The sequence below is a fragment of the Hyla sarda genome, chromosome 3 (genome assembly GCF_029499605.1).
Source record: "Hyla sarda isolate aHylSar1 chromosome 3, aHylSar1.hap1, whole genome shotgun sequence".
Taxonomy (NCBI): domain Eukaryota; kingdom Metazoa; phylum Chordata; class Amphibia; order Anura; family Hylidae; genus Hyla; species Hyla sarda.
In genome coordinates this window covers 103331722-103403810 of record NC_079191.1, presented here as the reverse complement: position 1 = coordinate 103403810, position 72089 = coordinate 103331722, and positions in this window count along the sequence as shown.

Genomic DNA, 72089 nt, shown 5'->3' with positions numbered 1-72089 from the left:
TTAAGGACTCAGCAAATTTTTGTTTTTGCATTTTTGCTTTCTCCTCCTTCCCTTCTAAAAATCATAACGCTTTCAATTTTGCAGCTACAGACCCATATAAGGGCTTGTTTTTTGCATCACCAATTGTACTTTGCAATGACATCACTTATTTTATAATATAACCTGCGGCGAAACCATAAAAAAAATATTTGTGGGATGAAAAAAACACCATTTTGCAAATTTGGGGGCTCCTGTTTCTATGCAGTGCAATATTTGGTAAAAATAACACCTTATCTTTATTCTGTAGGTTCATACGGTTACAAAGATACCCAATTTATATAGTTTTTATTTTATGAGGGCTCATTTTTTTGCACCATCATCTGTCATTTTTATCTGTACCATTTTTGTTTTGATGAGACTTCGATTGCTTTTTATTAATATTTTTATGGTTTATGAAATGACCCAAAATGTACAATTTTGGACTTTGGTATTTGTTTCACGTGTATGCCATCGACTGTGTGGTTTAGCTAACCTAATATTTTAATAGTTTGGACATTTACACACGCGGCAGTACCACATATGATTATTTATATTCTTTATTACATTATTTTATTAAAAAAATGGGAAAAGGGGGTGATTTAAACTTTTAATAGGGAGGAGGTTAATTAACTTTTATAAAGAACATTTTTTACACTTTTGTTTAGTCTTTTTTTCTTCTGATTGCATACACTGATCAGTGCTATACCATTGCAAAGCACTGATCAGTATAACCAGCTATCTGCTGCTCTAGCCTTCTGCGCAGGCATGGAGCAGTAGATTGCCGATCGGACAACGGAGAGGCAGGTGAGGACCCTCCCGTCGTCCTGTAAGCTGATCAGGACATCACAATTTTGGTGCGATAATCCCGATCAGCTCCGTTGAGCTGCCGGGATTCTTTTACTTTCGTTTTAGACGCCGCAATCAACTTTGATTGCGGCGTCCAAAGGGTTAATGCTGGGCATCGGCCCGATTGGCCATGCCCGGCATTAGCCGTGGGTCCTGGCTGCCCATAGCAACCGGGACTCACCGATTTTAACCCATTCTCCGTTGGTGAGAACGGTTTAGACCCATTATACTGGACCAGGGCGTACAGGTATGCCCTGATGCCTTCAGGATTGGGGATGCAAGATGTATGCATACGCCCTGCATCCCCAAGAGGATGATGTCATGGCGTATATGTTCCTGTGCCCTACAGGAGGTGTGCAGTAGATAACACCAAGTTCACCAATCTCATAACTAGCAGGACGGCTGGTGGATATGGGTTTGGTACACGGAGCCAACTGGTCTGACTGCCAGATAAACATCCAAGACACAAAGACAGAAGTAACTCCAGCCCAAATGTTTTTGGAGAGTTTTTTTTTTTTTTAAACAGTCTCTCTATATTAAAATCCAGTTAAAACCATGGATGAACACACAAAAAAAAAAAAAAAAAGATGTGTTTCTGGCCCTAGGAGGCCCTTAGTCGTGGTAAAATAAAGCTTTATTGAACAACAATGTTACATCATTAGAAACACACACAAAAAAAGATATGCACAAACAGGCAGTACCACCAGGACAAAGTTGTTGATACCAGTATAATTATACCTAGTGACACATGAAAATTAAATAATAATACAGCAAATCAGAAATACACTACCAAACATTGTAGGGATAAATAACCACAAGTTATGTCGAACATAGGGACTAAGGTGCACAATGTTGTGGCCAGAAAAGTGCAAATGCATAAACATATTATCAACAGAGAGAGTGAGAAAGAAAGGACTGGAATGCTGAAAATAATGTCTAGTGCAAGGTAAATAAGTACGGTACCAAATTTCCTGGAATGCCGTCACTTCTACACGTGTTTCGGTACAACGGCCTTCGTCCATCAATACACCTGTATATGAGAAAACTAAGAGGAGAACTATATGCACGTGAGCTGGGTTTATGGGTTAGCGCAAAACATGGTATGAATTGATACATATGCAGCATTTATAAACAAAACATGTATCCAGTTCTGTCATTACTTCTCTAATGTCACATATGGGTGCTTTTAATGTTATGCTTAGTAAATAAATAAATAAATAAATATTTAGATAATTTGTTCTGTTGTGCACAACAATAATCTTGGTGCTAAATTAACCTGTTGTTTTAACCTTGTGCCTTGGAGGTAACATATAGCACCTACATAGAGACTGTATAGATAAACACATTAGCTTTAGCCTAATCTATTTCTATTCTTTAATGTGATTATCTATGTAATCTCCATGATGAGGCTTTTAACTACTACAGACACCTTATGCTGCTTGGAAATTTTTAAATTAAGGTAATGTGGCCATCATGGTAACTCTATGATGCCAATGTTCCTCTGCCTCATAAGTATTACCTCATGGTAATAGGTAATGTTGTGTGCATGGATTCTGGCACATAAATAAATAGAGTTATTTAGCTCAACTGGGTGATACAAATGCATGGCAGTCCTCAGTTTCAAATCAAACAATACTTTGGTTGAGCCACCACTCCAATAAAAAACTCTTTGTTATTTAATATCCTTAAAAAATCCATAATAGTGCAGCAGAAAACACAGGAAAAGACCCCCATCTGAGCCACAATTAAGGGTCTTTTGACCTGAAATGCATTGGCTCAGTTGGGGAGCTTTTCCTGTACCTATAATATTGTCTCTGTATTTTCTGCTTCTGTATTATGGATTTTTTTTTTATGGATATTTAATTAAAAAAATATTTTTATTGGAATGCTGGCTCAACCATAGTATTGTCTTATTCTGGCACATGTTCATTATTACATTTTGCTCATGAAAGACATGTGCCAAAAAAGTATCCAACTTTATAAGTGTTTGAAATGTTTAACATGTCCGTTTATGCATCAAAATGTCTAGTGGACTTTGTAAGGCTGAGTTCACATATGTCCGGCCCAGTGAACCCAGCCTAAATCTCAACGCAACTGATGCCGCAACTAATGACAAGAGTCCATCAGTTGTTAAGCATCAGGCGTCAATTATTTCTGAATGCCAGACAGGGAAAGATGTGTTCCCCCGTCTGACGTGTCTAAACATCCAGCGTCCAAGTTAAGACGCCGAGTGAATGTAAACTATCCCATTTGAATGAATGGGATCAGTTCTAGCATCAGTTTCCCGCTGGTGCATTTTCTACAGTGACAGAGGGCAACCCTGCCGGACATATGTGAAGGGGGCCTAAGGGGGAGATTTATCAAAACCTGTTCAGAGGAAAAGTTGCTGTGTTTCCTATAGCAACCAATCAGTTTGCTTCTTTCATTTTTTAGAGGCCTTTTAAAAAATGAAAGAAGTGATCTGATTGGCTGCTATGGGCAATTCAGCAACTTCTCCTCCGGACAGGTTTTGATAAATCTCCCCCAATGTATGGATTAATCATAGACACTCAATGGCCATGCCCCATTGATCTCTGCACTGCTAGATAACCCAGCAATATGCTAAATTCCACATGGATGGTTTCACACAGAGCTGGTTTCACATGGATTATGACTGCCTAATCTGAAGCTATTAGATTATACTATTCTTCCATTAAAACATCTTAATCCTTCCAGTACTTATCAGCTGCTGTATACTACAGAGGAAGTTGTATTTCTTTCTGGATTTCTTTTCAGTCTGACCACAGTGCTCTCTGCTGACACCTTTGTCCATATCAGCAACTGTCAAGAACAGGAGAGGTTTGCTATGGGGATTTGCACCTGGTCTGGACAGTTCCTGACATGGACAGAGGTCCCACTTAGGGTCTGAATTTTGTGTTTATTTTCAAAAATTATAAAACACCTGACCACAGGTTAGAGGTGCTTTCCTTATTTAAAGGGGTACTCCACCCTAGACATCTTATCTCCTCTCTTTTGGATAGTAGATAAGATGTCTAGGGGTGGAGAACCTCTTTAACCCCAATCACTTCAATGAAGCTGGACAGGAGTACCAGATGCAATTTAGCTGTAATGCTCTTTTTCTTCTCCTGTACAACCCCAAACACTATGGGGTCCTAGAATGACTGTCCAGTCTGGACCGGGCAGTCATTTTCAATAGCTATTCAGAAAAACAAAAATAATTCAGTTTCCCTCCAGACATGTCAGTTTATACTTCTTGTTTCACAAGAGTCTATAGAGTTTACTGACTCCAGACAGTTTATTTTAATTTTGTCAATGTGCACAGAGCCAGATACGCACACTGAGCACACAAGGTTTCCAATAAACAATGTACCATTTAGTTATCCCCTCAACAGTTTTTACAAACCACAAAATAATAATTTACACTTGACCACAAACCACTTAGGCTAGACCCCATAGCTTTTTCATTTAAATCTTCCAAGCAAAAAAAAAAAAAACTATCCGTATGATAGTGCTATCTGATGGAAATTCAAGGGAGGATCTGTTAGAATCAAATAGACAAATAATGTCAACGATGACACCATTAAGAATAATTGTTCTCAATTCATCATCTGTGAGTGAGCGTATAATTTGTGCTGCACACAATGGCCTCCATCTTGCCAGCGCTCATTACAAATCTTATGTAATGGCTAATTTTGTAGCAGCATTATGTTCAGATGGCATACCATTTAAATCACTGGCTGAAGAGGAATAGTCTAATCCCATCCACCGGAGGCATAAATGAGGATTCATTTTCAAGTCAACTAGAAACTTGAGAGCCACAAAAGAAAACAGTTATTAGGTATTATATTTAGGGATGAGCGAATGGAATCTGATGAATCCGAATTAGTTATGAATTTCAGCGTCACCATGAAGCGGCCTTGGAGAACCATGGCTCTGATGTGGTGGTCCAGCCTGCTGCATCACCTAGTGGCACGCCGCTCCCTGTTTCAGCCAGCCAAGGCTCCACCACCTCAGCCGATGGGAGCTGTGTGTCATACCCATCTTCTGTCGCTCCAGATGCTCCTTCTACTTCAAGTCAGTCGTTCCGCAAGCAATCCATTGGCAAAGCTATGTCACAACAGCAACTTAGACAGGACACGCTGCTTCCGCCTCCCCGCTCTCAAGCCGTTGGTTCTGTGACAGTGTGCGACTTCGCTTCCTCATTCTCCACCGTGTCCTCAGGTTCCACTGCACGGACAAATCTCAGTGCCCCTCCAGCATACCATGTGTGCAGGGCACGGCGGTGTCACCCTGTTCTTCACATGGTTTGCCTTGGCGACCAGAGTCACACAGGGGAGGAACTGCTAAAAGTCATTCATCAAGAAATCAAATCATGGCTTACTCCACAAAAACTGGAAATGGGAACCATGGTGACCAACAACAGGAAGAACATCTTGTCTGTGCTGCGACAAGGAAGCCTAAACCATGTGCCCTGCATGGCACACATGTTCATTCTGGTTGTCAAGCGGTTCCTGAAGTGTTCCCCCTCATCTGCAAGATATCCTAACAATGGGAAGGAAACTTTGCATGCACTTTAGCCACTCATACACCGCCAAGCACACCCTCTTTGAGCTGCAGTGTCAGAACGGCATCCCCCAACATAGTCTGATTTGCGACGTTTCCATACGTTGGAATTCCACCTCCATATGTTAAACTGACCATCCGAACAGAGAAAAGCCATCACCGATTTCTTAATGATCCAGTGGATAGGGGGACTCCCCTGTGTAACTTCAATGTCATCCAGTGTCTACTCACACGTGACACCTGCTGTTTGCTCAGGCCCTTTGAGGAAGCCACCTTATTAGTCAGTTGCCAGGATTAGGGGATGAACAATGTCATTCTAATGCTTCATTTACAACACGTGTTGGAAAACGATGGCTGGTCAGGGCACTGGAGATGTGGCGCCACATGAGCCCTGTGGGGTCTGAACTGGGGGAAGAGGAGGATTAGGAGGGGGGAGGGGTACAGTGGAGCACAGTTTAGGTTTCGTAAGATGGGTGATTTTTCTAGACATCTAACAGGAGAAGAGGAGCAGGAGCAGCTAGAGGAGCTAGAGGGTAACGAGCAAGGCGAGACAGAGGACCCAGACACACTGTGGCAGTATGCAGTGGAGATGGAGGCAGGTAGTCCCTCCGAGTCACTTGCACAAATGGCACGATGCATGCTCACTTGCTTGCGTAGTGACCGCCGAATTGTCACCGTTCGGCAGCAGGATGACTTCTGGCTCTCCACCTTGTTGGACCCTCACTACAGGCACAAAATGGGGACCTTTTTTACACCCACTTAGAGGGAGGACAAACTGACTTACTACAGAGACATCCTACGTAGTCAGTTGGCTGATACCTATCTGCGCCATCGTCCATCCTCTCGCTGACTAGGTCTGACTGGGGGGCCCTCTGTGCACACCTTCCACTGCCATGGCTGCTGGGGAGGGTGGGGTGGCAGGAGCAGTACCAGCTCCATCCCTAGCAGCCTGAGTCTACAGTCGCTGATGAGTAGCTTTCTTCCACCGCATAGTGAAGCAACTCATCAGCAGCAGGTACACCTGGAGCAGGACCTGAACCAGCAGGTGGTGGCATACCTTGACATGCCCATGCCAACACACCTTGAAGATCCGCTGGACTTCTGGGCAGCCAAACTTGATTTGTGGCCGCAGCTAGCCGAGTTTGTGCTGGAAAAGCTGTCCTGCCCGGCCAGTAGTTTGCCATCAGAGCAGTTGTTTAGTGACCATAGTAACCCCAAGGAGAACTCTTCTGTCCACAAAAATTGTGGAGATACTGACCTTTGTGAAGATGAATCAGGCATGGATCAGCCAGGATTTCAACCCACTAATGCCTGATGCCTCAGAGTAGATTGACCATGGTGCCAAACCAGCACTTCACAAATATGGATAGTGCAAAACATATTTAACCCCTTAAGGACTAAGCCCATTTTAACCTTAAGGACCAGGCCAATTTTATTTTGCGTTTTCATTTTTTCATTCTCGCCTTCTAAAATCCATAACTCTTTTTTATTTCCTTTTTTTAATTTTTCAACTTTTTTTTCACACTTTTTATGTCCCCATAGGGGAATATCTATAGCAATCATTTCATTGCTAATACTGTTCAGTGCTATGCATAGAGCATACAGTAGCACTGATCAGTATTATCGGTGATCTTCTGCTCTGGTCTGCTCAATCTCAGACCAGAGCAGGAGACACCGGGAGACGGCCGTAGGCAGGCGAGGGGACCTCCGTCCGCCATTACAGATGATCGGATCACCGCAGCAGCGCTGCGGGCGATCCGATCATCTATTTTTACATGTGCATTGCCGCAGATGCTGTGATCTGTACTGATCACGGCATCTGAGGGGTTAATGGCGGACATCCGTTCGATCGCAGATGTCGGCCATTACCAACGGGTCCCTGGCTGCTGATAGCAGCCAGAACCTGCCGTGTATGACACGAGCACCGCTCCGATGCTCGCAGTCATACACAGGACGTAAATGTACGTCCTGGTACACAAAGTACCGCCAAACCAGGACATACATTTACGTCCGTGGTCGTTAAGGGGTTAAGGTGCTGCTTCCCATTTTCAGACTTTCTTCCGCATCAGACCACAAGTAAGTATTAAGGATATGCATTAGCTAAAACTTAACTTTTCTTAGGATAAAATATATGTACCCAAATTTTTTTTGAAATCAAACAAAAGGAAAGTTGTGCAAAAAACACCATGTGCCACCTACACCATCAAGTATTGATGTGATGCAAAGACCTCTAAAAAGTGGAATTTTTTTTCCACCTACAAACAGGGGCGGAGTGACAGGCCGGTCCGATTGGACATCGTCCGAGGGTCCGGCTGGATTAAGGGCCCACCGCGGCCGCTACTGAGGATCTGGAACACTCGTCCCAGATCCCCAGCAGACAGCACTGCCTTCTCCTGTATGTGCGATACACACACATACAGGAGAAGGCATCCCCTCTGTGTGAGCCGCATCTGCAGTGTGACCTCCGCCCCCACGCAGTACAGGTGCCGATGAAGTCACTCATCGGCGCCAGTACTGTGGAGGGGAGAAGACGCGGGCCCTTGCTGGAGATCGCTACATGGGATATCAGGTGAGCATCATTGTTTTTTTTCAACTCTGCTTATACCTATGGGAAAGAGGGGGGTATAACTCTGCATATACCTATGGGAAGGGGGGGTGGTTGTGTGTAACTCTGCATATACCTATGGAAAGGGGGGTGTAACTCTGCATATACCTATGGGAAGGGTGGGTAGGTGTGTGTAACTCTGCATATACCTATGGGAAAGGGGGGGGTGGAACTCTGCATATACCTATGGGAGCAGCAGGGGGGTGAAAACTCTGCATAAACCTATGGGGAAGAGGGGGGTGTAACTCTGCATATACCGATGGGAAAGAGTGGGGTGTAACTCTGCATGTACCTATGGGAAAGAGGGGTGTGTCCCTGCTTATACTTATGGGAAAGAGGGGGTAACTCTGCCTATACCTATGGGGGAAAGTGGGGGGGGGTAACTTAGCCTATACCTATGGGGAAATCGGGGGGGGGGGGAACTCTGCCTATACCAATGGGGAAGAGGGGGGAAGGGCAACTCTGCCTATACCAGTGGGGAAGAGGGGGGGTAACTCTGCCTATACCAATGGGGAAGAGAGGGTAACTCTGCCTATACCAATGGGGATGAGGGGGGGAGGGCAACTCTGCCTATACCAGTGGGGAAGAGGGGGGTAACTCTGCCTATACCAATGGGGAAGAGGGGGGATAACTGCCTATACCAATGGGGAAGAGGGGGGGGGTAACTCTGCCTATACCTATGGGGAAAGGAGGGGGGGTAACTCTGCCTATACCTATGGGGAACGGGGGGGTTATCTCTCTTACTATACCTATTGGGAAGGGTGCTTAACTCTGCTGCCTATACCTATGGGGAAAGGGGGTTAAGTCTGCTGCCTATACTGTACCTATGGGGAAGGGTGGGGTGGCTAACTCTGCTGCCTATAACTTTGGAGAAGGGGGAGTTAACTCTGCTGCCTTTACCTACAGGGAAGGGGGGGTAACTCTGCTGCCTATACCTACAGGGAAGGGGGGGCTACCTAACATTATACCTGGATGCCTAACTACTTACCTACATACCAGGCTGTCTAACTACCTACATACCCAGCTACCTATGTACATACCTGGCCCTCATACATGGCCGCCTAACTACCTAGCTAGCCCCCTACCTACCTGGCTTGTCACCTACCTACATATCTGGCTTCCTGATCTACCTACCTAGTTACCTATTTACCTGGCTACCTACCTACCTGCCCTTTTACTGTGCAGGACACCAAAGAGGGCATTATTAAAGTTTGTGGGCCTACAGATGGAAAGGTGTAGAGATGGGGAGGGCACTGAAAAAATGCAGAGTCTGACATGTTTGTCCTGCAGATAGCGGTTTTATCTGGACGGAGAAGAAAAGGAAAGAGGACGCGGCTGATAAAAAAAGACGTAATTGTGAGTCCCAAAGTGTAACTGTAATCACTTATACAGATACACATCCTGTGTACAGCTGATATTTATCGCCATATGGTCCTGTATATAATCACTTATATTGTATACAGATCCTTTATAGTATACTGGTCTGTGTATAGTGGTTTTATTCAGTACAGTATGGCGGTATTATCCAGTTATTGTGTGGTGGAATATATTTACTCGTTGTATACCAGTATTATGGTCATGGAAATTTACCTACATTAAAGTGTTTCTTACATATATAAATTTTAGTTTATTGTGTGTGGGATTTGGGTGGAATAGGGGCGTGGCAGAAGAGTGATGAGCTGCAGAGAATAGCAGGGGCCCTTGCCTTTTTTGGTCTGGGGCCCCAAGTGTTGTCAGTCCGCCCCTGCCTACAAACACTGCCATTTCCCAGGGCTTTTAGGTGGAAATAGGGAGAGTTTCCAGTGTGGGGCTGCCCTTTTTAGGGCGAGTAACACTTGCCAAGAAGGGAATTAATATGGCGAGAGTAGAGCCTTACAGGAGATTTTTTATCCCTACCTGCTACAATGGACAATATGTTGTTCCCTTCCACCTTTTTGAGGAAAGTGGGACTCGTCTTAAAAAGGGCGGCCCCACACAGGAACATCTGACGTGTCAGGTATCGCCACTTGTTAAAAACTGAGAGGGACACAATCCTAAAGCGGTTATCCAGGAATAGAAAAACAGAGCTGCTTTCTTTCAAAAACCGCTCCCTTCTGTCCCCAGGTTGGGTGTGGTTCTGCAGCCCAGTCCATTTGAAGTACATGGAGCTAAGTTGTAAAACCACACCCAACATGAAGACAGACGTGGAGCTGTTTTAGAAAGGAATTAGCTTGGTTTTTCTATTCCTTGATAACCCTCTAAACTGAAAGACTTTGGTTTATTACTCAGATTGGTACATGAGTAGGCTGAGATGTCAGCACTGTTCTATGTTGTGTGTCCCAGTGGTTGGGAGACCAAAGATGAATAAGTATGACAGCAAGAGGTGCACAGAGAAGAACCACTGCATAGATGGTTTGTCAAATTAAAAAAATGGAGCGTAGTGAACCATTCTGTACTGCAAGTGAAATTACATAACATTCCTAGCATAGGATGTCTGTGTTTATACAAACCCTCAGAAGGTGCTTGCATGACACTGGGCTACAAGCCAGATGTCCAGCTACCTGTGTTCCATTGACCATATGCCACCACTTTTAAAAGCTATCATGGCACAGAGTAAAATGGCAATGGAGGCTTTTGTCTCGATTACAATGATAGGTATGAGGAGGCCTTTACACACCAGTCCCATTCCAGGGATTACGGTGTGGGGTGGCATAATGTTTGGTCGCTGGACCGCTCTAGTCTTTATTCCAGGTACACTAACAGCTCAGTGTTACATTGATTTTGTCATGGAACTAATGGTCCCTGAAATGTCTGAGGAGACGCTTTTCAACATCAGGCTACATGCTGCTCATACTACTGCAACCAGCCTATGCAGCCTACACATGCTATAAAGGCTTCCAGCCTCTGGACTTCCCCCCCCCCCCCCCATTGAGCACATCTGGATGTTATTGGTCATGAATTGTAAAGGGGGCTGATGGCAGCGGATCTTGCGTGCCCTAGTGCCTAGTTAGAACATTACTCAGATAATCATTAAAGAGGTACTCTGCCCCTAGACATCTTATCGCCTATTCAAAGGATAGGGACCCCCGTTATCTCGGCTACAGCACCCCAGACACCTGGTGCATGGAACGAACTTTGCTCTGTGCCATATGACTGGCGAAGGCTCGTGACGTCAAGGTAAGGCCCCGCTCGTGATGTCACGACCACACCTCCTCAATGCAAGTCTATGGGGGGGGACTTGACGGCCATCAAGCCCCCTCCCATAGACTTGCATTGAGGGTGTGTGGCTGTGACATCACGAGCGGGAGTGGCCGCAACTTTACAAACCTCCAACGCTGAACCTAATGCTCTAAACAAACGCCGGGTGCAGGGTAGGGGATAAGATGTCTAGGGTATTACAGGATTTTTTCTCTTCAGCCTTTGATGGGCGCGGCCGTGAGGTCACGAGCCTCTGGAGCTGCACCCGACAATCTAAACGAACGCCAGGTGCAGCAGGGAGATCGCAGGGGTCCCCAGTGGCGGGACCCCAGCGATCAGACATCTTATCCCCTATCCTTTGGATAGGGGATAAGATGTCTAGGGGTGGAGTGCCCCTTTAAGGTCAAACCTGGGCCCGCATCTACCTTTAATCACTCACTACGTCCAGGGCCACCGCTCTTGCCCTTTCCATCAAATCTGTTTATATGTTTGCAGCAATCACGTGCCCATATACCCAGGTCACCTCTGCAGCCACTGGCTTTAGTGGTCTTGTGCCATATACCTCGGATGCCAGTGTATATGCAATCACATAGGATCAAGGTCAGTAAGTATGACCCTCTTTCTGTGATATTAAGAGAACCCATTTTCAGTGCCTCACATCTGCAATAACAAGATGGTTATAAATGTGGAGCAAATAAAACAGCTACAAGAAACAGCTATATTAAAATGAAAGAAGGAGAAAATACTTTCCAGAGCTGCTTCTACTGCAAATGTTGCCACGCAGCCGTATATACAGTATCTGAAGAGAACTGGGCTGATAAGAAAACACTATAAAATGGTGATATTATCTCTGTGTGGATTAAACCTACAGAGCTCTGCAGACTTCACAGTAATTTGTGCTAACACATCCTTGACCTTGGCTTATAGTTTGTTCTTGAAGTTCTGTTTGAAATATAATCAATTAGTCCTATAAAATTGCACCAACTATTTCCAGAAGTAAGCAATATAAAATAAACTGCTCAATAGTGTATTTTATATTTCACGAATATATTGATGATTATACGTCCTATGTTTGCGAAATTCGCATTTTCACTATGTTCATTCGCTTTTTTGCATAAAAATTAGCATGTGAAAAAAACAACGAATATTCATCATTACAAATATATAGCACTATGTTCTAAATATTCACAAAATTGCGAAGTGACGATATTCGCAATAAAAATTTGCATTTGAATTTTCGTGCTCAACACTATTGCTCAAAAAAAATAAAAGGAACACTTAAACAACACAATGTAACTCCAAGTCAATCACACTTCTGTGAAATCACACTGTCCACTCAGGAAGCAACACTGATTGACAATCAATTTCACATGCTGCTGTGCAAATGGAACAGAAAACAGGTAGAAATTATAGGCAATTAGCAAGACACCCCAATAAAGGAGTGGTTCTGCAGGTGGTCACCAAAGACCACTTCTCAATTCCTAGGCTTCCTGGATGATGTTTTGGTCACTTTTGAATGCTGGCGGTGCTTTCACTCTAGTGGTAGCATGAGACGGAGTCTACAACCCACACAAGTGGCTCAGGTAGTGCAGCTTAACCAGGATAGCACATCAATGCGAGCTGTGGCAAAAAGGTTTGCTGTGTCTGTCAGCATAGTGTCCAGAGCATGGAGGCGCTACAAGGAGACAGGTTAGTACATCAGGAGATGTGGAGGAGGCCGTAGGAGGGCAACAACCCAGCAGCAAGACCGCTACCTCCGCCTTTGTGCAAGGAGGAGCAGGAGGAGCACTGCCAGAACTCTGCAAAGTGATCTCCAGCAGGCCACAAATGTGCATGCATCCACTCAAACATTCAGAAACAGATACTATGAGGGTGGTATGAGGGCCTGACGTCCACAGGTGGGGGTTGTGCTTACAGCCCAATACTATGCAAGATGTTTGGCATTTGCCAGAGAACACCAAGATTGGCAAATTTGCCAATGGCGCCCCGTGCTCTTCACAGATAAAAGCAGGTTCACACTGAGCACATATGACCGAGTCTGGAGACGCCGTGGAGAACATTCTGCTGCCTGCAACATCCTCCAACATGACCTGTTTGGCGGTGGTCAGTAATGGTGTGGGGTGGCATTTCTTTGGGGGGCCGCACAACCCTCCATGTGCTTGCAAGAGGTAGCCTGACTGCCATTAGGTACCAAAATAAGATCCTCAGACCTTGTGAGACCATATGCTGGTGGGGTTGGCCCTGGGTTCCTCCTAATGCAAGTCAATGCTAGACCTCATGTGGCTGGAGTGTGTCAGCAGCTCCTGCAAGAGGAAGGCATTGATGCTAGGGACAGGCCCGCCCGTTCCCCAGACCTGAATCCGATTGAGCACATCTGGGACATCATGTCTTGCTCCATCCACCAACGCCACATTGCACCACAGACTGTCCAGGAGTTGGCGGATGCTTTAGTCAAGGTCTGGGAGGACATCCCTCAGGAGACCATCCGCCACCTCATCAGAAGCATGCCCAGGCATTGTAGAGAGGTCATTTTAGCTTGTTTTAAGGACATTACATTAAAGTTGGATCAGCCTGTAGTGTGGTTTTCCACTTTGATTTTGAATGTGACTCCATATCCAGACCTCCATGGGTTGATACATTTGATTTCCATTGATAATTTTTGTGTGATTTCGTTGTCAGCACATTCAACTATGTAAAGACAAAAGTATTTCATAAGATTAGTTCCTTCATTCAGATCTAGGATGTGTTATCTTAGTTGTTCCCTTTATTTTTTTGAGCAGTGTAAATAAAACAGGTGAGAATTATTTATTTTGTGAAAAATGTCCTACCATGGTGTGTTAAAATATTACCTTTGGGAAACAGGTACTTACACAACAAGCTAACAGCAAGGGTTTTCCACCAAAACTTTATAAGCTATATAACATAGGTTTAGTATATCCCTCCTAATTTCTTATATTGTTATTATTTCTTTAAAAGTAATATTGATATCAGGATGTTGTACATAAGAAATACAATAAGTTCTTATAACATAAAATACTGTGCAATAAATATAAATTTACTTAGTGACAAACTAGTAGAGAAGAAGAAGAATGCGTCCTGCCCATGAGGGCTTGCTATATATTGGCTACTGAGTTTCCCATCCAAAATTATGGTACCTTTTTTATCACTTTTTAAAAGAAAGTAATGAAAATCTTTATTACAAGGGGCATTTCTATTGTATTAGGAAACCTGACGAAGAGAAAAGCTGTACTCTCGAAACACGTTGTCTTATTGTATTCCAAATTAACTATTTTTTTTTTCTCTGGTAATTGATGAAAAGTCGATGATTGTGGTAGCACCAGTAAAATGTTTCATTTTTCCTATATATTGTGGAAATTAGCTGCACAAATGGTAGGCAAACAAGCAAAATGTTGGTGCAAAACAAAAGGGTTTATTTAAAAAAAAAAAAAAAAAAAACAAGCAGGAACATAACAGCAGAAGGCTTTACAGCAGCTTTTACACTCAGCACAAAACAAAATGTGACTCCAGCATAAAGTCCTTATATCACTGTGTAGTGGTGGTTAGACCTGGTGCATAGACACTAGTCTATCTCTGTCCTGTTTCCCAGGGCAGCTTTGTGCTTTCTACAGCCTGTAGCACAATGTGGAGGACATCGCAAACAACTCCTCAGGTTCACACTCTCCTCACCTGAGGTCTTGGAGCAGCAGACTTTAAAGGCCTCAAGAGGTCTAGTAAAGTCCGGACTGGACTATGGGAACGGCCTCCCACCCACACTACAGCCGTTCCAGAAAAAGAGCCCATTAAAGCTGCATGGCAGCTATGCTATCTATGCACACGTCAGTAACCTACTGCTACTGACTAAAAATGCTAATTTCCCCCACCGAGCTCCGGGACTTCGTTGGCACATAAATTGCAGTTTCCTTGTTGCATCTTAGCTTGAATCCGAAACAGACTGCTGGATCGGCCTTCTTTATAACCCTGGAACCCTGGAAGTTTAGTAGTTGATACAGCAATCTACTGGGCACATATCTACCTTCCACCACTGTACCTGCTGGCTGCCTACAATATATATTTGTGTATATATATATATATATATATATATATATATATATATATATATACAGTGCAGACCAAAAGTTTGGACACACCTTCTCATTCAGAGTTTTCTTTATTTTCATGACTATGAAAATTGTAGATTCACACTGTAGGTATCAAAACTATGAATTAACACATATGGAATTATAGACATAACAAAAAAGTGTGAAACAACTGAAAATATGTCATATTCTAGGTTCTAGCCACTTTTTGCTCTGATTACTGCTTTGCACACTCTTGGCATTCTCCTGATGATCTTCAAGAGGTAGTCACCTGAAATGGTCTTCCAACAGTCTTGAAGGAGTTTCCAGAGTTGCTTAGCACTTGTTGGCCCTTTTTGCCTTCACTCTGCGGTCCAGCTCACCCCAAACCATCTCGATTGGGTTCAGGTCCGGTGACTATGGAGGCAAGGTCATCTAGCGCAGCACCCCATCACTTTCCTTCTTGGTCAAATAGCCCTTACACAGCCTGGAGGTGTGTTTGGGGTCATTGTCCTGTTGAAAAATAAATGATGGTCCAAATAAACGCAAACCGGATGGAATGGCATGCTGCTGCAAGATGCTGTGGTAGACATGCTGGTTCAGTATGCCTTCAATTTTGAATAAATCCCCAACAGTGTCACCAGCAAAGCACCCCCACACCATCACACCTCCTCCTCCACACCAGCACACCTGTGAAGGGAAAACCATTTCAGGTGACTACCCCTTTAATCTCAACAAGAGAATGCCAAGAGTGTGCAAAGCAGTAATCAAAGTAAAAGGTGGCTACTTTGAAGAACCTAGAATATGACATATTTTCAGTTGTTTCACACTTTTTTGTTATGTATATAATTCTACATGTGTTAATTCATAGTTTTGATGCCTTCAGTGTGAATCTACAATTTTCATAGTCATGAAAATAAAGAAAACTCTGAATGAGAAGGTGTGTCCAAACTTTTGGTCTGTACTGTATATATATATATATATATATATAAGTATATATATATATATATATATATATATATGTGTGTGTGTGTGTATATATATATATATATATATATATATATATATACGATATTTATCGGCATATAACACGCACTTTTAAAACTTAAATTCAAGGCAAAAAGTCTGCCTACGTGTTATATGCCGATAAATCTTTTTGTCACTGATTTAAAGTGGCCGCAGCAGCATCTGCTTGTTAAGGATTAGCAGCCTGGCCACGGCCACTTTAAATCAGCGACCAGCGCGCGGCTCCCGCTTTGTTTTTTTTTAAATTTTCCTTCCCCCCCCCCCTGCTTTTTATTGTATTGTTTTTTTTTTCTTTATCTTCCTTACCTAGCCACGCGCGGCAGGCCAGGTCCAGTGTCGGGTCTTGCCGGCTGCGGTCAGAGAAGCAGGATGAGTGACGCTGCACAGCGTCTGGGACGTCACTCATCATTCGCTGCAGCCGCCGCTGGTCAGTGTGGTCGCAGCAACCGCAGCCATTAGAATAGTCACAGCGGCAGCACCATTGAATGAGTGACGTCCCTGATTGTGCAGCGGAGCTAGCAATCAGGGACGTCACTCATTCAATGGTGCTGCCGCTGTGACTATTCTAATGGCTGCGGTTGCTGCGGCCACACTGACCAGCGGCGGCTGCAGCGAATGATGAGTGACGTCCCAGGCGCTGTGCAGCATCACTCATCCTACTTCACTGACCGCAGCCCGCAAGACCTGACACCGGACCTGGCCTGCCGAGCGCGCTAGGTAAGGAAGATGGGGAAAAAAATATCTATATATATCAAAAACAGGGGGGGAAAGGGCATGATGAGCATGGGGCATGATGAGCAGGGGGGCATGATGAGCAGGGGGGCATGATGAGCAGGGGGCATGATGAGTAGGGGGGCATGATGACCAGGGGGGGCATGATGACCAGGGGGGCCATGATGAGCAGGGGGGCCATGATGAGCAGGGGGGCATGATGAGCAGGGGGCCATGATGAGCAGGGGGGCATGATGAGCAGGGGGGCATGATGAGCAGGGGGGCATGATGAGACAGTGGGGGAATGATGAGACAGTGGGGGAATGATGAGACAGTGGGGAATGATGAGAGGGTAAGGGGGGGGGGTGGGTGTAAATGTGGCACAGGGGCTGATAAAAGGGGAGGAATGATGTGGCACTGGAAGGGGGGACCAAACTGAAGTTCAGGCAAAATCAAAGTTACAGGGATGATATGGCATTTAGTCTGTCATTTATCTTATATGTATTTTTTTTTTTTTACTTAAATTTCTCTATTAAAATGGGGGAGCATGTTATACACCAGTGCGTGTTATACGCAGATAAATACAGTATATATATATATATATATATATATATATATATATATATATATGACTGTAACCCCCTCCTAACCTTAATGCACACACAGGGCTGCCGCCAGGTAGCCCTATGTGTCTGTTTATAGGAGAATATGCAGAGCTTTTCCCGCTGCACAGCATTTTTTGCTACCTTCGATGTGTATTATGTTAAAATACAGGTCAGCCCACTGCTTGGCTCGACTTGCTTGTAATGTATTTGCTTTTAGGGGCTTGTTCTTCAGTGACACTTCTGTTTTTTGTGGCGCACCAGCTGGAATCAGGTATCACGTCATTATTTGAGGTCAGCCCTATGCTCAATGCTTTGCTCTGCTTGGTTTGTATTATAGTGTGATAGCATTTATGGGCTTTTTGCACAGTCAGACTGCTGAGATTTTTAGTGCACAAAGTGGACACAGTAATGCAGGTGACAGGTCACTGTCTGAGGTCAGCCCACTGCTTTGCTCAGCTTGCTTTGTATTGTAATGTGATAGCTTTATTGGCTCATTCTGCAGTGACACTCCTGGTATGGTGCACCAACTGGACCCAGCAATGCAGGTGACAGGGCATTAAAGGGGTACTACCGTGCTGACAACTTATCCCTTATCTAAAGGATAGGGGCTAAGTTGCCTGATCGCGATCTCGCACGCAGCACCCCGCTCTCATCAGGCCCCGGAGCGAACATCGCTCCTGGTCTGATGACTGCCGATCACGGGGCCGGAGCATCGTGATGTCACGGCTCCGCCCCATGTGACCTCACGCTCCGCCCCCTCAATATAAGTCTATGGCAGGGGGCGAGACAGCTGTCTCGCCCCCTGCCATAGCCTTGCATTGAGGGGCGGAGCATGACGTCACACGGGAGCGGAGCTGTGACGTCACGATCACCGGCCCCGTCATCAGACCCGGAGCAGATGTTCGCTCCAGGGCCTGATGAGAGTGGAGTGCTGTGTGCCCAGCGGCGGGACCCCGCGCAATCAGGCAACTTATCCCCTATCCTATTGGATTTGTAAAAGCTTTCTGGGATAAGTAGTTTCTCTGTGCTCTCTCTCGGTTTTCTATATAGGATGGCATCCACAACACAGTGCATAGGGTATTATCAGCCTCTTAAACCCACCCCTATGTTGTGTCCTCATTGGCCTGGGAGCTATGATACATAGCAATAACTGGTTACTCTGGGGTCATGTGATCTTGCTGCTAGCTGCAAGGTATGCTGGGCTACCCTTACACCATCTCAGTGTTTCTAGTACTTCCTCCATTCATTTAGGCACCAAAATGCCATGTGCGCCTCATCACTTCTGCTAATAATAACACTGTTGCTAGGCTCGTGCAAGGTGAGCCGGGAAAGGTTGAATGTTCGTCCAGACGCTTTCCTGAGCACGACTGGTTCGCTGGGGCTCAGCTTGCTCATCTCAAGTCCGAACTACCATATTTATCGCCGTATAACAAGCACTTTTTAGGCTAAAATTTTTAGCCTAAAGTCTGTGTGCGTGTTATACGCCGATACACCCCCAGGAAAGGCAGGGGGAGAGAGGCCGTCGCTGCCCGCTTCTCTCCCCCTGCCTTTCCTGGGGTCTAGAGCGCTGCTGTCGGCCCTTCTCACCCCCTGGCTATCGGCGCCGCTGCCCGTTCTGTCCCCCTGACTATCGGTGCCGGCGCCGATAGCCAGGGGGAGAGAAGCGGCGCCGACAGCCAGGGGGAGAGAAGGGGCAGCGGCACCCATTGCCGGCGCCGCTGCCCCTTTGCCTCCCCCATCCCCGGTGGCATAATTACCTGAGTCGGGTCCGCGCTGCTCCAGGCCTCTGGCGTGCGTCCCCGGCGTCGTTGCTATGCGCTGAACGGCACGGCGCATGACGTCAGTGCGCCGCGCCGTGCATAGCAACGACGCTGGGGACGCACGACGGAGGCCTGCAGCAGCGAGGACCCGACTCAGGTAATTATGCCACCGGGGATGGGGGGAGGCAACGGGGCAGCTGCGTCGGCAATGGGTGCCGCTGCCCCTTCTCTCCCCCTGGCTGTCGGCGCCGCTTCTCTCCCCCTGGCTATCGGCGCCGGCACCAATAGTCAGGGGGACAGAACGGGCAGCGGCGCCGATAACCAGGGGGTGAGAAGGGCCGACAGCAGCGCTCTAGACCCCAGGAAAGGCAGGGGGAGAGAAGCGGGCAGCGACGGCCTCTCTCCCCCTGCCTTTCCTGGGGGTATATCGGGGTATACACGCGAACACACGCACCCTCATTTTACCATGGATATTTGGGTAAAAAACATTTTTTACCCAAATATCCTTGGTAAAATGAGGGTGCGTGTTATAGGCCGGTGCGTGGTATACCCCGATAAATACGGTATTTAAAATATAATGTTAATAAAACCACACAGTGAATGTAAATTGTGTAAATATAAAAAAATAACAAAGTTCAGAATTTAATTAATTTCTTTATATTATTATTATCATATTACTTAATATTAACATCATCACATACTGACCCCTATAACTTTTTTAATTTTTCTACTATTGCGTAGTTTTATAGCTTACTTGTTGCACCATGATCTGCAGATTGTGTCAGTATTCATTTGGCACTGGTAAAACAGTTTGATCATTGTTTATTTAATTTTTTCTGGCATGTGGTGTGACCAAAACCCACAATTATCAGTGAATAGCACATGCTAGTGGCTAGCTGCAGCCACTATCACTTGGTATTTATAGAAAATTGCTGGCGGCACCTGGGCGTGCCACAGCTTAAAGAGTCGATGTGACCCCTGTAATTATGAACACACATGGCCACCCTGACTGCCTTCACAGAGCATCCTTAATGTTATGGCTGCTTGATGTATATTTGTTGATATAGCCCTGAAAACATGTTCACCATTTGTACATAAAATAAATGAGATTCTAAAAAATCTCATTTACACATTCATGGTGTTGTACTGCAATTCCCCACAGACTTCAGTGAAGAAGTCACGGTTCAATAAAACAAGATGGAAAGCCCACATTTTTTGCATGCGGCACCACAATGTGGTTTCTCAGAAAGGCAGGTCATTGCCTTCAAAAGTTTAAATAACAAAAAATTAAAAGAAGTTATAAAAAAGTGTTTTTGAGGTTCTTTCTACTTTATCTTGTTATAACTACCAATGACTCAGATAACAAATCCCCACTATAGGAGAGGAGATCAAATCACCCCTATGTACTCCCGGGGCATATGGAAATGGACCATGTAACGTCTGCTGAACAGCAATCAACTACGAACACTGATACCAAAGAAAAGCTGTGACAGACATGGATAGCAAAAAATGGTAGCTGAAAAATAGGACGTCTACTGGATAATGAACATAAAATAGTAATATCTGTGAGGACATGTGCCACACAATACAGATGAACAATAAAGTGGGTATTTTTAGATTGCATACAACATTGAGTACATAGTAAATGTATACAAAAGTATGAGTAACTATACACAAATACACTAAGGTATAGGTGAAAGTAGGATAAATGCATAAATAGGTAAACGCAGGCTATACCAAGCCCTACTAAGGTGCAAACTATCAAATACCCACATGAGCAAGGTGTAAGTGCAACCAGGAGATGCCCACCCCTACGACCGAAGAAGAACGATGTCCTCTGTCCTATATTTGTGTATAGTTACTCATACTTTTGTATACATTTACTATGTACTCAATGTTTTGTGCAATCTAAATATACCCACTTTATTGTTCATCTGTATTGTGTGGCACATGCCCTTACAGATATTACTATTTTATGCGCACTATCCAGTAGACGTCCTATTTTTCAGCTGCCATTCCTCTCATTTAATTATGAATTTTTATTTGTGCTTTTAAAGAATAAAGATTGTTACCATTTTTTGCTATCCATGTCTGCCACAGCCTTTCTTTGGTATTGGTGTTTGTTTTTATCTTGTTATACTAGATTAGTAAATTGTATACAATATAGGAAGCAGCAACATTGGTCTTCTTTTTAGATAGTCAATGTCATCATGATATCACCATTGCGGAAAGTAAGTCAAGTGACCAAGCAGCTAGATATACTGTTCCTAGGCTAAAGATAGTTCTAAAAGAGGCATATGTCTGCTAGGAAAACAAAGGCGGACATTTTGCACATTTGCTTGTTTTGGCGGCACTGTGATCACTTGGAAACGCGCGATTTTCATAAACTGCAATGCATTTTCAAGCAGACTACAGAATGTTCAATGTATCTGCGGACGCAGAAATCAAGATTTCCATCGCAAAAACATCTGCCGCAAAAATTCTTCCCATGATCACAGTGCAGCAGCATCCCATTAATACCAATGGGACTATACAGCAGAATTTTCGAGCAGAATATTTTCATGGAATTCCGTTTGGAAATTCCTCCATGTGATCATAGCCTTAAAGGGGTTATCCAGGAATCGAAAAATAGAGCTTATTTCTTTCAAAAACTGTTCCTGTCTGTCCCCAGGTTGGGTGTGGTTCTGCAGCTCAGCTCCATTAACCCCTTAAGGACCCAGCCATTTTACACCTCAGGACCCGGCCATTTTTTGCAATTCTGACCACTGTCACTTTAAACATTAATAACTCTGGAATGCATTTAGTTATCATTCTGATTCCGAGATTGTTTTTTCGTGACATATTCTACTTTAACATAGTGGTAAAATTTTGTGGTAACTTGCATCCTTTCTTGGTGAAAAATCCCAACATTTTATGAAAAATTTGAAAATTTTGCATTTTTTTAACTTTGAAGCTCTCTGCTTGTAAGGAAAATGGATATTCCAAATAAATTTTTTTTTTATTCACATATACAATATGTCTATTTTATGTTTGCATCATAAAATTTACGTGTTTTTACTTTTGGAAGTCACCAGAGGGCTTCAAAGTTCAGCAGCAATTTTCCAATTTTTCACAAAATTTCCAAACTCACAATTTTTCATGGACCAGTTCAGGTTTGAAGTGGATTTGAAGGGTCTTCATATTAGAAATACCCCACAAATTACCCCATTATAAAAACTGCACCCCCCAGAGTATTCAAAATGACATTCAGTCCGCGTTTTAACCCTTTAGGTGTTTCACAGGAATAACAGCAAAGTGAAGGAGAAAATTCACAATCTCCATTTTTTACACTCGCATGTTCTTGTAGACCCAATTTTTGAATTTTTACAAGAGGAAAAAGGAGAAAATGTATACTTATATTTGTAGCCCAATTTCTCTCGAGTAAGCACATACCTCATATGTCTATGTAAAGTGTTCGGCGGGCGCAGTAGAGGGCTCAGAAGCGAAGGAGCGACAAGGGGATTTTGGAGAGTACGTTTTTTTTAAATGGTTTTTGGGGGGCATGTTGCATTTAGGAAGCCCCTATGGTGCCAGAACAGCAAAAATCCCCCACATGGCATACCATTTGGGAAACTAGACCCCTTGAGGTACGTAACAAGGAATAAAGTGAGCCTTAATACCCCACAGGGGTTTCACGACTTTTGCATATGTAAAAAAATTAAAATAAAATTTCACTAAAATGTGTGTTTCCCCCCAAATTTCACATTTTTGCAAGGGTTAATAGCAGAAAATACCCCCCAAACATTGTAACCCCATCTCTTCTGAGTATGAAGGTACCCCATAAGTTGACCTGAGGTGTACTATGGGTGAACTACAATGCTCAGAAGAGAAGGAGTCATATTTGGCTTTTTGAGAGCAAATTTTGCTCGGGGGCATGTCGCATTTAGGAAGCCCCTATGGTGCCAGGACAGCAAAAAAAAAACACATGGCATACCATTTTGGAAACTAGACCCCTTGTGGAACGTAACAAGAAATAAAGTGAGCCTTAATACTCCACAGGGGTTTCACGACTTTTGCATACGTAAAAAAAAAATAAAAAAAATCACTAAAATGTGTGTTTCCCCCCAAATTTCACATTTTTACAAGGGTTAATAGCAGAAAATACCCCCCCAAAATTTGTAACCACATCTCTTCTGAGTATGGAGGTACCCCATAAGTTGACCTGAAGTGCACTACGGGCGAACTACAATGCTCAGAAGAGAAGGAGTCATATTTGGCTTTTTGAGAGCAAATTTTGCTCGGGGGGCATGTCGCATTTAGGAAGCCCATATGGTGCCAGGACAGCAAAATAACCCCCACATGGCATACCATTTTGGAAACTAGACCCCTTGAGGAACGTAACAAGGCATAAAATGAGCATTTACCCCCCCCACTGGTGTCTGTCAAATCTTTGGAACAGTGGGCTGTACAACATTTTTAATTTGCACAGCCCACTGTTCCAAAGATCTGTCAGACACCAGTGGGGTGTAAATTCTCACTGCACCCCTCATTACATTCCGTGAGGGGTCTAGTTTCCGAAATGGGGTCACATGTGGGGTTTTGTTTTTTTTGCGTTTGTCAAAACCGCTGTAACAATCAGCCACCCCTGTGCAAATCACCTCAAATGTACATGGTGCACTCTCCCTACTGGGCCTTGTTGTGTGCCCCCAGAGCACTTTGCGCTCACATATGGGGTATCTCCGTAGTCGGGAGAAATTGCATTACAAATTTTGGGGGGCTTTTTTCCCTTTTACCTCTTGTCAAAATGAAAAGTATAGGGCAACACCAGCATATTAGTGTAAAAAGTTTATTTTTTTACACTAACATGCTGGTGTAGACCCCAACTTCACCTTTTCATAAGGGGTGAAAGGAGAAAAAGACCCCCAAGATTTGTTAGTCAATTTCTCCCGAGTACGGCGATACCCCATATGTGGCCCTAAACTGTTGCCTTGAAATACGACAGGGCTCCAAAGTGAGAGCGCCGTGCGCATTTGAGGCCTGAATTAGGGATTTGCATAGGGGTGGACATAGGGGTATTCTACGCCAGTGATTCCCAAACAGGGTGCCTCCAGCTGTTGCAAAACTCCCAGCATGCCTGGACAGTCAACGGCTGTCTGGCAATACTGGGAGTTGTTGTTTTGCAACAGCTGGAGGCTCCATTTTGGAAAGAGTGGCGTACCAGACGTTTTTCATTTTTATTGGGGAGGGAGGGGGGCTGTGTAGGGGTATGTGTATATGTAGTGTTTTTTACTTTTTATTTTATTTTGTGTTAGTGTAGTGTAGTGTTTTTAGGGTACAGTCACACGGGCGGGGGATTACAGCGAGTTTGAGCTGCCACGCAAGATTTGCGGCATCGCAAACTTTCAGCCCGATACTCACTGTAAGCTCCCTGCCCATGTGAATGTACCCTGTACATTCACAGGGGGGGGGGGGGACCTCCAGCTGTTGCAAAACTACTACTCCCAGCATGCCTGAGAATGTTTGGGAGTTGTGGTTTTGCAACAGCTGGAGGCACACGGGTTGGGAAACACTGAGTTAGGAAACAATGTTTCCCAACCAGTGTGCCTCCAGCTGTTGCAAAACCACAACTCCCAAACATTCTCAGGCATGCTGGGAGTAGTAGTTCGGCAACATCTTTAGAGCCAGATGTTGCCGAACTACAACTCCCAGCATGCTTGGAGTTGTAGTTTTGCAACATCTGGAGGACTACAGTTTGCAGACCACTAATACAGTGGTTCCCAATCTGTGCCCTTCCAGATGTTGCAAAACTACAACTCCCAGTATGCCCTTACTGTCCAGGCATGCTGGGAGTTGTAGTTCTGCAACATCTGAAGGGCCAGATGTTACAGAACTACAACTCCCAGCATGCCTGGACAGTAAGGGCATGCTGAGGATGTGTAGTATTGCAACATCTGGAAGGGCGCAGTGGTCTCCAAACTGTGGACCTCCAGATGTTGCAAAACTGCAACTCCCAGCATGCCCAGACGCCAAGGGCTGTCTGGGCATGCTGGGAGTTGTAGTTTACAGGGTCCTATTACAGCAATGCATGTCGCTTTACGGCGACGTGCATTGCTGTAAAGGGCCCGACCGCGGCTGAAGATCTACTCACCTGTCGCCGCCGCCGCCATCTTCATCGTCTGGATCCTGGTCTTCAGGGACGAGGTAAGTACCGGGGCCGGTCCCCAGCACTCCCCCGTCCCCCGCCGCCTCCTCCGGTCTTCCTCCCGTCCTCTCCGGACTTTCAGGGGCCGGGCAGGACGGGAGGAAGTAACCGCCCCCCCTCCTGCGATTGGTCGGTTAACTAACCGACAGATCGCAGGGGATCGGAGGAGGTGGCCGGCTTGCCACCTCGCTCCGATACTCCAGCATGGTCCTGGCTGTCTGTGACAGCCGGGATCATGCGAAATTACCGGGCGGTCGGGTCCCAGAGACCCGATCAGCCCGGTATCGCCGCAGATCGCAAGGGCGATTTCCCTTGCGATTTGCGGCGATCGCCGACATGGGGGGCCTACATGGCCCCCCTCGGCGTTTGCCCTGGATGCCTGCTGAAGGATTTCAGCAGGCATCCAGTTCCGATCTCTGCCCGGCGAGCGGCAGAGACCGGAAAACGCCATGACGTATGCATACGTCATGGGTCCTTAAGACCCAGGGTGTGAAGACGTATGCATACGTCATGGGTCCTGAACAGGTTAAAGTGAATGGAGCCAGGTAGTAATACCACACCCAACCTGGAGACAGACAGGGAGTGTTTAAAAAAAAAAAAGCTCTGTTTTTCAACTACTGGATAACATCCTTAAGGGCATAAGTGTACATCTGTTATTATGTGTATGCTCCTGAACTGCCTTCCACTAAAAGCAAAGGTTATTTGTATTATATATATGTTACGCCGAGCGCTCCGGGTCCCCGCTCCTCCCCGGAGCGCTCACGGCGTCTCTCTCCCTGCAGCGCCCCGGTCAGTCCCGCTGACCGGGAGCGCTGCACTGACATGGCCGTCGGGGATGCGATTCGCGCAGCGGGACGCGCCCGCCCGCGAATCGCGTCCCAAGTCACTTACCTGTCCCGGTCCCCGGCTGTCATGCTCTGGCGCGCGTGGCTCCGCTCTCTAGGGCGCGCGCGCGCCAGCTCTCTAGATTTAAAGGGCCAGTGCACCAATGATGGTGCCTGGCCCAATCTTCCCAATTAGCTTGATTAGTTCCCACCTGTGCACTCCCTACTTATACCTCACTTCCCCTGCACTCCCTTGCCGGATCTTGTTGCCCTTGTGCCTAGTGAAAGCGTTCCCTTGTGTGTTCCTAGCCCGTGTTCCAGACCTCCTGCCGTTGCCCCTGACTACGATCCTTGCTGCCTGCCCTGACCTTCTGCTTTGTCCGACCTTGCTCTTGCCTTATCCCTTGTACCATGCCTATCTCAGCAGTCAGAGAGGTTGAGCCGTTGCCGGTGGATACGACCTGGTTGCTACCGCCGCTGCAAGACCATCCCGCTTTGCGGCGGGCTCTGGTGAAAACCAGTAGCTACTTAGAACCGGTCCACCGACACGGTCCTCGCCAAACCCTCTCTGACACAGAGGATCCACCTCCAGCCTGCCGAATCGTGACAGTGGATCCGGCCATGGATTCCGCTGAGGTGCCGCTGTCAAGTCTTGCCGACATTTCCACGGTGATCGCCCAGCAATCCCTAATGATTACCCAACGAAATCACCAGCTGGCATACTTGACCACCGTGACACTGCAACTTCAGTCACAGATACAGCAGCTGCTGCCGCAGATACAGCAACTTCAGTCACAGACACAGCAGCTGCAACAACCATCTCCTCCGCCGGCTCCTGCAACTCCTCCGCAGCGACCGGCCGCTCCTAACCCCTGCTTGTCCCTGCCGGACAAATTTGATGGGGACTCTAGACTCTGCCGTGGTCTCCTGCCTGGGAAGGCCCTGCCATGTGCCACACCGCCCGGAGCACCTCTCTCACAGTATCCTTTGCAATCCACCCCTGTGCCTCCCGCCGAGGAGGCTATGCAAATGGATCAGTCTCGCCTGACCCCTGTAGAGAGGACTCGCCGCAGAAAGAAAGAAGATCTACTTCTATACTGCACTGTGCGTTATCGCACAGAACCCCTGCTCTTGAGCATGGAACTTTTTGTTTTGCCCAAATGCTCCTCTGAACTCCTCCTCGGTCTGCCATGGCTCCAACGCCACTCCTCTACCCTTGTCTGGACCACCGGGGAGATCATGAGCTGGGGTGCTTCTTGCCAAAGAAAATGTCTCACGCCTGCTCCCACCCCCGTCAGTCAAACCTCTGTGTCTCCCCCTTTACCTGGTCTCCCCAAGGCCTATCTGGACTATGCTGTGTCTCCTCCTCCCAGCCCCCGTCCTGTTAACACTCTGCCCCGCGCCAAGCTTGACCCTCTTCCCTCCCTCCCCACCCCCACGCCTTCTTGTGTGCCCGCTGTTGATGTGGTTTCCCGGGGCTTCGCCACCATCTGGAAAAAGACTCTAAAGTCCCTCATACTAGCCTCATCCCGGGTAAAGAAGCTTGCCGAAGAAAAAAGAAGAACTCCTCCTGTTTTTGTATGGCTCTCCACCAAGTATATCCGCTTCCGTGTCCCCAGTTTTAATCTCGGACCACGTTATCTTGGACCCTTTGTACTTGAGTGCTCAGAGGAGAGATCTTGGGAACCTGAGGACAACATCCTGGACAAAAGTCTTATCCTCAGGTTCTCAGGCTCCAAGAAGAGGGGGAGACCCAAGGGGGGGGGTACTGTTACGCCGAGCGCTCCGGGTCCCCGCTCCTCCCCGGAGCGCTCACGGCGTCTCTCTCCCTGCAGCGCCCCGGTCAGTCCCGCTGACCGGGAGCGCTGCACTGACATGGCCGTCGGGGATGCGATTCGCGCAGCGGGACGCGCCCACCCGCGAATCGCGTTCCAAGTCACTTACCTGTCCCGGTCCCCGGCTGTCATGCTCTGGCGCGCGCGGCTCCGCTCTCTAGGGCGCGCGCGCGCGCCAGCTCTCTAGATTTAAAGGGCCAGTGCACCAATGATGGTGCCTGGCCCAATCTTCCCAATTAGCTTGATTAGTTTCCACCTGTGCACTCCCTACTTATACCTCACTCCCCCTGCACTCCCTTGCCGGATCTTGTTGCCCTTGTGCCTAGTGAAAGCGTTCCCTTGTGTGTTCCTAGCCCGTGTTCCAGACCTCCTGCCGTTGCCCCTGACTACGATCCTTGCTGCCTGCCCTGACCTTCTGCTTCGTCCGACCTTGCTCTTGCCTTATCCCTTGTACCATGCCTATCTCAGCAGTCAGAGAGGTTGAGCCGTTGCCGGTGGATACGACCTGGTTGCTACCGCCGCTGCAAGACCATCCCGCTTTGCGGCGGGCTCTGGTGAAAACCAGTAGCTACTTAGAACCGGTCCACCGACACGGTCCTCGCCAAACCCTCTCTGACACAGAGGATCCACCTCCAGCCTGCCGATCCGTGACAATATATATAATCTACAATGCATGTCTTGTTCATAAATGACCCTTTTTTTTAACTTGAGAGCATATTACAACTGCTGACATCTCCGATTTGGACATAACATGGCATCTATAGACATGTATTCTGCAACATAATGTATACATATGTATGTTTTTGACAATTTTGGAAATGTAGTAAGAAGAAATAAAAATAAATAATATTTTTTATATAAAACAATTACTTAAAGTGATCTAAAATTATGAAACCAAAAGATCCCGTTTACAATGATCTTGACCTTTCACAGAACAACCATTTCCACTGGGGCATCCATCATCTTCTGCATGCTAACATAGTGTGATGGGGATGTAAATACGTGAGGTCAGTGTAAACAATAACCTTCTGTTTTCTTCAAAGTAACAGATGGCAATGAAAAATTTCAAGCTTGTATGAAATTAAAGATGTATTTCTTTCTTAGCTCAACATGTCCCTCATAAAGATGTCACCTGAAAAATCATCTTAAAAAGAAAACAAAAATGTAATAGGGCTATAATGTCTGAAGAAGTAGTAAGTAGCGGAGGTGTGCATCTTGCACCATATTTGTGGGTTTGGTATGCATAGAAAAGGTGTGTTAATGCAAACTGACGGAAGGACTTTAGAATTGCCGATGGTTCTGTATATAGCATTGGGAGAGGAGTGTACGACTATGTTCACAAGGACGGGGGTAGCATCAGTCCCTGCTCCTGAAGCTGGCCCTGTAACTACTGAAGCCCTGGAGGAGAATGTGCTGGATGAGGAGACCAGGAGACTTCACAACAGAAAGTCCTCTCCGAGGTGGAGGTGTGTAGGAATATCACCGGTGACCTCGGGAAGATCAGGTCTTTGGAGTATGGCAGTCTTGGTACCAGTAGGACTTCTCTCCTGTGGAGAGGTTTTTCTTTTGATGTGCCCTAGGTACTAGGCCCTTAAGGTAAAGTACCTTAATCTTGGCCAGGAATAGTGCATGTATGTTAGGGTGAGTTTAGGGTCAGTTTCATGAAGGGATAGCGATAGGGTTAGAAGTTTATAGGGAAAGGTATTTAAATTTAATTTATCAGGATTGCCATCCTTCTTCCTGGTGGGGGGCTATGCATGTCACCTTAGCCTTTTGTTTTGTTTTCTGTGGATAGATTGTAAAGGGCTCGCAGGCAACCAAACTTGGGACTTGTGGGGGTTTTGGTGTATTGTATTGTTGATATTATATAGTTTTGTTGTGTATATTGTTCTGTATATATTCTGTTTATAATTAGGTGGTAGGGGTGTATTTTTAGGTTGTGTGGGGGTTTTGGGGGGTGGTGGTGGTCTGGAATGGGTCAGTTATGGACAAAATGTGGACAAACTGTGTTCTATGGACTTTGACCTATGTCCAGAGGGTGTGGTGGGTGATGGGATAGTTTAGTGTAGGTTGTCATTTGTGTTATATTGTTATATATGTTATTTTTGATACATGGTATATTGTTATATAGGTTGTTATATAGGTTTTTTTTTCTTGTGTGTTTTTCGCCAAGTTGGATAATTTTTAGTTAAAGCAGTTCGCCATTTATTATTATTTTTTTTCCCCCAAGTTGGATAATTTTTAGTTACGGCAGTGCGCCATATTTTTCTTTTGTTATTTATAAAAAGGGGAAGGAAAAAAAAGGGAGATGGAGAGTAATGCATATATGTGTATATATGTGTATGTGTGTGTATATATGTGTATGTGTGTGTATATGTGTGTATGTGTGTGTATATGTGTGTATATGTGTGTGTATGTATATATATGTGTGTGTGTGTGTTTTTTTTTTCTCCCCAAGATGGATAATTTTTAGTTAAGGCAGTTCGCCATATTTTTCTTTTGTTATTTAAAGTATATATTTATTTTAGTTTTTATGTTATGGCGAAAAGCATTATTTATGGTTTTATAAGGAATGTGTGTGTGTGGTTTTGGATGATATAGGTAGGTCATTTTTGTTAGATTGCCTGGGCTGGCCTGTTAGAAAAATTTCAGTTGTTATTTTGAGACAGAAAGTTTGTATTTATGTTCAGTTTTGCTAATTTTTGTTACAGATAAATGGACTTGTTTTTGTGTTTTGTTTTTTAATTTTATAATAAAAGAGTGTCAGCTGAGAGCAATGTGGTCAGACAGAAAAGAACAGCTTTCTATAAAACTGAAGTACCGTATTTTTCGCCGTATAAGACGCACTTTTTCTTCCCCAAAACTGGGGGGAAAAAGTCGGTGCGTCTTATACGGCGAATACACCCCTATGGCGGCGGTCCCTGCGACCATCAACGGCCGGGACCCGCGGCTAATACAGGACATCACCGATCGCGGTGATGCCCTGTATTAACCCTTCAGACGCGGCGATCAAAGCTGACCGCCGCGTCTGAAGGGAAAGTGACACTAACCCGGCTGTTTGGTCGGGCTGTTCGGGACCGCCGCGATTTCACCGCGGCGGTCTCGAACAGCCTGACTGAATAGCCGGGTTAGTGCTTACAGGACACCGGGGGGGACCTTACCTACCTCCTCGGTGTCTTCTCCGTTCAGGGATCCCCTGTATGGCCGGCGCTCTCCTTCCTCGTCATCACGTCATCGCGTACGTGCGTCGGCGTGAGTAACGATGTGATGGCGGCGACGGAGAGCGAGGATACCCGGCCGGCAGCAGAGACGTTCCGGAGCGATGGGGACACGGCGACAGCGATGGAGCGACATCTAGGGCAGCGGTGACGGGTCCGGAGCGGCGGGGACACGTGAGTATTACCTCCTCCTGCAGTGGTCTTCAATCTGCGGACCTCCAGATGTCGCAAAACTACAACTCCCAGCATGCCCGGACAGCCAACGGCTGTCCGGGCATGCTGGGAGTTGTGGTTTTGCAACATCTGGAGGTCCGCAGGTTGAAGACCACTATTGGGTTCAAAATCTTTATTTTTTTAGATTTTGTCCCTAAAAATTGGGTGCGTCTTATACGCCGGTGCGTCCTATAGGACGAAAAATACGGTATACATCAGCTGATAAGTACTGGAAGGATTAGGATTTTTAAATACTTACCTTATTGGCACTAGTTAATTAGAAAAAAAAAAAATTCCACTGGAGTACCTTTTATAATACTTGTTACTATATTAACTATGTTACATCTGTTTTCCTGCTCCATGCTCTGCTCCTCATTTTTTAAAATCTTGTATGTATTATATCTGAATAAAACTTATTTGTGTATTTTTCTAGTGTTGTGTTTGTGGATTTTGTAGGTATATTCTTTAGTATAGACTCCTGCTGTTTTGTGGTGTATGGCCCATATTTAGTGTTTGTAGACTTTAAAATGGGGTGTAAGTCATATAAGACATTTTTGGGGGCAAATTGCCATGAGCAATGAAGTGTTTATTTTCTAAATTTACTTCTTATCTTGGATTGAGCACTTCGTATGGTAAAACATTCTGTAATGCCAGCAGTTGGCACAAATTAGAATACATTGTGAGAGATTTATCAAAGGATTTAGACTGTTTTTTCCTGTCTAAATTTGTCGTACAGAAAGTCACAGTCTAAATATGTGCGACTTTTCTGCGACTTTTGCTGTAGAGGATGTTTAGAACATGATGCATGCTAGTCTATTTTAGAAGGAAATGCATTGGAAAATGCATTGGTGCTGAATTTATCAAGTGCGACTTTTGTGCGACAAGTCGCATCTGCCCAAAATACGCTGAAATGTCAGACCATGTTGGAGCAGGTGTAAATGCAGTTTAAGCTGTAGACCCTGAAGTCTGAGCACAGAATTTATCAAGGGCTGTGAGACCTTTGATAAATTAGGAGCACAATAGACAGGAGACTACCACATACGCTGGTCTATAAGCATACCCAGAATAGACTAGATTAGTAAATGTCCCCCATTCTGTACCAGTGCTCAGCACCATCAGGTCTCAGTCGTTGACCCACATCTCGGGCAGCAGGCCTGGGCTTTCCCCTTTCATCCTCTTCTTCCTTCCTCCACCATGGCTGCAGTTCCTGGTGTGGCCTGTCCTACGGTGTATGCGTGTGTTCTTGCTGCAGCTTAACCCCTTAACGACGCAGGACGTATATTTACGTCCTGCGCCGGCTCCCGCGATATGAAGCGGGATCGCGCCGCGATCCCGCATCATATCGCGTGGGTCCCGGCGCTAATCAACGGCCGGGACCCGCGGCTAATACCACACATCGCCGATTGCGGCGATGTGCGGTATTAACCCTTTAGAAGCGGCGGTCAAAGCTGACCGCCGCTTCTAAAGTGAAAGTGAAAGTGACCCGGCTGCTCAGTCGGGCTGTTCGGGACCGCCGCGGTGAAATCGCGGCGTCCCGAACAGCTGATCGGACACCGGGAGGGCTCTTACCTGCCTCCCCGGTGTCCGATCGACGAATGACTGCTCCGTGCCTGAGATCCAGGCAGGAGCAGTCAAGCGCCGATAATGCTGATCACAGGCGTGTTAATGCACGCCAGTGATCAGCATTAGAAATCACTGTGTGCAGTGTTATAGGTCCCTATGGGACCTATAACACTGCAAAAAAAATGTAAAAAAAAAGTGTTAATAAAGGTCATTTAACCCCTTCCCTAATAAAAGTTTGAATCACCCCCCTTTTCCCATAAAAAAAATAAAACAGTGTAAAAAAAATAAAAAATAAACATATATGGTATCGCCGCGTGCGTAAATGTCCGAACTATAAAAATATATCATTAATTTAGCCGTACGGTCAATGGCGTACGCGCAAAAAAATTCCAAAGTCCAAAAAAGCGTATTTTGGTCACTTTTTATATCATTAAAAAATGAATAAAAAGTGATCAAAAAGTCCGATCAAAACAAAAATCATACCGATAAAAACTTCAGATCACGGCGCAAAAAATGAGTCCTCATACCACCCCATACATGGAAAAATAAAAAAGTTATAGGGGTCAGAAGATGACATTTTTAAACGTATAAATTTTCCTGCATGTAGTTATGATTTTTTCCAGAAGTGCGACAAAATCAAACCTATATAAGTAGGGTATCATTTTAACCGTATGGACCTACAGAATAATGATAAGGTGTAATTTTTACCGAAATATGCACTGCGTAGAAACGAAAGCCCCCAAAAGTTTCAAAATGGCGTTTTTTTTTCGATTTTGTCGCACAATGATTTTTTTTTCCGTTTCGCCGTGCATTTTTGGGTAAAATGACTAATGTCACTGCAAAGTAGAATTGGTGACGCAAAAAATAAGCCATAATATGGATTTTTAGGTGGAAAATTGAAAGGGTTATGATTTTTAAAAGGTAAGGAGGAAAAAACGAAAGTGCAAAAACGGAAAAACCCTGAGTCCTTAAGGGGTTAAAAGGTCAGTGCAAGCACTTCTAATATGTCCTCCACCCACCCCTTTCTGACACTACCTATTAAAGGCTGCCTGCCCATTCACCTGTGCCTGAGCCATAGTGCTTTTTTTTTTGTCTGTGTTTCACATCTGCTATTTTGTATCTGACTTGTGCCCGTTTACCTGACATTGCCTCTGATCCTGACATAGTCATTGACTCTCCTGTACTGGACCTTATCTGCCTGCACCTGACTCTCTAACTGTGCCACCTGCAATGACTCTTCTGCTGGCTGCCAGCCTAATAACCTTGCCTGCCCCAGTCCCACCTCTGCCTGGTTCCCAATGCCAGTTCTGGTCTACCTTGCCAGCCACTACCCACAGTGAACCACTATTGGGCATCCATCTGGCATTCTCTACCCGCTTCTGCATTTTGGAGTGGGATAAAGGGTGAAAATCTAAAGCCAAATCAATTGGGTAACACAGCAGGTCCATACCTGTTGGGGTGTTACAGATTCTAATAATAAAACCTATTTAATTCCAATGAGCTGATAAAGGGTCTCCCTACAGAGCAAGCGACTGTGACTATAAAATATATATAATTTTTTAATAATTTTTGGAAAAAAAAATTAGTTTCAGTGGGGTTTCTTATTCATAATATTTAATTATTAGGATGGGCCATCAACCTTAATAAACAAGGATTCAATTACTTGAACTTTTTAATATTTCAAAGAATAGGAATGGCCGGTTTAACTCCCTTTACTGAGGCACAGTAAGCTATACCTCTTATCTTTCTTTACCTATTACCTTTGCTGAGCGTAAAACCTATGAATCTCACTGTCTCTTTTTACAGCCTCTTGTTGTAGGATTCCTCCCATTCTGTTGAACTCACTGCCTGGACCATAAGACTTAAACCTACCATTCTTAGTTTTAAGGGTGCATAGAAAACTTCAAGAAGGCTTAACCTCTTAAGGACCCAGGACGTACGGGGATGTCCCCGCACCCTGGGCTTTAAGGACCCAGGACGTCCCCGTACTGGGTGTTTTCCGGTCTCTGCCGCTCGCCGGGCAGAGATCGGAATCGGATGCCTGCTGAAATCCTTCAGCAGGCATCCAGGGCAAACGCAGAGGGGGGCCATGTAGGCCCCCCATGTCGGCGATCGCCGCAAGTCGCAAGGGAAATCGCCCTTGCGATCTGCGGCGATACCGGGCTGATCGGGTCTCTGGGACCCGACCACCCGGTAATTTCGCATGATCCCGGCTGTCACAGACAGCCAGGACCATGCTAAAGAATAGGAGCGAGGTGGCAAGCCTGCCACCTTCTCCTATTCCCTGCGATCCGTCGGTTAGTTGAAGTCCGGAGAGGACGGGAGGAAGACCGGAGGACGCGATGGGGGATGGGGGAGTGCTGGGGACCAGCCCCGGTACTTACCTCGTCCCTGAAGACCCGGATCCAGACGATGAAGACGGCGGAGGCGACAGGTGAGTAGATCTTCAGCCGCGGTCGGGCCCTTTAAAGCAATGCACGTCGCCGTAAAGCGACATGCATTGCTGTATTGGGACCCTGTAAACTACAACTCCCAGCATGCCCAGACAGCCCTTGGCATCTGGGCATGCTGGGAGTTGCAGTTTTGCAACATCTGGAGGTCCACAGTTTTTGGACCACTGTGGCCTTCCAGATGTTGCAAAACTACACATCCTCAGCATGCCCTTACTGTCCAGACATGCTGGGAGTTGTAGTTCTGTAACATCTGGCCCTTCAGATGTTGCAGAACTACAACTCCCAGCATGCCTGGACAGTTTTGGCATACTGGGAGTTGTAGTTTTGCAACATCTGGATGGGCACAGATTGGGAACCACTGTATTAGTGGTCTGCAAACTGTAGTCCTCCAGATGTTGCAAAACTACAACTCCAAGCATGCTGGGAGTTGTAGTTCGGCAACATCTGGCTCTAAAGATGTTGCCAAACTACTACTCCCAGCATGCCTGAGAATGTTTGGGAGTTGTGGTTTTGCAACAGCTGGAGGCACACTGGTTGGGAAACATTGTTTCCTAACTCAGTGTTTCCCAACCCGTGTGCCTCCAGCTGTTGCAAAACTATAACTACCAGCATGCACTGAGACTGTGCATGCTGGGAGTTGTAGTTTTGCAACAGCTGGAGGTCCCCCCCCTGTGAATGTACAGGGTACATTCACATGGGCAGGGGGCTTACAGTGAGTATCGGGCTGCAAGTTTGCAATGCAGCAAATTTTGCACGGCAGCTCAAACTCGCAGCGGTAAACTCGCTGTAATCCCCCGCCCGTGTGACTGTACCCTAAAAACACTACACTACACTAACACAAAATAAAATAAAAAGTAAAAAACACTACAAATACACATACCCCTACACAGCCCCCCTCCCTCCCCAATAAAAATGAAAAACGTCTGGTACGCCACTCTTTCCAAAATGGAGCCTCCAGCTGTTGCAAAACAACAACTCCCAGTATTGCCGGACAGCCGTTGACTGTCCAGGCATGCTGGGAGTTTTGCAACAGCTGGAGGCACCCTGTTTGGGAATCACTGGCGTAGAATACCCCTATGTCCACCCCTATGCAAATCCCTAATTCAGGCCTCAAATGCACATGGCGCTCTCAATTCGGAGCCCTGTCGTATTTCAAGGCAACAGAATAGGGACACATATGGGGTATCGCCGTACTCGGGAGAAATTGACTAACAAATCTTGGGGGTCTTTTTCTCCTTTCACCCCTTATGAAAAGGTGAAGTTGGGGTCTACACCAGCATGTTAGTGTAAAAAAATTAACTTTTTACACTAACATGCTGGTGTTGCCCTATACTTTTCATTTTGACAAGAGATAAAGGGGAAAAAAAAGCCCCCCAAAATTTGTAACGCAATTTCTCCCGAGTACGGAGATACCCCATAAGTGGGCGCAAAGTGCTCTGGGGGCGCACAACAAGGCCCAGAAGGGAGAGTGCGCCATGTACATTTGAGGTGATTTGCACAGGGGTGGCTGATTGTTACAGCGGTTTTGACAAACGCAAAAAAAACAAAACCCCACATGTGACCCCATTTCGGAAACTACACCCCTCACGGAATGTAATGAGGGGTGCAGTGAGAATTTACACCCCACAGGTGTCTGACAGATCTTTGGAACAGTGGGCTGTGCAAATTAAAAATGTTGTACAGCCCACTGTTCCAAAGATATGACAGACACCAGTGGGGGGTAAATGCTCAATTCACGCCTTGTTACATTCCTCAAGGGGTCTAGTTTCCAAAATGGTATGCCATGTGGGGGTTATTTTGCTGTCCTGGCACCCTATGGGCTTCCTAAATGCGACATGCCCCCCGAGCAAAATTTGCTCTCAAAAAGCCAAATATGGCTCCTTCTCTTCTGAGCATTGTAATTCACCCATAGTACACCTCAGGTCAACTTATGGGGTACTTCCATACTCAGAAGAGATGGGGTTACAATGTTTGTGGGGTATTTTCTGCTATTAACCCTTGCAAAAATGTGAAATTTGGGAGGAAACACACATTTTAGTGAAATTTTATTTTAATTTTTTTACATATGCAAAAGTCGTGAAACCCCTGTGGGGTATTAAGACTCACTTTATTCCTTGTTACGTACCTCAAGGGGTCTAGTTTCCAAAATGGTATGCCATGTGGGGGATTTTTGCTGTTCTGGCACCATAGGGGCTTCCTAAATGCAACATGCCCCCCAAAAACCATTTAAAAAAAACGTACTCTCCAAAATCCCCTTGTCGCTCCTTCGCTTCTGAGCCCTCTACTGCGCCCGCCGAACACTTTACATAGACATATGAGGTATGTCCTTATTCGAGAGAAATTGGGCTACAAATTGAAGTATACATTTTCTCCTTTTTCCCCTTGTAAAAATTCAAAAATTGGGTCTACAAGAACATGCGAGTGTAAAAAATGGAGATTGTGAATTTTCTCCTTCACTTTGTTGTTATTCCTGTGAAACACCTAAAGGGTTAAAACGCTGACTGAATGTCATTTTGAATACTTTGGGGGTGCAGTTTTTATAATGGGGTCTTTTGTGGGGTATTTCTAATATGAAGACCCTTCAAATCCACTTCAAACCTGAACTGGTCCCTGAAAAATTGTGAGTTTGGAAATTTTGTGAAAAATTGGAAAATTGCTGCTGAACTTTGAAGCCCTCTGGTGTCTTCCAAAAGTAAAAACACGTAAATTTTATGATGCAAACATAAAGTAGACATATTGTATATGTGAATAAAAAAAAAAATATTTGGAATATCCATTTTTCTTACAAGCAGAGAGCTTCAAAGTTAGAAAAATGCTAAATTTTCAAATTTTTCATCAAATTTTGGGATTTTTTCCCCAAGAAAGGATGCAAGTTACCACAAAATTTTACCACTATGTTAAAGTAGAATATGTCACGAAAAAACAATCTCGGAATCAGAATGATAACTAAAAGCATTCCAGAGTTATTAATGTTTAAAGTGACAGTGGTCAGATGTGCAAAAAATGGCCGGGTCCTGAGGTGTAAAATGGCTGGGTCCTTAAGGGGTTAAAGGGGTACTCCGGTGTAAAACTTTTTTTTAAAATCAACTGGTGCAAGAAAGTTAAACAGATTTGTAAATTACTTCTATTAAATTTTTTAAATCCTTCCAGTACTTATTAGCTGCTGAATACTACAGAGGAAATAATTTTCTTTTTGGAACATAGTTCTCTCTGCTGAATCACGAGCACAGTGCTCTCTGCTGACATCTCTGTCCATTTTAGGAACTGACGAGAGCAGCATATGTTTGCTATGGGGATTTTCTCCTACTCTGGACAGTTCTTAAAATGGACAGAGATGTCAGCAGAGAGCACTGTGCTTGTGATGTCAGCAGAGAGCTCTGTGTTCCAAAAAGAAAAGAATTTCCTCTGTAGTATTCAGCAGCTAATAAGTACTGGAAGGATTATTTTTTTTAATAGAAGTAATTTACAAATCTGTTTAACTTTCTGGCACCAATTGATAAGGTGTAATTTTTACCGAAATATACACTGCGTAGAAACGGAAGCCCCCAAAAGTTACAAAATGGCATTTTTTCTTCAATTTTGTCGCACAATGATTTTTTTTCCGTTTCGCCGTGCATTTTTGGGTAAAATGACTATTGTCACTGCAAAGTAGAATTGGCGACCCAAAAAATAAGCCATAATATGGATTTTTAGGTGGAAAATTGAAAGGGTTATGATTTTTAAAAGGTAAGGAGGAAAAAACGAAAGTGCAAAAACGGAAAAACCCTGAGTCCTTAAGGGGTTAAGTAAAATACTTAACCTGGGCTGTTAATGCATCTCTAGACTCTTGTATGTCCTCAATTATTTACACCTGTCTTTCAACTCTGTGCATTGTAAATCGGTGTTGGCTCTAATAGGATCATTTAGCGCTATTCATATTTTACTTTATGACACAAGGGGCGGCCCAGGGGGCAAAATGAGCATCTTGTACCACTTCAATTTGGATTGTATGCTCTTATGAGCAAGGACTTCTCTCCTCTTATCTTATTACCGTATTTTTCGCCGAATAAGACGCACATTTTCTTCCCCAAAACTGGGGGGGGGGGGGGGGGGGAGTCGGTGTGTCTAGTACTACCTCCTATGCAGTGGTCTTCAATCTGTGGACCTCCAGATGTTGCAAAACTACAACACCCAGCATGCCCGGACAGCCAACGGCTGTCCGGGCATGCTGGGAGTTGTAGTTTTGCAACATCTTGAGGCCCGCAGGTTCAAGACCACTATTGGGTTCAAAATCTTTATTTTTTTAGATTTTGTACCTATAAATTGGGTGTGTCTTATACGCCGGTGCGTCCTATAGGGCACAAAATATGGTATGTGTTTGTTTGCTTTGATTATTCAGCAATTTACCTGTTTCCTTTGAATATGTTGATGTTATATAAATAAATATCATTGTAATATCAATCTTTCTATCTAGGTATTTGTACTACATGGGTAATATTTATGAACATCTCTTATGTTTCATGGGTTTAGCCATTCTGGTTTCATGTGAGTACAAAAATTAAAACATTGTGCTATCTTCAAAAGGAAGCTTGCAATAAAATAGGTCATTGGGAAAGGTGCAGTGACTTTCTTAGTGGTATTGTCAAATGATGCCACTTTTCCCAATCCAGTTTATCAAATTGGTGCCCTGCTATTCTGGTCAATTGCAAATGATGTAGTAAAGTGGAAATGTCTGGAAGCAACAACAGTTTTGCAATAAAGAGGTAGACCACACCAGGTTAAACAACGGGTATATTCTTGGTATTTACTACAGTGTTAAATCAGCGTTCTTTAAGAGATTATGAACTAAAGTTTTGTTTTTTTACATAATAGGAACTCTCACACACAGATTACCTATACTGTGAATATCGATCTTAAGAAGTGGATCTGCAGGCTTACTATATCCATGTTTCCTAGGTTTCTCAAGCTCTCAGCAGCCCCTTCCACCTGCATTGCCTTCTGCTATTCTCTCTGAGCCTGTGGATGTTGCCAGCACTGCTTTACAGGGAACTTCTGTTTTCTTACTTTCCCTGGACAGTGGTGAGACTCAGGAACATGCACCTTCCGTGGCCAACCCCTGAAAGTCTTGTTTCTACTTACTTCCTCTCTGCTAACTATACCATGTGTTTCACAGGTAAAAGCAATAGAAATGGGACTGCTGAGATCAGACAAAGCTTTGGTAACTAAATCTCATCCCTGCACCTCAGAGATCACTGTATTATTACTGCTTATGTGCGAGCTGTCACTGTATGCTGGGCACTTAGCTCCTTCTCACTGTTCTGTGTGTGAGAGCCAGGGGTTGCACAGGGGAAAGCAAATAAAACATGTGCCTTTTATTCTGTGTTTTATGCAGAAATTGACAGTGTTTTGCTCAAAAAATTTGCAATGGTTTAGCAGCAGTTTTTTGGTGTAAGCACCAGTTACTGGTGATACATTTTAGTATATCAAAGTACATTACAAGAATATCTAAATATACATGAAGGTACTTAAAAAAAATGCATGAAGAGACTTTAAAAAAATTAAATATAGTTCAGTTCTTGAAGTTGATGTGTTAGAAGCAGGAAAAATGGGCAAGTGTTAGGATCTGTGTGAATTTGACAAGGGACAAACTGCAATGACAAAACAACTGGGTTAGAATATCTCCAAAATTGTCTTGTGAGACTGAATAGTATGTATCAAATGTGGTGCAAAGAAGGACAACTGGGGAGTCATTGCCCTTCAAGGCTCACTGAAGTCGAAGTTAAGGGTAGTTGTCAGAAATGTGTCAGAATATGCAGGGCATTAAAGGGGTACTCCACCCCTAAACATCTTATTCCCTATCCAAAGGATAGGGGATAAGATGTCTGATCGCAGGGGGTCCCGCCACTCGGGCATCTCCCTGCTGCACTCTGCGTTTGTTTAGAGTGTCGGGTGCAGCACTGAAGGCTCATGACGTCACGGCCAAGCCCCGCTCGTGATGTCACGGCCACGTCCCCTCAATGCAAGTCTAAGGAAGGGGGCGTGACAGACGCCATGCCCACTCCTATAGACTTGCATTGAGGGGATGAGCGTGGCGTGGCCTTGACGTCGGGAGCCTCTGCCCACATCACCAGTCATCCGGCATGGAGCGATCAGACATCTTATCCCCTATCCTTTGGAAAGGGGATAAGATGTCTAGGGGCGGAGTACCCCTTTAAGATTAGATTTGCCCTGCAACTAAGATGCCCTGCGTCTTCTAACACATCTCTGTTTAGCTGCAGACCTGTCACAGTGCCATGCTGATCTTTGTCCACTACTGACAATGTCTACAATTGGAATGTGAGCATCAGTACTGGACCATGGAGCAATTATTGTGTGGACGATCAGTTGCATTGTATACCTGGGGATAGATGGCACCAGGATATGCTATGGGAAGAAGGCAAGCTGGCCGAGGTAATGGGGCGCTATGAGCAATATTTTAATTGGGGGAACCTCAAAATAAATAGATAAATATTTAGTCCAATATTATTCTGCTTTACCCCACTCAAGAATAAGCTTTGTGCATGGGACTGTGTGCATTTACTTGGCTGTAGGAACCTAATGGATAAAGGTCATCAAACAATATTTTGCTGAGGCTGTATGAAACAGATATATTTAGCATATGGCACTAGAACTTTCAATTCCCTTAAAAAAAAAGTTCTTAAATAATATCTCCATTAAAGATTCCAAAGGAAACTCATGATAAGGTAAGGCGAGGTAGGAATCCATTAACTGGTTTAGTATTTTGCATTAAGTCCCTCTGTTATGTCATTTTCACATCATACTAGAATGGAAGTGGCATAAGAGGTCATTTGCAATACTGCTGGGTCCCTAAAAGAATGATTCCCGTAGTACAGAGGTCAGTAGATGGTGATTTTCCGAGGCGGGGGTCTGCATAGGATAATTTGATTTAGCCGAGATGTTTGAAGGTGACTTTGTGTCTGGCTCTAGCAGCTTCAGATATAGAAGTTTATTGCAATGCACATTTATCACAAATGTAAAATAATTTCCAGCATCCTTGTACAAGACAATTTATGTGCACAAAGCTATTTACTGATGGCTACAGTACTTGTCTTGCTTGAATTTTTGTCATGTGCTTCCTCTAATTTTTCTGTTGGATGTATATGGAGGGCACAGCATAATTTAGGCGTATAAATCATTCAGCATACAGACACGTATACTGCATTAGCAGAGCATTACACCTATCAGAGGTGGATGCTACTTCAGTGCATTGTGGAAATCCTTTACCATTCACTGTCCTTGAGGGATAAGATGAGTGGGCTAGACTGGATATTAATTAACTGGAATTACAGTGACCCAATAAAATGATCAGCGCCCATGAAAAGTATTCATACCCCACTGAATGTTTTCTTGATTTATTGCAGAACTGCACTGAATTACTATGGCTTTAATTTTAATTTGTCTTTATGTAGACACTAATGAACAGAAAAACACTACTTAATGTCAAACAAATGTCTATATTCATTACAATTATTAACCACAAAATAAATGAACGCACAATTATTCAACTTGTCAACGAAATAATGAGTTGAGGCTCCTTTGGAATCAGTTATTGTAACTTTGTGTATTCGTCTCCTTTAACGTTGAATCTGTGCATATGAATCTTCATAGAATTTGCAGTTCTCTTGAATACTGTAGTAGAATTTTGTTTTAAAATTTTGCTTTAGATTTTCTGCATACTTGTTACTTTTATAAGTCTTCCAGGATTTGCTGCAGGGAGACGGCTGCAACACATACTGCTGCTACCACACATGCTACTCTTAGGACATGTTCACACAGCTTATAACTGCATAGTTGTGGATGCAGGAGCTTAAAGGGGTACTCTGGCAAAAATGATTTACATTTGGCCAGAATAACTGTATTGTAGTGGGCCATCTTCCTAGTTGGAAAATACTGTGACAGGCATAATTAATGAAAAACCTGTCATTCTTGGTCCACTCTGTCTCCTCTCCCCCTCCCCTCATGTGACTCTTTGTACTGGCTTTTAGAGTACTTGCTTGTAAGCCACGCCCCTTTCTTGCATCATACCAACAGGTCACCCCCCCTTTCTATCGCCATCCAACCAATTCACCCCCTCTCTATCGTAGCTCATCAAGCCATGCCCCCTCTTGACATCATCCAACCAGCCACGCCCCTTTTTAACAGTCTGTGTTGAGGACTGCTGGGAAATGTAGTTTTCGGTTATGTTCACAGGTCCAGTATCCCTAAATACGGTGGCAGAAGGAAGGAGCAAAGAGAAAATAGAGCAGTGGGCAGAGAAGGATGGTACCTCTGAGGGCATTGAATGATGCCAGAAACAAGCCAGGAGGACTATGTAAGTACATTCCACATCATGTGGAGTACTTTTTTTCTTCAGGTTCCTAGATAACCCCTTTAATTACTTTGCAGATTTTGCTAATGTGCACATGCCCTTATGTTAGTTTTAAAAATATGTTTTACAAAATTTTGGGAACCAAAGCCAGAAGTAGATACAGCAGAAGCAAGTCCTTTTTTATATTCCCTGTTCAAACTGCCTCAAAAAATGCAGTGTTTTTCCAAAAACCCTGTGGCTGACACCAACCTTAAAGGATGACATCTTATTGGTGTTGACAGAAGGCAAAATTTTGTTCACATGAGATGAGAATCACAAAAAGAGGCCATACTGACTGGTTACTGGTACAAGTGTAGGTTAGACACCTATTCCCACCACGATGCAGATCAGCAACAATGCTATATGATGCACAGCTCTTAAAAACTTAAAGAACTCTATACTTACCTTTACCACAAGTTTTTTTTTTTTTTTTTTTGTAGTATTGTCCTACCTTAGCTATCTAGTGCACAGAGCTTCAACAAAGTTACTCTGCTGCCCCCAGTGGCCGTGATGGGACTCTCTCATAAATGATCACCATAGTAAGCTTAGCTTCCATATTTCCCTTTTCTCCAATCCCAGACTATGACACCCCAGATGCAACTGTACTAAAGGGACACACAGTATTTCAAATAGAGTATTTCCCAAGTATTTCCCAATAAGAGCTCAGCCACATCCTGGCATGCCTACAACCCAGCGCCCTGACAAGAGAACTTTCATTGGGCGCCTGTTCGATATTAAGTACAGTGGCAATCAGGGGATAAAAGTTCATAATTTGTGATGCCACGGATGACAGCAGGATGCCCGCACCAAGGGAAATGTAAAAGCTAAGATTACATAGGTCATTGTGTATGAGCAATTCCCAACATGGCCACTAGGAGTAGCAGAAAGACACTAAAAAGCTTTTCCCATAGAATATGGTAGTACAGAAAAAAATGCTTTTGCTAAATTTGAACATAGGTAAATTACAAACTACTGTATGTTTTCAAAAGCAGTGCATTGAACAACATTTTTTTTAATCTAAAAACATTTAAAGTTACTGTTTTAGGGATGTAAGAAAAAATCGATTCTCGCGATAATCGCGATTTTTCATTTGCCGATACAGAATCGATTCAAAATATTTTTGAATCGATTCTTTTAGGGATGTGGAATTTTTAATAAAACGCACTTTTCTTACCTGCCAACGAGCCCGCGGAGCTCCGGTACAGTCCGGTACAGGTGTTCGGTCCCCGGGCTGTATTCTTCTTACTTCCTGTTAGTCCGGCACGTCACATGGAGCTTCAGCCTATCACCAGCGGAGGCGGGACATCGCTGCGGCTGGTGATAGGCTGAAGCTCCATGTGACGTGCCGGACTAACAGGAAGTAAGAAGAATACAGCCCGGGGACCGAACACCTGTACCGGACTGTACCGGAGCTCCGCGGGCTCGTTGGCAGGTAAGAGAAAGTGCGTTTTATTTTATTTTGCAGCCCGGACGGGATAACATGAGAAAAGTGCACGCCGGAGTACTAGATCGCCGCTGTCAAAGCTGACAGCGGCGTCTATTGGGATCTATGAATGCTCCCAGGTGGGCGATATATCGCGATGTATCGTCACCTAGACGGTATCGCGATATATCGCGATATATCGAATCGCCACACTGGTATCGCGATTCGAATCGAATCGCCAAATTCTTGGCGATTCACACCCCTATACTGTTTATACATACATAAAGTGAAGAAATGATAATGTAAGCAGCATAACTATAGCAGATGCGGAAGTTGCAGTCACAACCGAATACTAGGGTGTGAAGAAGCACAATGGTCACTTTGTCACATACAGGATGTTTAAAGGGGTTCTCCGGTGAAAACCTTTTTTCTTTTAAATCAACTGGTGGCAGAAAGTTAAACATATTTGTAAATTACTTCTATTAAAATCTTAATCCTTCCAGTACTTATTAGCTGCTGAATGCTACAGAGGAAATTCCTTTCTTTTTGGAACACTGATGACATCACGAGCACAGTGCTCTCTGCTGACATCTCTGTCCATTTTAGCAACCATGGATAGCAGATGTATACTAAGGGCAGCATGGTGGCTCAGTGGTTAGCACTGCTGCCTTGCAGCACTGGGGACTTGGGTTCAAATCCCACTAAGGACAACAATAAATAATGCATTATTATTATAATAACATCAGCAGAGAGAACTGTGCTCGTGATGTCATCAGAGAGCATTCCAAAAAGAAAATAATTTCCTCTGTAGTATTCAGTAGCTAATAAGTACAGGAAGGATTAAGATTATTTAATAGAAGTAATTTACAAATATGTTTACCTTTCTGCCACCAGTTGATTTAAAAGAAAAAAGGTTTTCACCGGAGTACCACTTTAATCTATATACCATGACGTTACGATGTTGTAATACTATGGCATTCCTGCACTCTAACCCTCTGTCCTGCACCATAAGTAGGTGCAATATACTTGTTTTATAGTGTGCATTACTGGTCTAATGCTACCTAATGCTGAAAATGGACAAGAATGCATTGCATGTCAGGCAAATCATCACAGACACAACTATAATACAAAAAAGTTATGAGTCCCTTCCACCTTACTAACTCTAAAATGGTTCCTCTATTAATATGCAGACAGTCCTACCACGCTGTAGGCCATATTTCTCCACTGGTTCCCCGGACAGACAGTTGCCAGCTTTCCACAGTCTGTGCTGCACAATACATAATAAAGACAATGATAATATATTAACCTATTAAAGTGTTGCTTTAATTTTAAATTCATGAACCATTATATCAACAATAAGAAACAGGTGCATGAAATCTCAAGCAGACAATAGTCTTCCAGGGTAATTCCTGTGCAGAAGACCTGGCATAATTTATACTCTCATCAGGAACAATATTTATTATCTGATGGTGATACAAATTATTTAGGTGGGAGGATTTCCTTGGTGTCCGGTTATCAACCCCTAAATTTCAGCTTGACTTGGGAAAGCAAGACTATTTTTCAGAGATGTGCTGTGACTTATTTATATTCAGTCTTATCTTTTATACATGATTTATGTTGACTGAATGTTTTATGAAGTGGTTTCGATGTACAGCCAAAAAAAAAACATTTTAGAACAAGCTTGTTAAACAAAAATGTAAGGAAAAAGCTTTTCTCAAAATGAATGTGTCAGCAGAAAGCGACCTCTTGTTTATACCATGTTTGTATGTGAAACGAATTTCTTTATTTTTGAAATAATTTTTTTTGTTTTGTTTTCTAATTTTTTATTTTATTAGATTTTTTTTGCAGATTACAAATGAACAAAAGGAGTAAAACCAGTTTAATCTTAAGAGATATAGATATATTAATAAAAAAAATAGTGTCACCAAACACAGGGTTGAATCTTTTTCTATTACTTTATTTATATAAATCATCTCTTAAAGGAACAAAAACGTATTCCCCTATGCGAAAGATAGGGGATAAGTTTTCGATTGCGCGCGCAGAAGGGGGGGGGGTCCGAGCGCTGGGACCCCCCCGCGATCTTCTGTTTGGAGCCCTGATTCTCTAGCACAGGAGCACATCACGCCCCCTGCTCGAAGCGGGAGCAGCCAAGCAAAAAGCTCTATGAGAGAGCTGCAAAAAACAGTTGTCACGATCACACCCTATCGGTCCAGCCAAGACATTAGAGAGAGTGTGATGGTGAAAGGGTTAAAGCCGCCAGACCTCTGGGTATCCACTACTAGTCCCAGCAAGTCACCAAATTAACCCTTAGATAAACGTGTTTCCACCAGAGCTGCCTTCAGAAAGGTGAGCTCATATATTTAGAGATCAAAGACCAGAGCTGATTAATTAAACATTTAAACTGATAAAAGGTATCACAGTGCTATGCATAAAAATAAACAAATGACATACAGTTACAAAAATATGAAAGAGTTTAGAAAGGCAAGTTCAGAAAACAAAAGATTAAGCATGATGATATAGCAGTCCATGAGAGTGAGTTCCAGCTGTTCTTAGGATTGTCTTGTCAGCTTGTTGCACAGCATTGAACACCCTGAGTCTAGCATTCTTAAATATTATATATCTGCCTTTTTGGAAGGAAGACTCCATTCCCCCCTCCTCTCTGATCCCACCAGGGTGTCTTCTCTCTTCCTGGCCCCTTATCTGTTTGATTATATGATGGGACCAGAGTGCATGACTTCAAAAAAGCCTTTGACTTTGAAGGAGATATAAGCAAACGGCCAGACCCCCAATAAAATGCAATACACAAAAAAACAAAGGATACACCGTCTGAATGACCCCTCACCCATGTCTTATAAAACACATGTATGTTTCCATAATCAGGCCTTGGGCCTGACAACAATCTCCCAGAGGTTCCGGAGTTAAATAATAAATCAACACTACTGAGGGTAAACCCTCAGACTGATGCCCCAAACTAGGATACCCCCACTACTAATTATAAACTTTATTGAGCTCCGTAGAGCATAAAACCCAAAAGTGCAAACTAGTTTAAAAACACAGAGTGCTACCGATCCAATGCTTCTGCATTAGTGATTAAGTGTCAGGATGCACATCACATTTGGCATTAGTATGTGATATGCTGCATAGTAACTGTGTTGCCGCAGCGGTCACTAGATGGGGAGATGTGCATTCAATTGAAAGTACTACTAAGGTATTGTTGGTATAACACTCTGCTAATTAAAATCGCATTGTTAGCCTGTACAACGTTTCACTGACAGGCTTGGCTTTGTCAAGGACTTGTAGGCTAAGAGAGGGAGCTGAACATTGCTGAAAGGCTCTCCCGTAGAGCTATATGGAGGGGGCGTTGCGGTTTCCGCTTCGGGCAAGGGTCGTGATGCACTCTTGTGCTAGAAAACTGGGACTCCAAAAAGAGACCAAAGGCACAACAAACAGCTAAAGAAAGTGAGGGGAGAAGTAGCAAAAATTTGTCATACCCCATATATTGACTGCACAGAAACCAGACCTGATCAAACTTCTTAGACCATCCGTGCTCCCCAGCAACTATCTCCTATCCACTCAGCAATGTAAGCAGAGCTACAATACCAGACACAACCTGTGGTCAGGAGTGGTGCTGTTTTTGCAAGAAAGAAGCAGTGTTATTCTCATCAGAGGTCCAGAGGTGTGACTAGCTATGGAGCCTGAGGGGTAAGAAGGCCTGAGAGGTAGTTGGAATGCACCTACCAGAATATGCATGATACAGTTCCAAGATTTTTTCCCAAAACACTTTCCCAATGGGACATGACCACCAGACATGCAGCATGTCACTCGCTGCCAAAAACCATCTCCAACATTCAAGGGGTTGTCAAGAATTAGAAAAATACTGCTCTTTTCTTTTGCAAAAACAGCACCACTTCCATCTACAGGTTGTGTGTAGTACTGCAACTAAATCCCATCCACTTCAATGAAGCTGAGCTGCAATACCAGACACAACCTGTGGTCAGGAGTGGTGCTGTTTTGCAAGAAAGAAGCAGTGTTTTTCTCATCAGAGGTCTCAGGAAACGAGGTAGAGCACTGCTAGATAGTATACCAGTGAGATATGAAGTTGTAGTTCTTTTCTTTTGCATGCACATTTTTTAGACCATAACACCCATCTCAACGTCTTGTTTCGCAAAAGAGGAAGGCCTACTTGAATTACTCCACGTTAAAAGGACCTGAGGGATAGTGGTCTCAGAAGACACCAGAGCATCAAAATCTGTGCACACAGTGGGGGGTATTTATCAAAGGATTTATGTGTTTTTTTTCACGAAACTTTGGCGCAATACTTTGGAGCAGTGTCTTTTTGCGCCAAAGTTTGGCGCATCTTCTCCACTGTCATTTTTATAACTTTCTCAAAATCACATGGTCCTGTGTGTGATTTCAACTTTAGTCAGTAATTCATCATTTGCGCCAATTGATCTTTGGCGCAATTTTGGCGCAATTCCCGTTTTTTTGGCGCAAATCCCCGCCAATAAATTTTGCACATGGAAAACACACTTACCAATGTCAGAAAATGTAAAGGCGTCAAAATACATAAAAAAAATACTATCCTGCGACATAGTTGTCTCTGAGGAACCTTCACCCTCTGTTGAGCCAGCATTGGACATGGCCACACAGGTTCAGGAAAGCACTAAAGCAGTGGTCTCCAACCGTTGGCTGTCCGGGCATGCTGGGAGTCGTAGTTTTGCAACATCTGGAGGTCCGCAGGTTGGAGACCACTGCACTAAAGTAACAAAAAAAAAAACTACCCAAGTTGAAAATAAAATCCATTTCACATGGCGGCTATAAACCCCACAAAAGAAAATAACTCACGTCGCTTGCTGATATACTGCAGGAGGGACTCCGAAATGGCTGCTCTACAGCGTAAAATACACGTCCTCTGTGGCGGTAAGTTCTGTGTAAAAGGCGCTGTGAACAGCTGATTTCAACATTTGAGCCAAAATTACTAACAACTTGCACCAAATGATAAGTTTGGTGCATGTCCACGAAAACCAAAGTGAAAAAAAAAGGGTAAAAAGAAACTGTCAACAGGCAAAATTGATAAATACCCCCCAGTGTTCCCTCTAAGGGTGGGTTCACACTACGTTTTGTCCCATACGGGAGCGCATACGGCAGGGGGGAGCTAAAAGCTCGCGCTCCCGTATGTGACCGTATGCGCTCCCGTATGTCATTCATTTCAATGAGCCGGCCGGAGTGAAACGTTCGGTCCGGTCGGCTCATTTTTGCGCCGTATGCGCTTTTACAACCGGACCTAAAACCGTGGTTGACCACAGTTTTAGGTCCGGTTGTAAAAGCGCATACGGCGCAAAAATGAGCCGACCGGACCGAACGTTTCACTCCGGTCGGCTCATTGAAATGAATGACATACGGGAGCGCATACGGTCACATACGGGAGCGCGAGCTTTTAGCTCCCCCCTGCCGTATGCGCTCCCGTATGGGACAAAACGTAGTGTGAACCCACCCTAAGCTTGGCTTCTACACTGGCCCACTCAGTAACATTCCTAGCCCGTGCACTGACTGAGCGCACACACAGATGCAAATGAAGCTGGTTGTAGAGCTGCAGGGTACACATATCCCTGCTATGCTCTCTGCCTAGTCGTATAGTGCCTTTCCTGAGGTTCTGGGAGGCCAGGAGAAGCAGACATATCTGTGAAGTCCCTGTACAGCTAAAAAAAATGGTATCTTGTATCCAGGACTGATGCAATAGGTGAGGCAGGGATTTGCTGAGGTAGCAGACTAGCAGAGCAGAAAGTTAGGGAAGCATAAAGACGTACTCCGGTGAAAAACAAATGCCAAATCAAATGCCAGAAAGTTAAACAGATTTGTAAATTACTTCAATTAAAAATTTTAATCCTTCCATCAGCTGCTGTATACTACAGAGGAAGTTGTGTAGTTATTTCCAGTTTGACCACAGTGCTCTTTGCTGACACCTCTTTCTGTGACAGGATTTGTCCAGAGCAGAGCAAATTCCATAGCACACTGGAAGGGTTAAGATTTTTAAATAGAAGTAATTAACAAATTTGTATAGCTTTCTGGCACTAGTTGATTTGAAAACCACTTACCCACTGGAGTACCCCTTTAAAGGGGTACTCCACCTCTAGACATCTTATCCCCTATGCAAAGGATAGGGGATAAGATGTCTGATCATGGGGGTCCCGCCGCTGAGGACCTTCGCAATATAGCATGCGGCACCCAACTGTTTCTGCTCCGGAAGCGCTGGAGGGTCTGGGTCCCGACCACCGGAACGGAAGTCTGTGACGTCACGACTCCACCACCGTGTAACGTCACGCCCTGTCCCCTCAATGCAAGTCTATGGGAGGGGGCATGACGCCACACGGGGGCAGAGTCGTGACATCACGGACTTCCATTCCGGTGGTCGGGACCCATCTTTACATAGTTGAACAACAAAATCACACATAAATTATCAACCCATGGAGGTCTGGATATGGAGTCACACTCAAAATCAAAGTGGAAAACCACACTACAGGCTGATCCAACTTTGATGTAATGTCCTTAAAACAAGTCAAAATGAGGCTCAGTAGTGTGTGTGGCCTCAACGTGCCCGTATGACCTCCCTACAATGCCTGGGCATGCTCCTGATGAGGTGGAGGATGGTCTCCTGAGGGATTTCCTCCCAGACCTCCACTAAAGCATGGATGGAGCGAGACATGATGTCCCATCTGTGCTCAATCGGATTCAGGTCTGGGGAACGGGTGGGCCAGTCCATAGGATCAATGCCTTCCTCGTGCAGGAACTGCTGACGCACTCCAGCCACATGAGGTCTAGCATTGTCTTGCATTAGGAGGAACCCAGAGCCAACCGCACTAGCATATGGTCTCACAAGGGGTCTGAGGATCTCATCTCGGTACCTAATGGCAGTCAGGATACCTCTGGCAAGCACATGGAGGGCTGTGCAGCCCCCCAAAGAAATGCCACCCCACACCATTACTGACCCACCGCCAAACAGGTCATGCTGGAGGATGTTGCAGGCAGCAGAATGTTCTCCACGGCATCTCCAGACTCTGTCATGTCTGTCCCATGTGCTCAGTGTGAACCTGCTTTCATCTGTGAAGAGCACAGGGCGCCAGTGGGGAATTTGCCAATCTTGGTGTTCTCTGGCCAATGCCAAATGTCACATGCACATTTGTGGCCTACTAGAGGTCATTTTGCAGGGCTTTGGCAGTGCTCCTTCTGCTCCTCCTTGCACAAAGGCAGAGGTAGCGGTCCTGCTGCTGGGTTGTTGCCCTCCTACTGCCTCCTTCACATCTCCTGATGTACTAGCCTGTCTCCTGTCAGTGCCTCCATGCTCTGGCCACTACGCTGACAGACACAGCAAACCTTCTTGCCTCATCTCGCATTAATGTGCCATCCTGGATGAGCTGCACTACCTGAGCCCCTTGTGTAGGTTGCAGACTCCATCTCTTGCTACCAGTAGAGTGAAAGCACCGCCAGCATTCAAAAGTGACCAAAACATCAGCCAGGAAGCATAGGAACTGAGAAGTGGTCTGTGGTCACAACCTGCAGAACCACCTCTTTATTGGGGGTGTCTTGCTAATTGCCTATAATTTCCACCTGTTGTCTATTCCATTTGCACAACAGCATGTGAAATTGATTGTCAATCAGTGTTGCTTGGAGTTACATTGTGTTGTTTAAGTGTTCCCTTGATTTTTTTTTGAGCAGTGTATAATCCATGCATCATTATCCCTCCTACATGTTCTATCAAAGTCCCGAAAACAGGTTTTGCTTATACAGTATAAACTGCTTATTACAAACACGTAGAAGGAATAAAGGTCCAGTATGGTCAGAATCAGGTACAGAGATTGCACACTGTATAGGCAAGTATGCAGGCTCATATCACCAAGAAGAATGATCACAAATAGTCAAATGTGCTCAGTGTTGAATCACAGCAGCAATATTTTAGAATACAGTATTCAGATAGCATACGCTATTGTGTGCCTTGTCCTTTTAAGAGGCATAATGACAGACAATCCATTATAATTTACTGCTTTAAGATCTATTCTCATCCTGTAAAATGTTCTTACTTATGAAGAAGCTGGCATCATGTTTTATGTCCTTATTTGTTATATAGAAATGCATTGTTGTACATATGCAAAAATTACAATAGCATTTCATGACATCACAGTATGGTGGGGAAGACGTGGGGAAAAAAACATGGCTTCTTAAAATTCTTTGAAACACTGGAATGAGGTATAATATCTAACCGCCACCTCCCAGGGATATATAAAAATCAGTGTAACACTGGAGTCTCCTATTTGTATTATGGTATGTTTCCACAAACAGCAACTGCACATGGAGATAGCTATTTCTCTTGGTTCCTCTGTAGTGACAGGGCATGTGTGTCCACCAGTATTCAGCCAAGTAGGTGGTCATGTACATTGCTATAAAAAATGTGCTCATTGTTATATACTTTGGGTCAAATTTAAGAAATTGAGCACGCAACATTATAAATTGCACACATTTCTTAAAAATATGCACAAAGGGTAAAAGATACGCATGAATAAACCTCCCACAGGCCATTTAGGGAGTAAAGTATACTTGTGCTAGTTAGCTGCATTTAGATTATAAATACAACAAATCTATCTGCGCACACTAAGGCATGCCCCTCCAAGTGCAAAACTACAAAAATGATAAAGCAAGTGCAAACTCCCCAAAAAATTTGCAAAAACAATAATAAACAAGTGCAATGCCTTAACCCCTTGGGAACGGAGCCCATTATGACCCTAAGGACGTGATTTTTTTTTTTCAAATCTGACCTCTATCACTTGTTCAACAGCTGTAGGCACACTGGTGGGGAACCACTGAGTTAGGAAACAGACTCTAGCTCAGTGATTCCAACTTGTGTGCCTCCAGCTGTTGTAAAACTACAACTCCCAGCATGTAGGGTCTGTCAGTGCATTCTGGGAGTCGTAGTTTTGCAACAGCTGGAGGCACATGGGTTGGAATCACTGAGTTAGGAAACAGACTCTAGATCAGTGTTTCCCAACCAGTGTGCCTACAGCTGTTGGCAAACTACAATTCCCAGCATGCCCAGACAGTCAGGGATGCTGGGCGTGTAGTTGTGCAATATCTGGCCCTTCAGATGTTGCAGAACTACAACTCCCAGCATGCCTTGACAGTCTGGGCATGCTAGGAATTGTAGTTATGCAACAACTGGGGAGGAACAGTTTGCAGACTGCTAAGTAATGGTCTCCAAACTGTAGCCCTCCAGATGTTGCAAAACTACAACTCCAAGCATGCCCAGACTGTCCAGGCATGCTGGGATTTGTATTTCTGCAACATCTGAAGGGCCAGATATTGCAGAACTACACCGCCCAGCATCCCTGACTGTCTGGGCCTGCTGGGAATTGTAGTTTTGCAACATCTGGAGGGCTACAGTTTGGAGACCACCGCATAGTGGTCTACAAACTGTACCTCTTCAGATGTTGCAAAACTACAACTCACAGCATGCCTAGACAGTCAGTCCATGCTGAAAGTTGTAGTTTTGCAACATCTGGAGGACCACAGTTTGGAGACCACTATCTCCAGACATTGAAAAAGTGGCCCTCCAGATGTTGCAAAACTACAACTCCCAGCCTTTGGCTGTCTGGGCATGCTGTGAGTTGTAGTTTTGCAACTTTTAGAAGGCCACAGTGAAGATCACTTACCAGCAATTTTCACTGCAGCCTCCACCACAGCACTTTCCGGCCGCATTCCTCCTGCTGCTGCCCGATGTCCCTGCGGCCGCCGCCCACGATGCCACCTGGTAAGTCGGCCATGCTCCTCCTCCCTCGCCACACTTGTTACCCCCGCTCTGGCCGGACTTAGATCGGTGGGCAGAGTGGGGGAAATTAACTTTAACCCCCGCCCCCAATTGCATTTGGTCGGTCAGTTCTGATCGACCAATGGTAGGGGATTGGAAGAGGTGGTACCCCTGTCACCTCGCTCCTGTTGTTTAGCTCCAATCAGCCTTATTTTCCGGGTGATTGGGTCACCAGTGACTCGATTGGCCCCGAATCGCCGGTCTGAATTGACCGGCGATTTGCAGTGATCGCCATCATGGGGGGGGGTCAGGACCCCCCTGTGCATTGCCAAGGAATGCCTGCCGTCCTTAAGTACCAGGATGTGAGGGCGTACCTGTACACCCTCCGTCCCCAAAAGGTTAAAACACAACAATAAAAAAAATTGCAAGGAAAGGCAGGAAGCAGCGCTGAAGAATCTTTATATTTATTGGAGGTTAAAACAAGGAGCAGGATAAGAACGCATACCGACACGCAGAAATAGAAGTGACGCGTTTCAGGTCACGTGACCCTTTGTCAGACTGAGGCAAGGTGAATGAAACACACATATTTATGCAGCAATTCACAGATGAGGCCATTGGAAAATGTTTTTTCGCGGTGGAGACCGGAGTGGGTTACCGGAGGCACCGGGGGAGCGAAGGAAGCTATGTTTCTCTACTGCCGGCAGTATGGAGGACAATTTTCTTATCCAGGAGTACTCCTTTTTTGAATCAAGGTATCTAGGATTTCACAAGGGCATTTTACTAACTTTATACTACAGTACATATTTACTAAAAATATCTTGGTGATATTATTAAACTATATATATATATATATATATATATATATATATATATATATATATAGTCTTTGAAAGTAACATTGCTTAAATCATTTGAATTGTATGATAAATATTGTTTCATGTATTTTCTGTGACTTAAAAAATAAAGACAGAAGAGAAAATATATAATGGTAAAAGGTATGTAAACATAAAGTAGATTCATTGCAGAAATTTCGGCAACAAAAAAATCTGCTTCATGCTTCTGCTTTGCAGCATGACCAGGGGTTTCTGCAAACCATACACTGATCAATAGAACAGCTGCAGGCAAAACTGCTGCATAGGAATATATCCTAATGTCAATCTGAACACTGTCTAGTGCAATCTCTACTCATTAGGGATTCATGTAGCCAAATGCAACTACCTGAATGCTATCACAATATGACTACCCTTCTAAAAATCATTTATTCATTACAAAGTTGAAACTTGAAGCTCCTGAGTCCATTTCAAGGGCTTAAAAGCTACCAACCCTGGCAAACCCGGATTCAGTCTGAACGTTACAAAAAATTCCTATATACACAGAATTCCTGCTATACACTGCTATCACTTGCTGACTTCTACAGGGTTTACCAGCCAAAAGCAGAAAGTTTTATGCTGTGCTTCAGAAACTTTCTGCTTCTGGCTGTTCAGATTTGCACATGCCTGCTTATGGAAAACAGAGGGAACCCCACTATTTAGTTTTATTTATTATTTATTTATTTAAAAAAAAATTGTGTGGGGTGATCCATTAAAAGTAATATAAAGTAAAATCTGGTTCTTACAGAACTAGTTCTGTCCATACTGAACATTTTGCTGAAAAGTTCGCTCATCTCTACCACCTGAGCCCAGTCAGACACAAGGTCCCTGGTACTATTACTACTGCTGTATCACAAATACCTATGCCTAGAGAGAATACTCACAGTCACATCTCTCCATAATTTCAGTAGGGTCAACAATATATTTTTAGGGTAATATTTTGTCAATTTCTTTTTCTTACCATTGTCTTGGTAACCAGTGCACATTCTTGCTTTTTGTCCAAAATCCTGAAGAAAAGAGGTTTTGAGCTCAATTATGCACTGAAAACTACATTTTCTCACAAGCCTCACTTCCCACTGCTCCCCATCGCCATCACGGGCACTAGCGCACGCAACACATGATGGGGGGTGGGGTGTTGAATTGCCACTACAGTAATTGCCACTATAGTAGGGCAGGCTCAATAGCTCAGTATATGGCACATGATGGTTGTACATGGAGTTACTCATCCCTGGGATAATGGAGGCCTGTGCAATTACATGACTGTGACTGCAATAAGTTTTTAGAAGAAATATCAAAAGTGTCGTCACTTAGTTGCAAATAACAGTAGTTTAAAATAAAAAATAAATCCCTTAAATTTACCCATGCAATAATGCACTCACTCCAGTATTTTCATAGGTAGAATAATAATTTAGGAAATGTTTTTGGATTGCAATAAGAAATAAACATGAAAACAAATCTAAACACATGGTACCTTGTCTGGTAAGTCTTTGGTCTCCTTATTGCATGCCAGCAGTACTTACCTCTCAGGCTATGAATAAATAGTCCATGAATGTGTGACTTCCGCACACACATGGAACTTAGTGCTCTGGAGGCAATATAGAAGTCCCTCCTTCTGTAGGTTTCTATTGTAGGATATCATGATAGGGAATATGATGCAGTAAAATGAATCTGTATTGATTCATGCCATGACTTAATGCCCCAGCAAAATTTCCTGCTTCAGCTTAGCAATGTAATTATATGAGACAGTTATCTTGCTGTCAATATACATGAATACACAATGAAAACAATAATGATAAGCAAGCATTTTCCGCATTGCATGCCTGCCTGTGTACGGGGATAATCCCTTAATACTGTAGTTTTGCAGAGTTTTAGCCATAAGATAAACATTGTTATCAAAAGCAGCGGTAACATTACTGGCATTATTCGTGCATGTTTTAGCATCTCTGAATATGCAGAACGTGGAGCAAAAAACCTCACATCTGTTGTTCTGCTTTTCTTGCCAACTCAAACACAAATATCTTCTGGTGCTAATGAATTAACTTAGTCCTGAATTTTTATCATTACAGATTTAAGCAGTATAATGTAACGGTGCATTTAAATCAAAACAGTTCATGGAAATGCAAACGCATCGAGTCACATGTTAAATGCGCATCCAGCACTGGAGTGCAAAAATAACACTAACTAAATGAATTTATTGTGAATCTCCAGGCAAAACTCAACAGTCTGACAGGTTGCTTTCCCACACCCTCACTTACCTGGCATTCTGCAATGCTGAGATTCAGGGGAGCTTCTCCTGATTCCCTTTCAGATCATGACATTCTTAATGAGGTACTCCTGGATTTTTTTTTTATTTGACAGTGCTACAGTGGCTGTAAAATTTGTGTAATTCATAATAAAGTGTCTGTACCTGTGTTTGATGGCTGTATCGGATCTTTGCCCCGATCTTTATTTTTAGCAACATACAAAATGAGTGTTGTCTCAGAATTTCCCAGGTTGCAAGGCGGCCCGAGACCACTAGTCAGGTGTTGAAAGGGAGCCTGTCTGCTTCAATGGATGGAGGGAAGATCATTCTCCACAGGGCTACATGGAATTGTACTTTCATGAACAGTACGCATAGCTCAGGTGTACTACAAAGTGTGGGGTGACTGATGTGTGGGAGGGAGAAAAGTGAACTCACACACAAGGGTTCCTGGGACTTGTAGTTGGAAAAAGGAAACTCCAACATGAAATAGCCATTTCACTAAAAGAAAGCAGCATCGTTATGGTGGACTTACAAAAAAAAAAAAAAAATATATATATATATATATATATATATATATAAACAATTGAACAGGTGCTTACTGACAGGTCTGTGCTCCACTACTTACTGCTTATCCCAGGCCTGGCCAGAAAATACAAAATACCAGATCACCATCTCCAGTTGAATGCGTGGGAAAGGGGACTAGTATCATTGACAGGTAGTACTTTCAGTTTGTATGGTCACAGTATATTTTTCAGTACCTTCAGGGGGCACAACATATGTTTACATATTAATTTCATGACTTTATCAGGGTGCATAGTGTATAGTAGTATTTTTTTTTTACCAGCGGGCACTGTTTTTGGGACCATTTTAGGGGGGGGGGGGATTTTATATATATATATATATATATATATATATATATATATATTGTTTTTTTCACTTTTCACAGGACAAATCTTGTAGACTCATTGAATTCAGGGTTATCAGTATCTGACAGCATTGATTTGAGGGGCACAGTGTGGAACAGTTTTGTTTTCAGGAGGTACGGTGTGCGGCAGTACTATATTCCAGCATGCAGTGTAAAGCACCATGAGCGGCTTGTTGTACCATTCTGGAAATGTATCTGCTGCAAAAGTAAGGAGCCAGAGACATCTGCGCAGCAAACTGCAGAAGTGGCATGATACTAGAAGTTCTCCCGAATGAGGACAAACACAAATAGAAGAAGAAAAAGAATGTCCACTTGAATCCCACCCCTGAACATAATTTTAGATTTCTGTATGGATAGATGCCATGTCCAGTGCTAATAGAATAGCCATGGTTTCTAAAGAAAATAGCATATTGTGTAGTGTATTGAAGTGTGCACTTATTTTATTCATGTAAGATTGGAAAAATCTTGTATAAGGAGCTGATGTATTGCCATTAAAAAGGTAATAGGGTCCCTAGTTACAGAGTACCTGTCATCAGACCATATTTTCTAAACTAACTTAGATTATATTCCCTACCTACTCCTAACACCCCTCTTGCTCTTTTTTTTTTTTTTTTCCCGTGCTTTCAAAAGATCTCTATCATGCCTTTCCCCTTGCTCACATTGTGTGAGCTCCCGGCAGGAGAAAGTGGGCATTCCCCAGCAGGCACAACGTCACTGAAGCCTGCGAAAGCTGTTCCTCACCATGCCCTGCACGCACCTTCTGAGTTTGGTCTCCTGCCAGGCCGGGAGGAGACCAAACTAAATGTTTGACTTGTGGCAGGGAACAGAACAGAGCCACCTAGTGTCCGTTTTCTCAATCACATTAAAAATATAGAAATATTGAAAGTGTCTTATAATTACATAAGGAACAATATATAATTACATAAGGAACAATATATTAATAGTTTAGTCTGGTGAAAGGTACTTTTTAAGGACCCTGAAGGCCTGAAGTGTCTACAAAAACCTTGCACTAGTGCATTACAAGGTCAGAAGACTGTTTTAAGTAAGGAGTGTTAAAGTGTACGTGACATATCACAGAAATTTTTTTTTCTGTATATCACTAACTAGGTCATGCAGATTCTTTACATGCCTTTTAGTGTTTCTAGCTTCTGTATTTGGCTCACAAATCTCTTTATGCTGCTGCTCTTATTCTGACATCCACTGCTTTGAAAGGGGCATGTCCAAGACAAGCACTAAGCCTGCCCTCATTCACCATGCATTCACTTCCTCCATGAGTTTGCTGTGCTGTGTCTTTTCACCCAATCACTACAGGCTGCTCTGTAACTGCCTCCTCTCTGTTTTCATGCTGCAGTCTGATAGACAGGACAGGATTGAGCCCAGTGTAGAACTAGTCCCACCCTCACCTAATGGACTTTGTCTGCCTGTCCTTTTTGCTGGGACAAAGATGATGCTGCAGTCAGACAGGAATATGTTCTGGATGGTATGGGGACACTAGTGTTTTTTTTTTTTTTATAAGTCAAGAGGTCTATAAAAAAATTAAAGAGATTTTGTTAAGAAGTGTATTACCGTATATACTCAAGTATAAGCCGACCGGAATATAAGCCGAGGCCCCAGGAAAAGTTATTGACTCGACTATAAGCCTAGGGTGGGAAATACATCATCCCCCCATGTAATCATCCAGACCCCCGTCATCATCCCCCCCTTCATCATCACCGCCTGTCAATCCCTTCATCAGTGGTCTTCAACCGGCGGACCTACGGATGTTGCAAAACTACAACTCCCAGCATGCCCGGACAGCCATCGGCTGTCCAGGCATGATGGGAGTTGTAGTTTTGAAACCTCTGGAGGTCCGCAGGTTGAAGACCACTGCGGCTTTCGTCATCATCCAGCCCCCCCCCCCCCTGCTATATATAGACCAGCAAGGCCTGCTATATATAGACCAGCAAGGGTGGGGCTTGTAACCTGTCTCCCCCCTCCCATTGTATGTATGCCTAGTTCACACTGGAGGCGACTGGGGAGCAGTCTGCAAGTTGGACCTTAGGCTGCTGTATATCAGGTTCCTGGTTCTATGTATCTGGCCAGGTAAAAAAGGTTAGTGGTTAGGTCCTGCATCACATGAGAAACCTTGGCGTGGTGTGCGGGCTCAGGTATGTCCTTCATATAAGGATATACTGGCTAATGTCTCATTTTTACATCAGTTTTGAGGATTAGCTAATGTCATTGTATATATTTACCACAGGATTTAAACCTCACTATTGTCCATAGGTGCGGGTCCTCTACCCCCATTGTATGTGTGCACAATTGCACTTGGGGTTGAGCACCTGGTATCACCTTGAGACTACGTTGTTTTGTTTTTTTGTAAGAAGTGTATTACCGTATATACTCAAGTATAAGCCGACCGGAATATAAGCCGAGGCCCCAGGAAAAGTTATTGACTCGACTATAAGCCTAGGGTGGGAAATACATCATCCCCCCATGTAATCATCCAGACCCCCGTCATCATCCCCCCCTTCATCATCACCGCCTGTCAATCCCTTCATCAGTGGTCTTCAACCTGCGGACCTACGGATGTTGCAAAACTACAACTCCCAGCATGCCCGGACAGCCATCGGCTGTCCAGGCATGCTGGGAGTTGTAGTTTTGAAACCTCTGGAGGTCCACAGGTTGAAGACCACTGCGGCCTTCGTCATCATCCAGCCCCCCCCCCCTCTTTTGTTTTGTACTCACCTCCCCTCAGTGGGAAGTTATGGTGAGCTGGTCCGGGCCATCTATGCTGCACGGAACCGTCCAGTGGGAAGGATTAGTAGTTGCGGGCTGTCCATTTTCACTTGGGGGGGCCTCTTCTCCGTGCTTCGGGCCCGGACTAGTGACATTGCCTTGACGATGATGCACAGGGACGTTGCGCATGAACGTCACTAGCATCAAGGCAACGTCACTAGTCCGGGGCCGGGCCCGAAGCGCGGAGAAGAGGCCCCCCGGTGAAAATGGACAGCCCGCAACGACTAATCCTCCCCACCGGATGGTCCCTGCAGCATAAATGGCCCAGACCAGCTCACCTTAACTTCCTGCCGAGGGGGGTTCAAAACAAAAGGGGGGGGCTGGATGATGACAAAGGCCGCAGTGGTCTTCAACCGGCGGACCTCCAGAGGTTTCAAAACTACAACACCCAGCATGCCCGGACAGCCAATGGCAACATCTGGAGGTCCGCAGGTTGAAGACCACTGATGAAGGGATTGACAGGCGGAGAGTTCACTCGAGTATAAGCCGAGGGGGGCGTTTTCAGCGCGAAAAATCATGCTGAAAAACTCGGCTTATACTCGAGTACAGTAAAAAAGTTAACGTTTTGCCAAGATGTATAACATGTAAAACTTTTGGGTTCGGACAGTGCCCATTTCATTCTTTCCCCCCCATATTGACACTATACAGTGTGTCCCCCAATAGATTAGCAGTTGGTGGAACCTGCACGGAAACACATGGCTTATACATGCTCTTGGGACCTAAAATACTATGGGAAGTTTACTACAAAGCTATAACAAATGTTGCGCAATGAAAAGCTGAAATCCCCTTTAAATTCCTCAGCAGACAGCTGCCTATGAATGAATGCTGGTAAATCAAAAAAAATTCCTAAACCATTCATTACTGAAAAGTATTAGATCATTAAAGGGAAGAACATTCTATTTTAGAAGTCAAATATTAAAACCAGATGTCCACTTATAAATAAGCAGATTTACAGGTGTCGGAGACAGTTACTGTTATGAACTCATTTCCAGCCTTTAATTCAAGGACATTTACTTGTGAATACTCTTGTATTGAGTCTAAAAATTATTACTGAACGTGAGTGGAATTTACATGCATACAAGTATGCAACGTCTATACTGAGTGTGAAAGGAAACCACAACCAGGAAACGTGCGATACAACTAGATAAAAAGTATTCCCTCTACAAAGAAAGAAGAAGAGGGCAGTTATCTAAAGCATGGGGTATATTCTAAATAAGAAAAAGTTGAAAGAAAATATTTATATTATTATATTTTTAAATTAAAATCCAGAAGCCCATTGGGCCTTAACCCCTTAAGGACGCAGGACGTAAATGTACGTCCTGGTGAGGTGGTACTTAACGCACCAGGACGTACATTTACGTCCTAAGCATAACCGCGGGCATCGGAGCGATGCCCGTGTCATGCGCGGCTGATCCCGGCTGCTGATCGCAGCCAGGGACCCGCCGGCAATGGCCGACGCCCGCGATTTCGCGGGCGTCCGCCATTAACCCCTCAGGTGCCGGGATCAATACAGATCCCGGCATCTGCGGCAGTTCACGATTAAAATGAACGATCGGATCGCCCGCAGCGCTGCTGCGGGGATCCGATCATTCATAACGCCGCACGGAGGTCCCCTCTCCTTCCTCCGTGCGGCTCCTGGCGTCTCCTGCTCTGGTCTGTGATCGAGCAGACCAGAGCAGGAGATGACCGATAATACTGATCTGTTCTATGTCCTATACATAGAACAGATCAGTATTAGAAATCATGGTATTGCTATGAATAGTCCCCTATGGGGACTATTCAAGTCTAAAAAAAAAATGTAAAAAAATGTAAAAGTAAAAGTAAAAAAAAAGTGAAAAATCCCCTCCCCCAATAAAAAAGTAAAACGTCCGTTTTTTCCTATTTTACCCCCAAAAAGCGTAAAAAACATTTTTTATAGACATATTTGGTATCGCCGCGTGCGTAAATGTCCGAACTTTTAAAATAAAATGTTAATGATCCCGTACGGTGAACGGCGTGAACGAAAAAAAATTTAAAATGTCCAAAATTCCTACTTTTTTAATACATTTTATTAAAAAAAAAAATTATAAAAAATGTATTAAGTTTTTTATATGCAAATGTGGAATCACAAAAAAGTACAGATCATGGCGCAAAAAATGAGCCCCCATACCGCCGCTTATACGGAAAAATAAAAAAGTTATAGGTCATCAAAATAAAGGGATTATAAACGTACTAATTTGGTTAAAAAGTTTGTGATTTTTTTTAAGCGCAACAATAATATAAAAGTATATAATAATGGGTATCATTTTAATCGTATTGACCCTCAGAATAAAGAACACGTGTCATTTTTACCAGAAATTGTACGGCGTGAAAACAAAACCTTCCAAAATTAGCAAAATTGCGTTTTTCGTTTTCATTTCCCCACAAAAATAGTGTTTTTTGGTTGCGCCATACATTTTATGATATAATGAGTGATGTCATTACAAAGGACAACTGGTCACGCAAAAAACAAGCACTCATACTAGTCTGTGGATGAAAATATAAAAGAGTTATGATTTTTAGAAGGCGAGGAGGAAAAAATGAAAACGTAAAAATGTAATTGTCCTTAAGGCCAAAATGGGCTGAGTCCTTAAGGGGTTAAAGGGGTACTCCAGTGAAAACCTTTTTTCTTTTAAATCAACTGGTGGCAGAAAGTTAAACATATTTGTAAATTACTTCTATTAAAAAATCTTAATCCTTCCTGTACTTATTAGCTGCTGAATGCTACAGAGGAAATTCCTTTCTTTTTGGAACACTGATGACATCACGAGCACAGTGCTCTCTGCTGACATCTCTGTCCATTTTAGCAACCATGCATAGCAGATGTGTGCTAAGGGTAGCATGGTGGCTCAGTGGTTAGCACTGCTTGCAGTGCTGGGGACTTGGGTTCAAATCCCACTAAGGACAACAATAAATAAAGTGTTATTATTATAATAACGTCAGCAGAGAGAACTGCGCTCATGATGTCATCAGAGAGCATTCCAAAAAGAAAAGAATTTCCTCTGTAGTATTCAGCAGCTAATAAGTACAGGAAGGATTAAGATTTTTTAATAGAAGTAATTTACAAATATGTTTAACTTTCTGCCACCAGTTGATTTAAAAGAAAAAAGATTTTCACCGGAGTACCCCTTTAATGAAGGTTTTACCTTTTCGGCCTTTTTGTGAATATTAATGAACTACCAGTTATGAATAATAATAAGCTACCAGTCATGGCATTTGACTTCAAAATGTGTTGACTCTTTTCGCGCGCTGAGCCCTTTTTTATCGTTCAAGTACAGCATTCCCTTGCTTGTCTTTTATTTTTCACTTTGTGTAATAGGGTACATAAGACCAGCATAGATTATAACTACAACAAGATGAACAACAATGATAAAATACAATGGAACTATGTATAAGTCAGTCTGTGGTACAATAGAAATGGCCCAGTGTTCATTCTTGTATATGGTTCTGTCAAATCAATCATATACATCTGTAAAACCATCTATATGTATGTATACAAGATAGTAACAATAATGTGGTTTTCGTTTTTTATTGATATACGGGACATTTTCTGTAAGCATAGGTGAATATGGATTTTATTAGCGGTATTATATATTTAGGATCCAAAGGTTCTTTTTCTGTATTGGAAATATAGTGGTATTCCATGATAAAAATAAACATATATGTAATACTTACCTGCTAAATATAATAATATTCATCATTTCCATAAAGATGCATGCAGAATATCTTAATAGTCATATGATCAAGTTGAAATCTACGAGTCCTCTTTCTTTTATATAAAATAAATTGGTATCTCATGTTTATTAACTCACATTCTGGGGCAACACAGACCTGAAAAATGAATTATGTAGATTAGAATCAAGAACAACTCCAAATTGATTTAAATTTATGTACCGTATTTATAATCAAAAGGTGATAGCTAATTCTATTATTTAAGTTTCACGCATGCGCGATATATAGGTTATGCATAGCGCCCCCCCTTTTAAAAGATCGTGGAGGTGAAAAGAAGTTGTGCATGAGCAGCGAATATGCGACGTGAATATGCTCATGCGCACACACATAGAATAGGCGCACGTATGAAGCATATGCGCACGTGCAGAGAGTGACCGTGACATCGCTGTGTTTACATTTGTATGCGCGTGCGCCGGCATTGGCGCACGCGTATATGACCATCACAAGAGAACGCAAGTCCAGGCCGGAACCTGGTGAGTGACGGATTTCTGATAATTTTTAGTAAGCTAACCAAGCCCCTATTTAGGTGATTGACAACCGCAAGAACTAATAACTGAGCAGGTGTTACCTGCTCAGGTAAATGTCCTTTCCATTGGTTAATCTTATCTACCTGGTGACTGGTTTTGTGACCTGTCAATCTAATGATTGAGTTTCTCATTGGTTGTGAGTGTAAGGGAGTGACTGAACCTTGATTGGGAGGGGTTATATAAACTCCCTCTGTGGCATCCTCATGGTCAGTGCCCCTTAACCTCTGAAGATGTCACAACTGTGACGAAACATGTTAGGGGGGCATTGTGAATTTAAATAACAGCATCAGCACTGTTAAAGAGGTACTCCGGTGAAAACCTTTTTTCTTTAAAATCAACTGGTGGCAGAAAGTTAAACATATTTGTAAATTACTTCTATTGAAAAATCTTAATCCTTCCTGTTCTTATTAGCTGCTGAATACTACAGAGGAAATTCTTTTCTTTTTGGAATGCTCTCTGATGACATCACGAGCACAATTCTCTCTGCTGACGTTATTATAATAATAATAATAATAACACTTTATTTATTGTTGTCCTTAGTGGGATTTGAACCCAAGTCCCCAGCACTGCAAGGCAGCAGTGCTAACCACTGAGCCACCATGCTGCCCTTAGCATACATTTGCTGTGCATGGTTGCTAAAATGGACAGATGAGGAGCAGAGAGCACTGTGCTCGTGATGTCATCAGTGTTCCAAAAAGAAAGGAATTTCCTCTGTAGCATTCAGCAGCTAATGAGTACTGGAAGGATTAAGATTTTTTAATAGACGTAATTTACAAATATGTTTAACTTTCTGCCACCAGTTGATTTAAAAGAAAAAAGGTTTTCACCGGAGTACCCCTTTAACAGCACATTCTGCACGTGTGTTGTTTATATCAAGTTGAATCCTAGTCCTGTTGGACATGTACATACAAATTGAATAGAGTGCTGATGATGCTGGGTTTTTAATTCAATAACAGCTCATTTTTTCTATATGATTTATGTCAAAATAAAAATAAATTAAGTTTTACTAACTTTCAGTGAGGCATAAAAAGTGGACTTTTCTACTCAGTCCATTCCAGGCTGAGTTGCAGTGTTTAATTTTATGCAAAAGTCACATTTGATAAACCCGTTACCACTGAAAAGTGAAATTCCTAAATTACTCAGTGTAGAGCATTTTCACAAACTTGCTTAACCTCTGGAACTCATGAATATTCGCACCAAGCTATGCTTAGGTGCTCCTAAGACAATTAACGTTCCAGAGCTAAGCAAAAAAAATAAATAAAAAAAAGCTCTACCACCAATGATAAATGTCCCTCTATAAAATGGATATGCTTAAAATTGTCCTCTGCTGACCCCTATAGTTCTTTAATTATCCGTATGAGTTCATTTTCTGCACCGTGATCTGTAGTTTTTATCGTCATCATTTTTGTATAGATGGGATTCTTAATCACTTTTTATAAAAAAAAATTCATAGAAATGACCTAAAATCGGCAATTTTGAACTCTGATATTATTTCTTACATTTACGCCATTGACTATACAGATTAATTAATATTATATTTTAACCTGTTAAGGACACAGGGCGCCCTGGTCCCATCGCCGGTATTTAAAACACGTTCATGGACAGAGTGTGGGTTAAACCCAGTGGGCCCCGACTGCTACCGGACTATTAAAATATAAGGGTAGCTATGCACGGTCGATGGTGTACTCGTAAAAAAATATCAATGTCCAAAATTGTGCATTTTGGTCACTTCATATATCATAAAAAATGTAATAAAAACCAATCAAAAAGTCCCATTAAAACAAAAATGGTACCGATAAAACTACAGACGATGGTGCAAAAAATTACCCCTCGTATAGCCCCGTATGCGGAAAAATAAAAAAGTAATAGGGGTCAGAAGATGACAATTTTAAAACATACACATTTTGGTCATGTAGTTATAATTTTTTTAAGTAGTAAAATAAAATAAAACCTACATAAATTGGGTATCTTTGTAACCATGTGGACCTACAGGATAAAGATAAAGTGTAATTTTTAACTAAAAGTGTGCTGTGTAGATGCGGAAGCCCACAAATAACTTTTTTAGTTTTTCCGCAGAATATGTTATAAAAAATGAGACTCTGTAGTGCCTTGTTGTCTTCCGTGCTGGAGATTATAAGCTTGTAATGCATTGTATGCTTACATACTGGGGGTTGTAGTGCTGTGTGTCCCTTTCCATATTAGAGTCTGTAGTACAGACTCTAATTGTCATTTTACATACTGGGGGTTGTAGTGCTTTGTCCCTTTGCTTTGCATATTAGAATCTGTAGTACAGACTCCAATATGCAAAGTGACAAAGCACTACAACCCCCAGTATGCAAAGGTACAAATGCACTACAACCACCTATATGCAAAGGGACAATGCACTACAATTGATGTAGTGCTTTGTACCTTTGCATTCTGGAGGTCACACAAACAAAAAACAATTACCTGGGCAGGCAATAACTGGCTGACGGAGACTCCTCACTTCAGGAAGGCAGACAGACGCATAGTCCTCCGCAGTAATCCTGCTAGTGGGGTCATGTGACTAACACGTTTGCTACCCAGGCAGCCCCTGTGCTTTACCCTGCTGCTGGTGAGTGAGACGAAGTGGGAAGGGGATCTGAGAGTGCGGTGTTGCGCTGTTGCTACTTAGGCAGCGCTGCATAGAATGTGAGTGCACTCCGGGCAGCACAGTAGAGTGAGCGGAGACGGGGGTGGGGGGGGGGGGGGGGGGAGTATGCACTTTGGCAGTTAAGTGAGCAGAGAATTCGGAGGGGCGGGGATTTGTTTTATGCGCTGCCGGAGCTTGGCCAGCGATGTAGGGGGAGTGAATGGAAGATTTCCAAAAAAAAGGGGCATTTAGAGACACGTTCAGAAAAGGGCAGGGGCTCAAGCACTGTTAGAACCCTGTGTGTGCACGTCCCTGCCTCTGGCAGCCACAAACAGGCGTGGGGTGGCCAACAGATTAAATACGACAACCCCTTTAACCCCTTAAGGACCAAGCCCATTTTGACCTTAACCCCTTAAGGACCAGGCCAATTTTCACTGTAGGACCAGAGCGTTTTTTGCACATCTGACCACTGTCACTTTAACCCCTTAAGGACTCAGGGTTTTTCCGTTTTTGCACTTTCGTTTTTTCCTACTTACCTTTTAAAAATCATAACCCTTTCAATTTTCCACCTAAAAATCCATATTATGGCTTATTTTTTGCGTCGCCAATTCTACTTTGCAGTGACATTAGTCATTTTACCCAAAAATGCATGGCAAAATGGAAAAAAAAATCATTGTGCGACAAAATCGAAGAAAAAACCCCATTTTGTAACTTTTGGGGGCTTCCGTTTCTACGCAGTGCATATTTCTGTAAAAATTACACCTTATCATTATTCTGTAGGTCCATACGGTTAAAATGATACCCTATTTATATAGGTTTGATTTTGTCGCACTTCTGGAAAAATTCATAACTACATGCAGGAAAATTTATACGTTTAAAAATGTAATCTTCTGACCCCTATAACTTTTTTATTTTTCCACGTAAAGGGCGGTATGAGGACTCATTTTTTGCGCCGTGATCTGAAGTTTTTATCGGTATGATTTTTGTTTTGATCGGACTTTTTGATCACTTTTTATTCATTTTTTAATGGTATAAAACGTGACCAAAATACGCTTTTTTGCGCATACGCCATTGACCATGCGGTTTAATGAATGATATATTTTTATAGTTCGGACAATTACGCACGCGGCGATACCACATATGTTTATTTTTATTTTTTTTTACACTGTTTTATTTTTTTTTATGGGAAAAGGGGGGTGATTCAAACTTTTATTAGGGAAGGGGTTAAATGACCTTTATTAACACTTTTTTTTTACATTTATTTTGCAGTGTTATAAGTCCCATAGGGACCTATAACACTGCACACACTGATCTTCTACACAGATCACAGGCGTGTATTAACACGCCTGTGATCAGTGTTATCGGCGCTTGACTGCTCCTGCCTGGATCTCATTCACCGATCGGACACCGGGGAGGCAGGTAAGGGCCCTCCCGGTGTCCTGTCAGCTGTTCACCGGTGTCCTGTTTCCCCGCGGCAGTCCCGAACAGCCCGACTGAGCAGCCAGGTCACTTTCACTTTCACTTTAGAAGCGGCGGTCAGCTTTGACCGCCGCTTCTAAAGGGTTAATACCGCCATCGCCGCGATCGGCGATGTGTGGTATTAGCCGCGGGTCCCGGCTGTTGATGAGCGCCGGGACCGACGCGATATGATGCGGGATCGCGGCGCGATCCCGCTTCATATTGCGGGAGTTGGCGCAGGACGTAAATATACGTCCTGCGTCGTTAAGGGGTTAAGCATTAATAACTCTGGGATGCTTTTACCTTTCATTTTGATTCCGAGACTGTTTTTTCGTGACAAATTCTACTTTATGTTAGTGGTAAAATTTTGTCGATACATGCATCATTTCTTGGTGAAAAATTCCAAAATTTTATGAAAAAATTGGAAATTTAGCATTTTTCTAACTTTGAAGATCTCTGCTTGTAAGGGAAATAGACATTCCAAATAAATTATATTTTGATTCACAAATACAATATGTCTACTTCATGTTGGCATCATAAAGTGGATATGTTTTTACTTTTGGAAGACTTTAAAGCTCAGCAGCAATTTTCCAATTTATCACAAATTTTTCAAAATCAGAACTTTTCAGGGACGAGTTCAGGTTTGAAGTGGATTTGAAGGGCCTTCTTATTAGAAATACCCCATAAATGACCCCATTATAAAAACTGCACCCCTCAAAGTATTCATAATGATATTCAGTAAGTGTGTTAACCCTTTAGGTGTTTCACAGGAATAGCAGCAAAGTGAAGGAGAAAATTCAAAATCTTCATTTTTTACACTCGCATGTTCTTGTAGACCCAGTTATTGAATTATTACAAGAGGTAAAAGGAAAAAAATCCTCTTAAAATTTTTAACCCAATTTCTCTCGAGCAAGGAAATACCTCATATGTGTATGTCAAGTGTTCGGCGGGCGCAGTAGAGGGCTCAGAAGGGAAGGAGCAACAATAAAGATCATTTAACCCCTTCCATAATAAAAGTCAGAATCATCCCCCTTTTCCCAATAAAAAAATAAAACCATGTAAATAAAAAAAATAAAGCTATGTGGCATCGCCGTGTGCGTAGATTTCCAAACTATTAAAATATATTGTTAATTAAACCGCACGGTCTATGGCATACACGTAAAAAAATTCCAAAGTCCAAAATAGCGTATTTTTGGTCACTTTTATACCATAAAAAAGTGAATAAAAAGCGATCAAAAAGTCTGATCAATACAAAAATTATAATAATAAAAACGTCAGATCACGGCGCAAAAAATTAGCCCTCATACTTCCCCATATGCGGAAAAATAAAAAAGTTATAGGGGTCAGAAGAGGAAAATTTTAAATGTATACATTTTCCTGCATGTAGTAATGATTTTTTTCCAGAAGTCCGACAAAATCAAACCTATATAAGTAGGGTATCATTCTAATCGTATGGACCTACAGAATAAAGAGAAGGTGGAATTTTTACCGGAAAATGCACTGCGTAGAAACGGAAGCCCCCAAAAGTTACAAAATGGAACTTTTTCTTCAGTTTTGTCGCACAATTTCGCCGTGGATTTTTGGGTAAAATGACTAATATCACTGCAATGAAGAATTGGTGGCGCAAAAAATAAGCCATAATATGGATTTATA